The sequence below is a fragment of the Procambarus clarkii genome, chromosome 43 (assembly GCF_040958095.1).
Source record: "Procambarus clarkii isolate CNS0578487 chromosome 43, FALCON_Pclarkii_2.0, whole genome shotgun sequence".
In the NCBI taxonomy this organism is placed as follows: domain Eukaryota; kingdom Metazoa; phylum Arthropoda; class Malacostraca; order Decapoda; family Cambaridae; genus Procambarus; species Procambarus clarkii.
The window spans coordinates 8,432,796-8,504,884 of NC_091192.1; the positions used below are offsets into that span (position 1 = coordinate 8,432,796).

General features: G+C 39.8%; 1 protein-coding gene and 2 long non-coding RNA genes across 5 annotated transcripts in view; 1 reads left to right on the forward strand and 2 right to left on the reverse strand.

Moving 5' to 3' along the window:
* LOC138349973 (uncharacterized) overlaps positions 1–2,968 on the forward strand; it is a 12,003-nt gene extending 9,035 nt beyond the window's left edge. The window contains exon 2 of the long non-coding RNA XR_011221945.1: positions 2,580–2,968. This is a non-coding gene — a long non-coding RNA (uncharacterized lncRNA). The remainder of the gene's footprint in view (positions 1–2,579) is intronic.
* Positions 2,969–9,709: 6,741 nt separating this feature from the next.
* LOC123755754 (regenerating islet-derived protein 3-beta-like) lies at positions 9,710–55,108 on the reverse strand. Of its 3 annotated transcripts, none has more exons than XM_045738510.2 (3): positions 54,942–55,108; positions 14,738–14,947; positions 9,710–10,497 (listed from the first exon to the last, which is right to left on the reverse strand). In XM_045738510.2, exons 1-3 carry the CDS (start codon positions 54,991–54,993, stop codon positions 10,250–10,252), a joined length of 510 nt encoding a protein of 169 aa, XP_045594466.2. In that variant the 5' UTR covers positions 54,994–55,108; the 3' UTR covers positions 9,710–10,249. The 3 variants fall into 3 exon arrangements, with proteins under 3 accessions (XP_045594466.2, XP_045594465.2, XP_045594467.2); XM_045738509.2 differs by lacking the exon at positions 54,942–55,108 and adding an exon at positions 21,594–21,751; XM_045738511.2 differs by lacking the exons at positions 9,710–10,497; positions 14,738–14,947 and adding exons at positions 38,981–41,015; positions 44,207–44,413 and having other exon boundaries at positions 54,942–55,099.
* On the reverse strand, positions 48,643–51,798 carry LOC123751391 (uncharacterized). Its single transcript, XR_006772093.2, has 2 exons — positions 48,976–51,798; positions 48,643–48,800 (listed from the first exon to the last, which is right to left on the reverse strand). It is a non-coding gene; the product is annotated as an uncharacterized lncRNA (long non-coding RNA).
* Positions 55,109–72,089: the final 16,981 nt, after the last annotated feature.

The following is a 72,089-nucleotide window of genomic DNA, read 5'->3' on the forward strand; positions in this document are numbered from 1 at the left end:
ATCCCGATACAAGTCGAACTGTCAGAGATACCTGTAGCAAAGTCTTATTCGAGCTGTGACAACGTCTGTTACTCTGCGGATTTAGTTACTTTTTTTAAAACACATTTTTTACTTCACACATTTCATTGTGATGAACAATGGACCTGCTAGTTCCAGTTTGCACTGTTCTCCTTTCTTCAAATTCATCCAGGAGTTCTCATCTAATGACACTTTCAAGGTGTGGGAAAATCTGACTCAAATATATTAATTAAAATAATGATATATTCGATAGCTACGAAGGACCACCACTTTTTGTGAAAAAGTGGAAAACTGAAATGAGCTATTATTGAGATTAAATCCACGAACTAGTGACTACGGATTTTAATATTTGATAATGTAACACAAGAAAATTAAGCAAACTGTATATTGTAAATAAATTAAAAGTCAAATTCGCTCTCGCAAAATGGGGGATACGGGCGCTAAGATACGACTACGTCCTAGCACGAATAATACGATGCTGGTTCTTCATCAGAATCAATTAGGAATATGAAATTGTATTATTCAATAATGAAATATTTAGATGTAAATTCACTTCAATACACCATAGAGATACTTGAAAATATCTATAAATAAATTATGGCAAATATAAAGGGTTAGTCAATGTGATCTTAATGGAAGATCATTCATGTAACTAAATATTAGTATTCTACTTATTAACAAGAGATAACAGCCTAGCTGTAAGAAGTAAGAGACGAGTAATCAGTTGCCACGCGTCCCTGACAACTTGTTGCATCAGGAAATATTGGACACATGCACAATGTGCAGTCTATCTTCTCCTCGACGTAGACACGGGAGCTGAAAGGCACTTGCACTGTAGAATTTTTCTACATAAGAATTGGTAAATATATATTCCTAAATGAATTCAAGGAAATAGCTAGAGGAGAAACGTACTGGTTGATTTTTGTTGGGCGTACGGCATGACGACAACTATCCTATATGTTTACACTGTGATCACGAATCTAAACAAAATAAGGAAATAATAGTTGCCTAGCCGAGTGTCCATTGATTTAGGAAACGGCTCCACTTCTCCGTCCTCCTCTGCGGCTAGAAGGACGCAAATTACGAGATGGAGTTTATAGAGTTCCGGGACACTGCTTTATCTCTCAAGGTAATATGGCGTCTCTCTTCCTCCTCCCTCCCTCTCGGGGGTACGCGTGCGCGTAGCTCTCAGTAGGAGCCCCTGAGCATAAATTAATTTACTTATTTGAAGTTAATTAGGGAAGGAAGAGGTTATGACGAAGATTTACATCATAAATAAATGTGTTATATTGTAACATATTTTCTCGTAGTGCAAGTCAGTTAATTAAGACTTCGCAAAATAAAAAAGAAGAATATGAAGTAGAATTATTTTACATTGCAACATTTCTACTGGTGTAGTTAATCAAACTAAATAAGTGAGTTCCAGTAAGCAGTAATATGCTAAATGAGTAAACTCATTAATAAGCATTATCCTTAGTAAAGGAAAGTAAATAACTGGACTCTGTTGGATCCAACAATATATGGAAATATTTCCCAGTGGCTGGCTGATGCAACACCACGTAGTAGGAAACTTTTGGCGAAATATTGCGCAGTAGGAAAAACATTGATTTGGTTAATTTAAGAAGTTAAAAATATTAATAAATCACTACTGTTATTACATTAATGATGAATAAGTGTTGGATATTTCCAACACAAGGGACCTAATTGATTACTCAAGATTCCGTTCAACATTATCTTTATTTACTGAAACCTTAGCAAGGGCGTCAGCTTTATCATGTTCCTGCAGGCCAATGTGAAAAGGTATCCACAACATTTTGAAATTCATCTCTTTATTAAGTATGCTCATATATCTGTCTGGCTTCGGAAACAAGCAGGTTATTTTGATTGTAAGCTATTATATATAAACTAGTAGCGAGGAAAAGGTGTCAGAAATAATAAAGTTGTCAATTAATTTCAGTGCTGTCAATAATTTTAAGTGCTACCAGTTTAACTTGCAAAGGTAAGTTCAACTTACCCAGTTACTAACTCTTATATTCTTTTCAATTGTGCTTCCATCGGGCTGATGAGCAATAACAGCATTTCCTGCCCTCCCTGTCGCTGTATTGAGTGACCACGTCAGTGTATATATGGTTTGTGTGATGATGTTTTCAGTTTGTATATTGTGTATGTGTTCAAGGGTACTTAATTTACCTTTGAGCATACATACACACACTCTCATACCAAAGAGCCAGAGCTCACCCCCCCCCCTTCCCCACGCCCCGCAAGAACAACTAGGTGAGCACATCCATCCTACTCCCCTATTCCTTTCACTTATTCAATTTTCCTCTCTCGCCCATCCATTCTCACTCATTCTCCCCCATTATAACATAACTGCCTCACTGATCAGCCACTTACGGGCTATTCATGCCCGTGCCACCTCTTGTGTGGATTAATCTTCACCAGCCAGGCATATCTGCTGTGCCAGGTGAGAACGATGGGCTCACTATACCCCGTGCTGCTTGCAACATTTTGTTCCGAGTAGCTGAATCTAAACCAACTGAGCAGTCTTGCCTCTTCCCCAGAGATAAGCAGCCTGTGGGTGGGAAGCACTGACCAGGGCCACGAGAGGTACTGGACGTGGGTGGATGGAAGACCTTTACACCCAGAATCACCATACTGGAACACCACCATGCCAAGGGGCAGTACCACTTATAATTGTGGCATTATGTCTCAAGTGATGGAGAAGTCGGTGAGGATGCGTCTCATGGATAGTCAGTGCACTACTGCCTATCCCTTCATTTGTCAGCTGGGCCTGAACCCTCTGAAGTAGACCTGCTCTTGGTGTCACTTGTTTGTTTATGCTGAAAAATACACACACACTCAATTCAAACAGTGTTTGAGTATATAATTTTATAAAATCATTAGAATTTGATTATTTAGCCTCATGAGTGAAAATAAACTGTATAACTAACCTGACTGTCAACACCATAGGAAGTTAAGAATGTAACTATATTACAAAAAAAAACAGATAACTTTGGAAGGAAATTCTCCTCAAACAATCAACAAAACTTCCAAGAAATATAGTACAGCTGCAGAGATGTATTGCAAGTGTATCAAGCCAGAGCACATGAGTCATTATTATTATTGTGACAGTTAAAAACAATTATTTCAACATTACAAATTAAATATGTAAGTTCCCCAATCTGCCGTAAGACATATATATGGTCAGCAAAAATAATATAAATATAGCATATCAGAATATATGCAGCTAATTTGGTTCACTTCAATTGATGTTTGTATATACTGACATATATAACAAATAATAAAAACCTGCTATTGAAAAATAAAAATTCGTCACCAACTCTTTCTCAAATTATTCAACCCATCCACAAAACCAATAGTAGCCTGGCTCAGGGTCCTCGACGCTTCCACATACCACCATTAAGCAACCCAAATTTGTTCATTGTTATTAACATTAAGTGCCTCGCAAACGTCAAGCCGCCTGCTATCGCTGTATCTATCGATGATTTCTGTGTTGTTTACTAGGATTTCTCTGGCTATGGTTTGGTTGTGGGAAGAGATTATATGTTCCTTAATGGAGCCCTGTTGCTTGTGCATCGTTAAACGCCTAGAAAGAGATGTTGTTGTCTTGCCTATATACTGGTTTTTTTGGAGCTTACAGTCCCCAAGAGGGCATTTAAAGGCATAGACGACGTTAGTCTCTTTTAAAGCGTTCTGTTTTGTGTCTGGAGAGTTTCTCATGAGTAGGCTGGCCGTTTTCTGGTTTTATAGTAAATCGTCAGTTGTATCCTCTGATTTTTGTCTGTAGGGATAACGTTTCTATTAACAATATCTTTCAGGACCCTTTCCTCCATTTTATGAGCTGTGGAAAAGAAGTTCCTGTAAAATAGTCTAATAGGGGGTATAGGTGTTGTGTTAGTTGTCTCTTCAGAGGTTGCATGGCTTTTCACTTTCCTTCTTATGATGTCTTCGACGAAACCATTGGAGAAGCCGTTATTGACTAGGACCTGCCTTACCCTGCAGAGTTCTTCGTCGACTTGCTTCCATTCTGAGCTGTGGCTGAGAGCACGGTCGACATATGCGTTAACAACACTCCTCTTGTACCTGTCTGGGCAGTCGCTGTTGGCATTTAGGCACATTCCTATGTTCGTTTCCTTAGTGTAGACTGCAGTGTGGAAACCTCCGCCCTTTTCCATGACTGTTACATCTAGAAAGGGCAGCTTCCCATCCTTTTCCATCTCGTAAGTGAAACGCAGCACGGAACTCTGCTCAAATGCCTCCTTCAGCTCCTGCAGATGTCTGACATCAGGTACCTGTGTCAAAATGTCGTCAACATACCTGCAGTATATGGCCGGTTTCAAGTTCATGTCGACTAAGACTTTTTGCTCGATGGTACCCATGTAGAAGTTTGCAAACAGGACACCTAGGGGAGAACCCATGGCGACCCCATCTACTTGCTTATACATGTGCCCATCCGGGCTCAAGAAGGGTGCCTCTAGATATATGACCGAACCTAACCAACCCTACCTAACCTAACCTAACCTATCTTTATAGGTTAGGTTAGGTTAGGTAGCCGAAAACGTTAGGTTAGGTTAGGTTAGGTACGTTAGGTTGTCGAAAAAACATTAATTCATGAAAACTAGGCTTATTAGGCAAATCGGGCCTTGCATAGTAGGCTGAGAAGTGAGTTCTGGCTACTAGGTACGACATATATATATATATATATATATATATATATATATATATATATATATATATATATATATATATATATATATATATATATATATATATATATATATATATATATATATATGTCGTACCTAGTAGCCAGAACGCCCTTCTCAGCCTACTATGCAAGGCCCGATTTGCCTAATAAGCCAAGTTTTCATGAATTAATTGTTTTTCGACTACCTAACCTAACCAAACCTAACATTTTCGGCTACCTAACCTAACCTAACTTATAAAGATAGGTTAGATTAGGTTCGGGCATATATCTATATTAATTTTAACTCCAATAAAAAAAATTGACCTTATACATAATGAAATGGGTAGCTTTATCATTTCATATTAAAAAAGTTAGAGATAATATATTAATTCAGGAAAACTTGGCTTATTAGGCAAATCGGGCCTTGCATAGTAGGCCGAGAAGTGCATTCTGGCTATTAGGTACGACATATATATATATATATATATATATATATATATATATATATATATATATATATATATATATATATATATATATATATATATATATATATATATATATATATATGTCGTACCTAGTAGCCAGAACGCACTTCTCAGCCTACTATGCAAGGCCTGATTTGCCTAATAAGCCAAGTTTTCATGAATTAATTGTTTTTCGACTACCTAACCTAACCTAACTTTTTCGGCTCCCTAACCTAACCTAACCTATAAAGATAGGTTAGGTTAGGTTAGGTAGGGTTGGTTAGGTTCGGTCATATATCTACGTTAATTTTAACTCCAATAAAAAAAAATTGACCTCATACATAATGAAATGGGTAGCTTTATCATTTCATAAGAAAAAAATTAGAGAAAATATATTAATTTAGGAAAACTTGGCTTATTAGGCAAATCGAGCCTTGCATAGTAGGCTGAGAAGTGCGTTCTGGCTACTAGGTACGACATATATATATATATATATATATATATATATATATATATATATATATATATATATATATATATATATATATATAATATATATATATATTATATATATAATATATATATATATATATATTAATATATATATATATATATATATATATATATATATATATATATATATTATATATAATATATATATATATATAATATATATATATATATATATATATATATATATATATATATATATATATATATATATATATATATATATATAAAGTTTGTGAGGGTACCACCTCTGGTGCCAATGTGGGGACCCATAGCCTCGGAGAAGAAAATAAAATGTATTCAGAGGAGACCTTGTGGTTTCTCACTGAACCCTAATATTATCTTCTCCTACCACCCCCATTCTTTTGTATGTACACATATATATTTACTTTATTTGAACTTTGTTACAAACAAGGAGTTACATATGGGTTACAAAGATGGTTATCATAGGTTGTCGAGTTCCTCCAGCTCCTCAGGTGGCGGGCAGGAACCCTGGATGCAGTGCGCATTTTCCCTCTGTATCGCCACACTGAGGCGCTGGAAAAGAAAGCTTGCAGCTCTCGGGTCCCTTGTTGTTTCAATGAGCCTAGAACCCAGTTCCTTCAAAAACTGGTAGCACTTTTACCCCAGGCGCTGAGTGTCTCAGAAGCAATGGGGACAAAATTGTAGTGGTGATCCAGTTCTCTATACTTACGGGATTTGGCTGCTTCCCTGTGGGTGGCAGCGCCACCTGGTTGCGCAACACTGAGGTTAATGTAGGTGTTAGCCAGGGTTGATACGCACGTGTAGTCCCATACCAACTGCTTGCCATTCTTCCAGGGGTTCACTGTGATACCATCCGGGCGACCAATAAGAGCATCAGAGTTACGGGGCGTTAGGTAACGGGGCTCTCTTTCAGCTGGGCTTCCAGCTGTGGTAAGGCTCCTCTTGATGATGTCGTTAACTTCACTGTGCCTCGAGTGCCATCCCCCTGTGCTTTGGCAGAGTAGGCCATGGTGGCCGTACCTGTCAGCCACCACCTCGCCGCAAATACACCTATATCTGGTGTGGATTGGGGCAGCAAGGCGGAGGGCCACTGCAATTCGGAGGGCGTGTGGTGTGAGACGCGTGCCAGTTGCCGACATTGGGGTTGCTAACAGGAAATCCCCTGCATGTGGTGCTGCTACTGCTGTGAGGCGAGCAATGTCGTGTTGTGTTGTTGCAGCACCCAGGAACTCTGCAGCAACTTGGTCTACAATGGGACCATCCCAGCTGGATTGCTTGTGGGCTTTTGGGGATGGTGGTTGAGGTGATTGGCCTGCACGAGAGGCCCACTCTGTGGCACAGCGTGTAAAATTGGGATCATGTACACCTGAGAGCTGATGTAAGTGGGCAGGTAGAATTTCCTTCACAAGGTCGTCGGATGCTGAGAAGGAGGACAGGAAGGCTGGAACAGCGATTTGCGTTGCTGTTCGAACTCCGAGGCCCCCAAGTCTTACGGGAAGAGAGGCTTGTTTCCACTGTAGGTCATCGAGAGAGAGGTTAAGGGCTTTTTCTAGCATAGATTTCAGTAACCGGTCATACTCACTTAGTTTTTGGCTACTGTAAGATGGTGAACCCCCCAGAAAGTAGGTTAACCTGGGGAGGGACAGACATCTGGTGATGAGGTAGAGTGCATCATGAGCATCAATATCCTCAATCCTCCCATCCATCCTCTTAAGGTCGGCGATTTTCTTATCAAGGACCTCATCGATGGCTTTCAACCCCAGGGGAGCTCCTAGGAGTGTGCTGTCTTCAGGTTTAGTTTTATGGATATTTGGCAGAAGACCCTCTATTCTCTCTACGATGTCCTGGTTGGAACATTATTTCACATTTAGAAGGGTTCAGGGTGAGGCCTAAAAAAAAATATATATATATATATATATATATATATATATATATATATATATATATATATATATATATATATATATATATATAAAAATATATATATATATATATATATATATATATATATATATATATATTATATAAATATATATATATATATATATATATATATATATATATATATATATATAAATATATATATATATATATATATATATATATATATATATATATATATATATATATATATATATATATATATATATATATATATATATATAAAAGTTTGTGCAATGTGGGGACCCATAGCCTCGGAGAAGAAAATAAAAAGTATTCAGAGGAGACCTTGTAGTTTCTCATTGAACACTAATATTATCTTCTCCTACCACCCCCATTCTTTTGTATGTACACATATATATTTACTTTATTTGAACTTTGTTACAAAAAAGGAGTTACATATGGGTTACAAAGATGGTTATCATAGGTTGTCGAGTTCCTCCAGCTCCTCAGGTGGCGGGCAGGAACCCTGGATATAAATATATATGTCGTACCTAATAGCCAGAACGCACTTCTCAGCCTACTATTCAAGGCCCGATTTGCCTAATAAGCCAAGTTTTCATGAATTAATGTTTTTTCGTCTACCTAACCTACCTAACCTAACCTAACCTAGCTTTTTTTGGCTACCTAACCTAACCTTACCTATAAATATAGGTTAGGTTAGGTTAGGTAGGGTTGGTTAGGTTCGGTCATATATCTACGTTGATTTTAACTCCAATACAAAAAAATTGACCTCATACATAATGAAATGGGTAGCTTTATCATTTCATAATACAAAAATTATAGTAAATATATTAATTCAGGAAAACTTGGCTTATTAGGCAAATCGGGCCATGAATAGTAGGCTGAGAAGTGAGTTCTGGCTACTAGGTACGACATATATATATATATATATATATATATATATATATATATATATATATATATATATATATATATATATATATATATATATATATATATATATATATATATATATATATATATATATATATATATATGTATATATATATATATGTGTGTGTGCGTGTGTAGATAAACAAATGTCACAGCTAATAGCCAGAACGCACTACTCGGCCTAGTATACAAGGCCCGATTTGCCTAACAGGCAGAGTGATTATCGTTATTTTTAATAAATTGTTTCCAATTGGTTTGTTTGAATTAATATTATTATATTAAATTAAAAACTTTAGTTACTGACTTACTTATGTTAGTTTAGGTTAGGTTAGGTTTGGTTTGATGGTATTTCTACTTTAGTTTTAACTATGGAGTTTAGCTGGTTTTTAATACTAGTAATCACTTCCTGTCGTTTACCGCTGACTTATTGGAAATGTTTCAGTATGTTGACTTTAGTTTGTAGGTGTCCGATTGTTTGTATCAGCTCACTGATTTGTAACTGCTGGTCTGCAATTGTTTTGGGTTGGGATTCGAGAACCCTGGCTAGTTTGTGTTGCCACTGGTCATCAAGCGAACACTTGGAGTCACGAGAGGGAGTTAGTACCCTATAAGAACATGAAGAAGCAGTTTAATTCTGAAAATGTAGGGTTCTGAGGCTAGGTAATGATAATTTCTAGATATCGGTTGTACAGTGTTGAAATTAACTGCAAGAAGGTTGTGTAGTAAGTCTGACGCTCAACAAATGGCGACGTGACGAACACATTTGTTGTTTTCTTCCTATCTTTCCTTCCTGAGTTTTGTTGATATTGTTGTGATTTTCAGGTGGTGTCACCTGCCGTGTGGACGATGGCGAGTATATTGTTCAAGTGTAGTGTGAGACGGTGGAGTTTATGTAGCGAGTGAACAGTGACTATTGTGGTTGTTACAAAGAGGAATTAGGGCGAGGCTTGGATGTTTTCCCTCGCCGGTTCCGGCCGGAAGTCATGGTGAGAGGACAAGATGGAAGCACTGGAGTCGTCGGCAGCAGTAAGGTATGTGCATTTCTCAGTTGTAAGTTTGATGCTCTTAATGTTAATAACAATGAACAAATTTGGGTTGCTTAATGGTGGTATGTGGAAGCGTCGAGGACCCTGAGCCAGGCTACTATTGGTTTTGTGGATGGGTTGAATAATTTGAGAAAGAGTTGGTGACGAATTTTTATTTTTCAATAGCAGGTTTTTATTATTTGTTATATATGTCAGTATATACAAACATCAATTGAAGTGAACCAAATTAGCTGCATATATTCTGATATGCTATAAATATGCTATATTTATATTATTTTTGCTGACCATATATATGTCTTACGGCAGATTGGGGAACTTACATATTTAATTTGTAATGTTGAAATAATTGTTTTTAACTGTCACAATAATAATAATGACCCATGTGCTTTGGCTTGTAACACTTGCAATACATCTCTGCAGCTGTACTATATTTCTTGGAAGTTTTGTTGATGGTTTGAGGAGAATTTCCTTCCAAAGTTATTTGTTTTTTTGGAATATAGTTACATTCTTAACTTCCTATGGTGTTGACAGTCAGGTTAGTTATACAGTTTATTTTCACTCATGAGGCTAAATAATCAAATTCTAATGATTTTATAAAATTATATACTCAAACACTGTTTGAATTGAGTGTGTGTGTATTTTTCAGCCTAAACAAACAAGTGACACCAAGAGCAGGTCTACTTCAGAGGGTTCAGGCCCAGCTGACAAATGAAGGGATAGGCAGTAGTGCACTGACTATCCATGAGACGCATCCTCACCGACTTCTCCATCACTTGAGATATAATGCCACAATTATAAGCGGTACTGCCCCTTGGCATGGTGGTGTTCCAGTAAGGTGATTCCGGGTGTAAAGGTCTTCCATCCACCCACGTCCAGTACCCCTCGTGGCCCTGGTCAGTGCTTCCCACCCACAGGCTGCTTATCTCTGGGGAAGAGGCAAGACTGCTCAGTTGGTTTAGATTCAGCTACTCGGAACAATATGTTGCAAGCAGCACGGGGTATGGTGAGCCCATCGTTCTCACCTGGCACAGCAGATATGCCTGGCTGGTGATGAAGATTAATCCACACAAGAGGTGGCACGGGCATGAATAGCCCGTAAGTGGCTGATCAGTGACGCAGTTATGTTATAATTGGGGAGAATGAGTGAGAATGGATGGGCGAGAGAGGAAAATTGAATAAGTGAAAGGAATGGGTGAGTAGGGTGGATGTGCTCACCTAGTTGTTCTTGCGGAGGGGGGGGGGGTGAGCTCTGGCTCTTTGGTATGAGAGTGTGTGTATGTGTGCTCAAAGGTAAATTAAGTACCCTTGAACACATACACAATATACAAACTGAAAACATCATCACACAAACCATATATACACTGACGTGGTCACTCAATACAGCGACAGGGAGGGCAGGAAATGCTGTTATTGCTCATCAGCCCGATGGAAGCACAATTGAAAAGAATATAAGAGTTAGTAACTGGGTAAGTTGAACTTACCCTTGCAAGTTAAACTGGTAGCACTTAAAATTATTGACAGCACTGAAATTAATTGACAGCTTTATTATTTCTGACACCTTTTCCTCGCTACTAGTTTATATATAATAGCTTACAATCAAATAACCTGCTTGTTTCCGAAGCCAGACAGATATATGAGCATACTTAATAAAGAGATGAATTTCAAAATGTTGTGGATACCTTTTCACTTTGGCCTGCAGGAACATGATAAAGCTGACGCCCTTGCTAAGGTTTCAGTAAATAAAGATAATGTTGAACGGAATCTTGAGTAATCAATTAGGTCCCTTGTGTTGGAAATATCCAACACTTATTCATCATTAATGTAATAACAGTAGTAATTTATTAATATTTTTAACTTCTTAAATTAACCAAATCAATGTTTTTCCTACTGCGCAATATTTCGCCAAAAGTTTCCTACTACGTGGTGTTGCATCAGCCAGCCACTGGGAAATATTTCCATATATTGTTGGATCCAACAGAGTCCAGTTATTTACTTTTCTTTACTAAGGATAATGCTTATTAATGAGTTTACTCATTTAGCATATTACTGCTTACTGGAACTCACTTATTTAGTTTGATTAACTACACCAGTAGAAATGTTGCAATGTAAAATAATTCTACTTCATATTCTTCTTTTTTATTTTGCGAAGTCTTAATTAACTGACTTGCACTATGAGAAAATGTTACAATATAACACATTTATTTATGATGTAAATCTTCGTCATAACCTCTTCCTTCCCTAATTAACTTCAAATAAGTAAATTAATTTATGCTCAGGGGCTCCTACTGAGAGCTACGCGCATGCGTACCCCCGAGAGGGAGGGAGGAGGAAGAGAGACGCCATATTACCTTGAGAGATAAAGCAGTGTCCCGGAACTCTATAAACTCCATCTCGTAATTTGCGTCCTTCTAGCCGCAGAGGAGGACGGAGAAGTGGAGCCGTTTCCTAAATCAACGGACACTCGGCTAGGCAACTATTATTTTCTTATTTTGTTTAGATTCGTGATCACAGTGTAAACATATAGGATAGTTGTCGTCATGCCGTACGCCCAACAAAAATCAACCAGTACGTTTCTCCTCTAGCTATTTCCTTGAATTCATTTAGGAATATATATTTACCAATTCTTATGTAGAAGAATTCTACAGTGCAAGTGCCTTTCAGCTCCCGTGTCTACGTCGAGGAGAAGATAGACTGCACATTTTGCATGTGTCCAAAATTTCCTGATTTGCAACAAGTTGTCAGGGACGCGTGGCAACTGATTACTCGTCTCTTACTTCTTACAGCTAGGCTGTTATCTCTTGTTAATAAGTAGAATACTAATATTTAGTTACATGAATGATCTTCCATTAAGATCACATTGACTAACCCTTTATATTTGCCATAATTAATTTATAGATATTTTCATGTATCTCTATGGTGTATTGAAGTGAATTTACATCTAAATATTTCATTATTGAATAATACAATTTCATATTCCTAATTTATTATGATGAAGAACCAGCATCGTATTATTCGTGCTAGGACGTAGTCGTATCTTAGCGCCCGTATCCCCCATTTTGCGAGAGTGAATTTGACTCTTAATTTATTTACAGTATACAGTTTGCTTAATTTTCTTGTGTTACATTATCAAATATTAAAATCCGTAGTTACTAGTTCGTGGATTTAATCTCAATAATAGCTCATTTCAGTTTTCCACTTTTTCACAAAAAGTGGTGGTCCTTCGTAGCTATCGAATATATCATTATTTTAATTAATATATTTGAGTCAGATTTTCCCACACCTTGAAAGTGTCATTAGATGAGAACTCCTGGATGAATTTGAAGAAAGGAGAACAGTGCAAACTGGAACTAGCAGGTCCATTGTTCATCACAATGAAATGTGTGAAGTAAAAAATGTGTTTTAGGAAAAGTAACTAAATCCGCAGAGTAACAGACGTTGTCACAGCTCGAATAAGACTTTGCTACAGGTATCTCTGACAGTTCGACTTGTATCGGGATATAAATGAAGTGCAAAGTGTGTGGACAAAGACAGGGACACATACTCGAACATTATATCTTGAACTGTAATAAAATTGAGCCATTTAGAGATACCTCTCAACTCCCGCTGCATGAAATGGCAAACCCTATTATTACCAATGATAAAATATCTGGAATCCTTGCACTGTATCTATGTTCTGCTTTCTGTATATAAACGACATTAAGATTATCTTCTTAATCTTATTGTCGACATTTTATCCAGTAGATAAACGACTTGAGATTTAAAAGCAAGTAGTGAATTGTGAAGACTAATAATAACACACAGCAGCTTTACTATGACTCAGTAATATCTATATTTCCATAGCTGCAACAGTTATGTATTAGCAAAAAAACCTACCCATAATGTATAATGATTACCTGCAAATACATAGGGACTGAAGTGGAATAATCATTGTTACTGGCTGACATTATAATTATAAGGTGTGGAGGAGAGATGTAATTGTTAATGTAATAATGTCCTTTGAGGGCTGCTAAAAATATTGTGCCCTCTGTAATCATTTTTGCGATACCGCTCACAGGTTGAGTATGGGGTGTAACGGTAACAAAATTAGAGCTGGAAACCCTTCATCTCTTTACCCTAAATACTTAATAATTCCTGTTGTCGGGGGACAGGAAGCCGCATGGCTCAAAGTCTCCGCATGGTCGAACTACTGACCCTCCTCAGGATGCAACCCACGACAGCTGGCTATATATATATATATATAGATATATATATATATATATATATATATATATATATATATATATATATATATATATATATATATATATATATATATATATGGAAGAAAGTACTGGTTTGGAAATTTGAAACTGTATTTATGCAACACATTATCAGTTAACACAATAGCCACAAGGAGGCCAGCAAGCTTGGGGACAACCTGCAAATAGAGGAACCAGGAATTAGAGAACATTATACATGGCCTTAGTGAGAGCAGCGGTATAATGGAGCTGTAGCATGACACAAGGACTTGGTCACCACACTTAATGATCCATTAGTAAAAGCATGGAGCGCAACTACCATTCTGGGCTTGGTGGCCTCCTTGCTAACAAATACCATCAGCGGAACAAATGACCGTGTCTTCATTGTTGATTGGAAGATCTTGAATCAGTTTATGCATCAGAACGTTGAACAACAAACGGCTGAGGACGCTTGGTAAAGTTCCCAGTTCAAAGTGTTAACTCTTTGTGTTTTTAACAGGGTTAAATGAAACATGTTGTTGATTATACAATCGCCCATTACCCATATCAAGGTATTTTGCAAAATCACCAGAACTGACTGCGTGAAGCAAAAGACAATTGAAGACTCCTGGATGAAAGCCCAACAGGAGAGAGAAGGTGCAAGCCATGAGGGGTAAGAGGGAATATGTGTAGGAGTGGACCACAGGACGGCTGGCGACCAGAGGCGCTCATCACCACAGAAGGTATATGGAAAGTGTTCCTCCAGCGTGGGAGTGGCAGGCAAATGGAATATGATGGAGAATGACATCGAAGCACACATATATAAGCTAAGATATAATAAACCAGTAGAGAATTGTAGGCATTGCGTCAGAAAGCTGAAAGTCGCGGCCGAATAGCTGGAGCTCACTATACAATCATTGGTCAATACAACAACAAACTTAAGAGTACCGTTGTTGATTGCGAAGGTGGATATGAAGGTGGCGTCGCCCGCGTGGGAGTCAAAGACGGCCAGGTCGACATTATCCCCCGGGAGGAACTGACAGATCTCCCGAGCCTTGTCGTACGTCTCCTTCATGGCGAAGTAGCAGTAACAGCCGGTACCCAGCGGCATGAAGCCCTCGGGGCACGTCGTCCTCACCGCCGTCGTAGCATTATCACCTGGAAAAGAATGTTCGTTAGCATTCCCCAGCCTACCCTGCTGATACGTCAGTACGTTGTGTAACTGTGTGGACCTTCCTGCATGTATCCACGTGATGGACACATATAAAGTAGAACTTGGTAGTATTCATTATGTAGGGCCCGGAAAAACATATGCTAAAAATCAAACTCAAATATTCCTGTTAGGCTGTATTAGGTACTATATTAGGCCTCATATAGCGTGTATTAGGCTTAGGATTGTTAGGTTAGGATTCATTAGCAACATAAATAAAAACTTTTCCGGTTTGTCCAAATTCAGTAATACAAAAGTGAACTTTCTATTAGTCCATCACGTCCATATAAGAACAGTCGAGCACATCTTTGCTGTAAGTACTTTCTTTTTAGCAACCTGGGCTCCAGTTTTATGTTCAATATTATTGGTCTTTATTTGTCATTGTGTTTGTAATTGAATGTAATCTTTCGAGACGTATTTGTGTGTGATGAGTAGAGAGCAAATGTGAGGTAGGTGTGGGGTTTTCTATTTTGCTTTCCCGACTGCAATGCGTACGTCGCCAATGTACATGTGGCAGACGCTTCATGAAGCTGTCGGAATCAGCAGAGAAAATACGAGAGCAGCCGTACAGAGCCTGGGAGCAAGGTGGAGTTGGAGTCCTTGAGGGTCTCTTCTCAGACTAGTCTCACCTGGTCCTGGTCCACGTTGATCGTTGGAATCTCCTCAATGCTTTAACACTTTAAGGGACTCCTAGGGTCCTCTTCACATTTATAGTTTAGTGAATAATAGGCAACTCGGTGTTGAATACACCTGAAGCTGAAGGCTTGAGTAAATAGTTGGCAGTATTCGGAAGTGGTTCAACGGAAACACTGCATAAAGCTTAATAGTAGTTTATTATTAACTTAACCACTAATACAATGGGTGCTTGATTTACTTTAGATTGGTGTCAGAAAGGCTATGGTTGCATTAGCGAGACTCTTGACGTCTGGCTAATCGATTCGTATCCACTCGTGGAGTAACACCTAACTTAACACAGTTGACAGCCAATCATTAACACGGCAAACCTAACTGCCGGTGTGCAAAGGGATAACAAGAGTTCCAACCGGATAATCGGGTAATGATGATGCGCAATAAATCACAATGGGACAGGCAATAACATGCACAATAGTAATATCACACAATAACTAAATGTGTGGTGTATGTGAAGCTCACATTCACAGACGAGTGTAATGTCGTGATACCACACAGATAAACACGCATACAACGTAGAGTGTCTAGGTCTCCACCTATGTCGGAAAACCCGACACCATTTACTAATATTACATTCAACAGGTAAATAATATTGCTGACGTTGTATACACAAGTTAACCCATAGAAAATGTAGCTTGTAGTGGAATTGTCCGTCAATAGAAAACGGGATATCATTGCCACATAGTACTATAAATTCACCAGCTATTCTGTTGGGAATTATTCTTAAATAATTTATGATGTAATAAGTCTTTAGACTTATTACATCATAAAAAATCTCATTTGAATTAACTTAATTATCAGTATCAAAATAGAGTAAATGTGACCCTTCTATCACTTATTGACATTGGATAAGGAGAGCCAAGGCGTCAGTGGTGAAGAGGTCAGCCATTGTTTGTTAAGACCAGAGGCGCTGGGGAGCAAATTCAACTTCTATAATTCTCTTGGACGAAGTGTTATGGAGATCAAATTAGTGATCTACCATCATCAACATGCTGTCAACATTTACAAGGGAAGTGGCTTACCGAAACCCATTTATCTAATCATTTCTGGCCAGTTAATGTTAGGTAGATATAGGGCGAACTGGTTAGCATGAGAAAGAGCCTCTCTAAATACAGGTAATTAAGCCTTGGTCCTTATCTTATATAATATACAGTGTTTTCTCTGATAAAGCTGTCATATATTAGGATTCCGGCTTTACAGCTAGTCCCCTTTGACAGGAACAAGAAGAGGAAGCAAGAATTAATCCTGGTACATCAGTTACTTGGGTGATGTAAGCTAGCCTCTCACGAGGATAATTTGGTGTCTACATCTAAGTTATACCTGGGGGACTAAGCCTACTATACAATAAGATAAGACACCTCCTCAATTTATATACTAATATATGTAGTTTAATACTGTAGTTTGATTGGCTGCATATATATATATAAATTTAATATAAACCCCCCTAATGTGTAAGCATCGATTTGTGAGAAATATTGCAGAAATACAGTCCACTTAACATCATACCAATTGCTATCGAAATATATAAATTAACGTAATTATAAATTCTATATAAATTCATATAAATCAAATAAATATAAATCACACAGGTCGGTTCCCACAACCTATACCTGTCAGGTATAAGAATGTGAGAACTGTGGTTGATCCTTCAGATCAACACGGACAGACACAATAAAACAATGACAAGATCTTGTACTTACAGGTAGGCTACCTCTCTTATTCACTCACTCACTCAGGCACATTTATGCAAGAACTCGTAGGTGGCCTGACAGCTGGTTTCGCTCGGCGACAGGCTTTCCCACTAACCCTACTTGACACGGTGGGTATTCGCAGGAGGGCGCGCTGTATGTCTAACAGACACATGCACACACTTGATGGCACTGGCGGTGAGTAAGGGTGATGACATGAAGTAGTACAGTGAGGCAGGGCGGCTGGCGGCTTGAGGCTGCTACACGCTCTGGACAGTGGCGGCTGGCGGCTTGAGGCTGCTACACGCTCTGGACAGTGGCGGCTGGCGGCTTGAGGCTGCTACACGCTCTGGACAGTGGTGGTTGCAGGTTATATATGGTACCATGCGGTACACTTGTGGTAAAGTCACACACAGGTTACTTAGGCAGCAGCACTCCTTAGTTCACTCTAGGTCACTCACAACGATCTCAATTTGTCACCAGGGGTTACCTGATAACAGTCTGTTTTGCTCTGGTGATATGTCACTAGGCATCTAAACAATATAGTCACGATCGCGATTCCGGGCGAGCGTTGGTATATCGAAAAGACGCTGAGTTTAACTTGGCGGCGAGGAATAGACGGTGTTCAGTCTATTAGCCGATAGACGGAACAGGACACGTTTACTAGCTACTAACTTCCTCACATGAATACCCTTGCCAGCGGCTGCAGGGCTCCTCGGGGGCACATACACAAGGGATTACAATTGACCAATGGCATTTCAGCAAAAGAGCGGGAACCAATCATATTGATCGTTCCATGATCATTAGCAGAGGTGACGTTATGAACATGTCACGACCACGTCACAGTGGTTATTCTCCATCGTGCCGGTTGAGGCTGACCTCAGGGTCAGATCTGTCGCCTCGCTGGCGTCCTCTCTCACGATGGTACATCCACTGTGTACCCAATGACTCTATGGCATGGATGCTTAACTTCCCTGTATCTACTTCCTGCCTGGACATACGGCGGCCTCCGTATTTTAAACGTATTCCTGGTTAAGTGGGCATCCTGGAGATACCCAACATGACAGTTTACTATCCAGGGTTAACAGAGATAGGGCTGGTGCACGAGTTCGGTGCACTGTGCACTGCAATGAGCCATTCAAGTCAGCTGTGGGATAAACTTGAGAGACCATCCTCTCCCAGTAGGAGAGAGAGAGAGAGGAAGGTAGGTAGATCGTACACACTAGCTGTGAGGGTGTTTTCTTCCGTGTGAGGAGGAGAGACGACTATCAGTCTCGCTTATCTGATCACTTGTTCTGTGATCAATACAGGATGTTCTCTGATCAATACTGGTTGTTCTGTGGTCAATACTGATTGTTCTCTGATCAATACTGGTTGTTCTGTGGTCAATACTGGTTGTTCTCTGATCAATACTGGTTCTGTGATCAATACTGGTTGTTCTCTGATCAATACTGGTTGTTCTCTGATCAATACTGGTTGTTCTCTGATCAATACTGGCTGTTCTGTGATCAATACTGGTTGTTCTCTGATCAATACTGGTTGTTCTCTGATCAATACTGGCTGTTCTGTGATCAATACTGGCTGTTCTGTGATCAATACTGGTTGTTCTCTGATCAATACTGGTTGTTCTCTGATCAATACTGGCTGTTCTGTGATCAATACTGGTTGTTCTCTGATCAATACTGGTTGTTCTGAGGGTGAGGGTGTGGAGGGTAGGGTGTAGTGTGTGAGGGTGTGGAGCGTATGGTGTGGTGTGTGAGGGTGTGGAGAGTAGGGTGTGGTGTGTGAGGGTGTGGAGGGTATGAGGGTGTGGTGTGTGAGGGTGTGGAGAGTAGGGTGTGGTGTGTGAGGGTGTGGAGGGTATGAGGGTGTGGTGTGTGAGGGTGTGGAGGGTAGGGTGTAGTGTGTGAGGGGTGTGGAGCGTATGGTGTGGTGTGTGAGGGTGTGGAGCGTATGGTGTGGTGTGTGAGGGTGTGAAGGATAGGGTGTCTTGTTTGAAGTTCAGACTTTGGTTAGAATTTTAACTTAAATAATAAGAAATCCTTTTGCATGCAGGTTAAGTACCTTCATTACTTCAGTAATACAACTACTGTAGCAGTATAGTGTCCCGAGACCACACACAACACTGGAGACACCTCATAGAACAAGCAGAACAACACAGAAAACTGACACCTCAAGAATTCTGGAAACAAGTCAAACGCTTACAAGGATCAACTCACACACCGTTTATATACCTCCAACACAACAACAACAAAATCACTGATCCTGATAAAGTACTCAATATTTTTAAACACCACTGGGAACAAATTTTTCACCCACATCCTCCTGAACCATCTGCCCTCCCCAACACTGCAGTAGTCAAAGAACGGATACGCCAAAACAATCATGAAACTACACCAGACGACCTCATCCACCTTGACATCCTCAATTCACGCACTGAACTACTGACTCCCCTGACTCCAGCTGATGTCAAAACAGCTCTCATGTTCACTCGGCGCAGAGCCCCTGGTGCGTCTGGCATTGGACATATCCTTCTTAGACAACTACCTGTTTCTATCATTGCTGCTATCACTAACTTATTCAACGCCTTTCTTACCTCTGGATATTTCTCTCTCACCTTCAAATCTGCCACTGCTGTTCTATTTAAAAACCTGGGAAACTTCACACTGACCCAAAGAACTATAGACCCATCAGCTTTTTAGAGACACTTGGCAGTCTTTGAAAGGCTGGTCAACCAGAGACTTAGAACCCACCTAGAAGACAATGACTTACTTACTAACAAACAGTTTGGATTTCGGCCACACCGGTCCACACATAACGCCTTAAACATCTTGACCATTTACCTTAGCATCAATCAGCATCAAAGACTTAAGACTGCACTCATTAATAAGGACGTTGAGAAGGCTTTCGACACTGGCATGACGGCCTAAAATTCAAACTATGCAATAACTTTAATCTTCCCCCCTATCACCACTAAACTTCTTTCTAACTACTTAGACAATAGGACAATGAGAATTAAGTTCCTCCGACAACACTCTGACTACTTCAACTTACATGCCGGTGTTCCCCAAGGCTCTGTTCTTGCCCCGACACTCTACATCCTATACATCAACGACATTCCTGACCCTGTTCATCACAATTCATTAACCATATGCTACGCCGATGATGTCTCTCACCTTGTCACCAGCAACACCATTGAGACACTAACAAACAGAGCACAAACAGAACTCGATATTGTCACAGAATGGGAGTATGACTGGCGCATTCATTATGACTAACAAATAAAAAATCACCTACTATTTCTGTAAAAGAACTATTCGCCCTATTCTTATAAAACTCTATTCATACTCTCCAAAACCTACTTATATCTCTCTGTATCTCCTTCCACCACAATTCTTGGCCTCACACTTGATCGGCAACTACTCATTCACACACACATTACACAGAAACATACAATAGTTCTCCAATCCACGAAAAAACTATACAGACTTAGATTTGCAAAACTTGACACAAAAATGCACCTCTATAAAGCACTTATTAGACCTCTCATAACATATACTCCACTAGCTTTTTCTCTATCTGCACCTACTAATAAACTAAAGCTTCAGAGAATACAGAATAGAACACTAAGATGGGTACTTAACACCCAATGGCAAGAGTTCAATACCAGTGAAAGTCTCCATGAAAGTATTAACATTCCTGCCCTCAATGTCTACTGGAAAACTTTATTAGATAAACAACTTGATAGACTACTCACTTATCATGAACAACACATTGACTTTCACTTACACACTCTCAAACTACCACGAAACAACCAAGACCTCTTTTCTACCATCCACGATCCTCCTCCTAACTCTGTATTTCGATAAACTCTTTATCACAACACCTAGCATCCACCATCAATATATGTGCAGCTCTCAACACCCAGCACAAACCATCCTAAAAGTTCAGCCCTGACGCTTTTGAGCCAATCACTGCGATGTTGTGAGTTTTGTGATGATCCTGCTGTTGCCACTGAAACACCCGACTGAGTCCCTGCCTCGAATGCCGCTACCAAACGACACGCAGCTGGGTTTAGCCCTGGCATTTTTTCTCCTGCAAATCTCCTTCCTCTCACCCCCCTTATCTTCTTCTGTCCCCACTTCCAAGCTCGCCCTTCGGGGTGTCTTATCCTGTATATATTCGGATTCGGATTCGAGATCGCTGCTGTACTCACCTGCCCCCGCCTGTGTCAGGAGACTGATGACCAGGACCAATACTGTCAGCATTGTGTCTTCAGGTGCTGATCTCTGCTGGAGGTGATGCAGTGTTTTAGAGCCCTTAACCCGGTATGTTTCTCTCCCAGGCAGCGTGGTCCCTTCTGCTGTGTATAGGTACCTTAACCTTCCTTTTATATGGTCGTGACTTGCGCCATCCACTGCTGCCTGGGAACTCACCAGCTGAGGCGCCAATTTCCACAGCACGACATACTGAACTTCATAGGTCATGTGGGTTATTCTGAATAGATAAGAAGTTGGAAATGAATGGCTCGCCAGCTCAATTGGTATCGATTGACTGATTGAGAAAGATTAAACCACCCTAAAGGTGGCACGGGCATGAATAGCCCTTAAAATTGGCATTAACTAACAGCTGAATTTATATTACCAAGACAATGATATTCTTATTTTCTCCATGGTAAACAATTTCAACAGTTCAGTTGTAACATAGCTTTCACTGGTAACTGATAACTTTTATGGCAGCCATAAAATAACAAATTCGATAAAGTCGTTACTCTGTATATTTAGGATGGGGTCTTTTTTTATGCGTATAGCTTCCAGTATTTGCAGTCTTCTCTGGTCAGTGGTGGATGCCAGGATTGTTATATTATCTAGTAGCGTCATAGGTGATACCGTCCTCACCAGGAGCAGTACAACTGCCCCTGGAGAGGGCTGCAGCCAATTCATAATCTGTATATGGAACATCACATTCATCATGTTGCTTGCTCAACATGAAATTTATGAGAGCATTTCTATCTGTGGACCTCGCCTGCAATTTCTCCCTAGTGCTAGCTGGTAACATTCCAAGGCTGGAAACCTGAGCCCATTTTGCAATTAACTGATTGGCTTTCTGTAGCGGGTTTGGGTGTGAAACTTGTCTACTATTTTTACCAATAATTTTGTTTATGCCTTTCCAGGCTTTGCCCAGGGGAGTATGCAGGTTAAGTCCACTAACAAAACCCTCCCATTCATTTTGTCTCAGTTCAGTCATTCTCTCCCTTGCCGCTGCAAGCGCGGCCTGAAACAGTTTTAACATTTGAGGAGTTCTAAGGCTCTTATATGCTTTACCTGTCAGTCTAGCAATTGATTTAAGCTCTTTCAGTTTAGCATCATCATAGTACTGGTTGTGTCTGACCTGTTTACCAGTACTTCTTTTTGTTTTGCGTGACTCACTATTGTTGATGGCCTCATAGGTATTATTTATGAGGTCATCATAAAACTGTTGTACATTCTCAGGCTCATAAGTTGTGTAAAATCCTGGATTGTGCCTCGGAGAGGCTACATGATCTAGTAAGTTCAGTAGAACTTCGGTTTCAACTATTTTAACCCTGTCGTAGCTCAGTCGATTAAGGCAGTGTCTGGGATGCTCCCAGGCGCAGGTTCGAATCCTCGTCACGGCCCTTGTGGATTTGTTCATTTGATGCATCACGTTAGTGTGATCTTTGTGTGTAATGATGTAAGGGCGAAGAGGAAGAACGGCCTATTGACATAGCTATTGACGGAACTATTTACTCTACCCACCATGAGAGTAAGAACAAGACCGGAATATAACGAAGCCAACACAGAAGACACTGCTCAACACATTTGTAATAGGCCACAACGGCCTATTACATCTGATTAATCTTTGTATATGCTTCGTCCCCCATTTATCCCCTTGCCTTTTCATTTATATATATATATATATATATATATATATATATATATATATATATATATATATATATATATATATATATATATATATATATATATATGTATATATATGTATATATATATATATATATATATATATATATATATATATATATATATATATATATATATATATTTATATATATATATATATATATATTTATATATATATATATATATATATATATATATATATATATATATATATATATATATATATATATGCGCAATTGACGATCACAAAACACTGATCATTTTATGCGGAAAATCCACAGAGAAATATGAAATGAGGTGAACGTTTCGGCTTTGTTAAAGCCTTTGTCAACACCAGAGCCGAAACGTTCACCTCATTTCATATTTCTCTGTGGATTTTCCGCATATATATATATATATATATATATATATATATATATATATATATATATATATATATATATATATATATATATATATATATATATATATATATATATATATATATATATATATATATATTTTGTGACGATAATCTCTTTCAAGAGAGATTGAGCCTGCTCTTCCCTTCAAAGTACGTAACAACAACAGATAATATAGGAGATATATCCAGCAAGTATCTCCAAAACGTTTTGCCCAGAGAGCAAAACGTATCCAGCACACCAGCACACCTGCTACCGCCCGCCACCGTAAACCGGCAAACTGCTTGTCCATTGCCTGCCTGTCGCTGATTGGCTGGTGTCCCGTCGCACCTGCCCTCCACCCTCCGCCACAAGTTGATGTCTGGGCTGCAGTGGCCCAGAGTAGTCAGAATATCCCAGTGCTCCTTGCAGTTGACATCTCTCATTGGTAGACTAAGCCTTGGCTTTCGTGTACTAAGGGAGGTGGCAGCTCGAAGCCAATATTCCGGCATCATTATTATATATTTTGCTATAACTCACTTGTCTTAACGTAACTTTTCATTTGCCAGTGATTATTCTTATTATTTTGTTTATTGACTTGCCTTGTATATTTTATGCTTAATTTTATTCATGTCTTGTTTTTCTAACATAATTAAAATTTCATTGTTAAATTTACTTGTGTTTTGTGTGTCTTCCCATTACCTTACCACAGACGAAAGTTCCAGCTTTTTCTCTTTTTTTTCTTTAATGTGACGAGGCCCTGCCCCTAGCTTTTGAAACAGCCGAACACCAACGCTTTACCGCCCCATAAAGTGGGGGCCTGCCCTAGGAGCTTTACTCAGGTACTGGTGCCAAGTAGTAATTTATGGTAAGCGTATTTGGCTTTGGTAACGTAGCTTTTTACTATTTTTCATATTCAATTTTATTTTATATGGTGCTGTGTGTATTGTGCATTCCGAGAGTAGCATATGGTGAAGGTGAGACAACTTTGGATTACGTGGTGACTGTAGGCCTCAGTCATACTCTTAATTGGTCATCTCTCCCTCCGTGTTATTACTCGTGTTTACCATCTTTTGTCCCTAGGATATTTCTCATATTTTCGACAGATCATCATATTGGTACCCTGGTACTGTGGTCTGCCCCCGGGTCAAGTGCACCTAATCTTCTGCAATCTGACAGTAGGAGGATAAAGAGGGCCATAGTTCCTCTAACACGAACTTTAGTTGCTGAATTGGGACCTCAGCAGCAGTTCTCGTCACCAGTTGACACCTCGCACCCCTACACGTCGGTCAGAGATGATGATACATACATTGGTAGGGAATTAGCTTTCTTTTTCAGAGCACAAAAGTTCGCTAATTCTGTAAGTATCATATTAATTTCAGTGGGAAAACTTGCTTATGTCCTATAGAGACTCGGCAAGGTATGCCTACATTCTTGGACTACCAATTTTACTTTTGAGGCAATTAACTGTTTCATTTGTTTTAGAAACTCAGTTTCACTTGTTTAGTAGGATTTTCTTGCCCTTATCCTCTTACATGAGTACCGGGTACAAGATTTCCTGCGACCTTGATTTAATTAATCATTTAACATCTTGTAATTAACTAGAATTGTTAAAGATTCCACAGGATAGGTAACAGTTGCCAAGTTGTCCTGTTTCTGACATTCACTATATCACAACGGTATATTCGTTGTGCATTTATTTGCTAATTTCACCATGTTTCGTCTCCAAGCTTTCCGTGCAGATCCAGCAGGTGAAATAGGGACTTTAAGTCGTGCCAAGAGGACTGAATTACAAACTCTTGCACATGAGTCTCAACTAGAAGTTCCCTACCAAGCCAACAAAAATGAAATACACAACCTGTTACTGGATCATTTTTTAGAACAAGGTAAGATAGACTCTGAAACTCACGAAACTTACTTTATTGCAGATAAAACTGATTTGGCAACGATGAAACTCAAACTAGAGCTGGCCAAGATTGAACGCGAGCACTGAAGGGAAGAGCAGGCTCAATCTCTCTTGAAAGAGATTATCGTCACAATATATATATATATATATATATATATATATATATATATATATATATATATATATTTTATATAGAAGGGATACCACCTCTGGTGCAAGTGTGGGGACCCATAGCCTCGGAGAAGAAAATAAAGAGTACTCAGAGAAGACCTTGTGGATCCTCACTGAACACTTTGATATTTTCTTCTCCTACCACCCCTATTCTTTTGGTATGTGTGTATATATATCTAACTTTATTTGAAAATGTCATTACACAAAAAAGTTACAACATTGGTTACATGCAGGGTACAAGGCTACTTGTCACAAGTTGTACAGCTCCTCCAGCTCCTCAGATGGCGGACAGGAACCATGGATGCAGTGAGCATTTCCTCTCTTGATTGCCTCACTAAGGCGCTGAAAGAAAAAACTGGCAACTCTAGGGTCTCTAGTTGTTTCGATTAGCTTAGACCCCAACTCCTTCAAAAATTGAGTCGGCATATAACAAAAATATATATATACAACAACGATCACAAATAAACTGATCCTATGTGGAAAAAACACATGAAAAATAGAATATGCTAAATGCCTTTCGGCTCAATTCATCAGAGCAAAATAGAATGAAGAAGGAAACGTGGTAGGCAGACCTTCGCCTACTTCGCCTGTGCCGTGGTAGGCAAGTTTTGACAAACTAAACTAACCTATCCTAACCTCCCTAGGCCTAGGAATATTTAGGTTCGAGTTTAAACTCTATTTATTTTAAAAGAATTCTTCACTAGTCATGCAGTAAAATACTATATAAAAACTTAGAACGTACGAATTCAAACTATTGAGGATCGTCACAACAGGAGAATGAATGCAACCTATTCTTCTCTAAACAGGAGAATAAGTTGCATATTTCCGATAGGCATCGTGTTTTGAATGTAATTTGACAAATAGCAGAGCGGGTAAACCTGCAAGACTTCAGGTGACGGTCTATTACTCTTTCTTCTTAATGAACAGCAAGTGCGAAGTTTGAGATGAGTTAAGTGTTGGTTAAGTTGTGAGAATTTCATATTACAATTATGATCCATTACATACATTGATTACATGATCATTATGTGATCCCGTCCTCTATTACATCATTGATTTATTACAATATATTGATTTGTTGAATAGATGCGTTTCAAAATCAATATGCTCTTTCTCCATTTTTAATGACTTATATCTTGCTGAGGTTTGCTGACTCTTTTTTTCAATGTGTAAGCTTTTGTAATGTGTAGTATAGATCATATATTATATGTATATTTTCAGTAAACAGTGTATACTCTGGTTATGTTGTGTAATTCTTCATAAGTATAGACCAGGGGTCTCCAAACTATGGCCTGCGGGCCACATCCGGCCCGCCACATAATTTCATCCGGCCCTTCAAACAAATCCCTGTGTGGTGGCCTTGAAAAAATAATTATCGTACGAATGGCATCGCAGAATTATTCAAAGCTGGGGCTGCTGACTGGTGGCGCTCAACCCGAGTCAGTTTTCCTCTCTCTCGATAGTGTGACGCACAGATACTAATACTGGTAGGTATGTGTTGTGCATTACAACCAATCAGTTGTGTATAACTGTATATTGTGGGGATGGAGGGCAAGTGGGGCTTTGCTGCTTCCGTTACAGCAGGGGTCTCCAAACTATGGCCCGCGGGCCACATCCGGCCCGCCACATAATTTCATCCGGCCCTTCAAACAAATCCCTGTGTGGTGGCCTTGAAAAAATAATTATCGTACGAATGGCATCGCAGAATTATTCAAAGCTGGGGCTGCTGACTGGTGGCGCTCAACCCGAGTCAGTTTTCCTCTCTCTCGATAGTGTGACGCACAGATACTAATACTGGTAGGTATGTGTTGTGCATTACAACCAATCAGTTGTGTATAACTGTATATTGTGGGGATGGAGGGCAAGTGGGGCTTTGCTGCTTCCGTTACAGGGAGCACAAACACTGTACAATATTCTTTTCTCTGTACTTTGACAATGCCTTTATCTTAGTTATACAAAATAGCAATAATACTATTGTAGCCAAAAATATTGCATGTTTAAAATAGTTAAAATGGTAACCATTAAGTTTATCAACGAAAGCTGTTGCCATAATATTTACCACTTTATAATAATATGCTATGCTTTTTAACACCACATACAAGCTGTTTTTTTCCTGTAGAATTTATTTCATTTATTTTACCCTTATGTTTTCAGATATGGAAAAGATAAAGAAAAGAAAAGTGGACAGTGAGTGCCGTCGGTTCAATGACGAATGGAAGATAAAGTACTTTTTTTGTGATAGCAAATGATAAAGCTTTATGCATAATATGAAGACAGACAGTGTTGCTGTTCTGAAGGAATACAATATTCGTCGGCACTATGAATCTAAACATGGCTCAAGTTATTCTCACATCACAGGAGCAGAACGCACTAAAAAGTTTGAATCATTTCAGCACAGTCTGCATTCTCAACAAGCTGTTTTCAGTAAGAAAAAATCTGAAAATGAAAATTCAACTAGAGCCAGTTACAAAGTTGCCTATGTGTTGGCTAAAAAAGGAAAACCTTTCACTGATGGTAGTATCATAAAAGAGTGTATAGTGGAAGCAGCAGGAGAGGTATGTCCAGAAAAAGTAAACCTCTTCAAAATGATAAGTCTTGGGTCAAATACTGTTGCTCGTAGAATTGAAGATTTAGGAGGCGACATAATTCGGCAAATAAAGGAAAAAACAAAAAGATTTTGTTGGTATTCTCTTGCGTTGGATGAATCAACTGATGTGTGTGATACTTCTCAGCTCTTAGTACTCATTCGTGGTGTTGATAGTGAATTTAATGTGAGCCAAGAATTAGCATCAGTTCACAGCATGCACACCACAACAACTGGAGAGGACATTTTCAATGAAGTAAGTAAAACTATGACAGAATATAACCTGGAATGGAAACAAGTGCAGTGTGTGACAAGTGATGGAGGAAAGAATATGTCTGGGACAAAGAAGGGTTTGGTTGGGCAAATTACAACAGCTTGTGAGGTTGGAGGATTCTCAAAACCCATTTTTCTGCATTGCCTTATCCATCAACAAGCATTGTGCCTAAAATATGTTGATATGTCTTGTGTCATAAAACCTGTTGTTTCTGTGGTTAATTTCATTAGATCTCATGCACTCAACCATCGCCAGTTCCGTGATTTCTTGAAAGAAATTGATGCGGAGTTTGTTAACTTGCCTTATTATACAGCAGTTAGATGGCTTAGTTGTGGAAAGGTTTTGCTGCATTTCTTTGAGCTCAGATTAGAAATTGATTTATTTCTCACAGAGAAAAATAAACCTCAGCCATTATTATCAGAATGTGAATGGATTTGGAAATTGGCATTTTTGGTAGATATGACAGGTCATATGAATAACTTGAATCTGAAATTGCAAGGCAAAACAAATTTGATCAGTGACTACTTTGTTCATGTCAAGGCATTCAGAGCAAAACTTGCGCTACTTGAAGGCCAGGTGAAGGTTAAGAATTTTGCTCATTTTCCATGTTGTGAAAAATTTCATGCAGAAAGTAAAGTTGAATTTCCTTTTTCATTTGCAAATTAAATAATTTCAGATTTGAAAAAACAGTTTCAGAAGCGATTTGCTGACCTTGATGCCAAAGCAAATGAAATCAGGCTCTTTCATAATACATTTGACTGCAATGCTGAAAATCTTCCAACTCAATTTCAGATGGAAATTAATCTCCAGGCAGATGACAGACTGAAAGATAAGTATAGAGAAGGAAATCTGATTGAGTTTTATAAATGCCTGTAGCCAGATCAGTTTCCAAATTTGATAAAGTTTGCTTGTAGTTTTGTGTCCATTTTTGGTTCAACATGTGAACAAACTTTTTCCAAAATGAAGTATGTGAAATCTAACTATCGAGCAAATTTGTCTGATGATCACTTGAAATCAATTCTTACAATTGGCTCATCTAATCTGGAACCTGATTTTAATGAAATTTTGAAGTCAAAACGACAGTATCATTCGTCACACTAATTTGGTTGCATAAAACTAAAGGCAGGAATCTATTTAGTTTACCCTGATTTTTTCCAAAAGATATGTTTTAATTTTTCCATGTTTATACTTTAATATTTGAGGAAATTAAATTACTGGCACTGATTTGTTTTTTGTTTTTTTTTCATTTTTTATTCCTCCGGCCCGCATAAATATGGGAAATATATAATGTGGCTCTTACATTGACAAGTTTGGAGACCCCTGGTATAGACGATAAGAGGTTACTTAAAACTATTTATAATTTTGTTATCGTTTTCAATCTGTTGTCCTGATTTAGTTTTCACTTGAATGTTAGTTTTATATAATTGGAAAAAATCATTTATGATTAAATTTACCTTACTAGGCTACACATAATCCTTCTTGTTTTGCTGGCCTTACTTTAACATTGATAATAAATAACTTATAGAGTGGCAAGTCTGGTAGCGATCTGGCAGTAGGCTACAGGACAGTGGCTAGCACGATTTTCCTACAAGCTGCCGGACAATATATTGATCTGTAAACCGATGGAAACTACAAAATTAAACCACGAACATGGATTCAGGGATGGCAGATCCTACTTAACAAATCCACTTAATTCTATCACAAAGTTCACATAGTAAATTAGATCAATGGATGACTTCAAAATAAGTCAGAAGTATTTGAACCAGGAACAAAACTGGTCCGTCAGTTAGCTACAAGATAATGGTATCCAGTGGTTCGTGTGTTGGGGGTGAGAGCGGGCAGGTGGGGCGGCGAGATAGTGTTGTTGGTGAACTGTACCAACTTCTGCCTTCACGGAACATAATCACTCTACGCCTCAAAGTTGAAACAAATTTTTTAGAACTTCACACAACGGTATCTCTGGGGGGTAACCAATCCCTTGCCAGATAGATACCGTAATGACTCCTGTTCGGTCTGAAGTACAGATTGTGTGCTTATGTTTAACTAAGTTTTATTGTGAAACTGGGCAGTGTAGCCCCCTGGTAGCCGATCTGAGAACCAATATATTTTATCGTAAATATAACACTGCTGTACATCGCCCCTGAATGTGACCTCTATGACCTCAACCCACTGACCTTAGTACTCACCGTTTTGCCTCTTCCTCACCACTACTGCTCTGTGTATCTCTCTAAGATATGATAAAGTCACTACATGGGAAACAATGTTATTGTGACTGTCCTCAACATCTACAAATTTTAGTCTTCTCTCATCCTGTTGTTTCTCTATATATATATTATAGCTAATCTTGGATATACATTATCCATAATTCTGGATAATAAATATATTCATAAATAATTCTGGATTATTTTATAATAAATAACAGATATAATCAATGTAAATAATCATTTATAATTTTTATAAATTTTCATTGATAATTATGGATCATTATTATATATAATTATTATATTCACGGGACAGTGATTAACGATTATAATATATTATGATTATATATGATGATAAATATTTATAGACTCGTAGATAATTGCTATAGATCAGCTTTGATATTTTTACAGTAATCATAATCATGGATAAGTATTGCTGCTCACCATGTATAGGCATAAATTATAAACAAAGTTTGCAACTTCACAATAGGGGATAAACTCCAACGTAAGACATTATAATAATGATAACAATAATATGATAATGATAATGTTTATTAAAAAAATGTGTATAAAGAACATAAGCGAATGTACATTTGTAGGGGCAGGAGTTACACATACTAATGAAGAAACTATTTGGCAAAGCGTTTCCAGCAAAACACAAAATAGACAAAAAAGAATTAACTAAATGTAGGAGGAGGTAAAACACTTAATGCTAAAGAAATAAGCTAACAACATGAGAACGTTCATGAAAAATACCAAATTGAATGCAAAAAAATGTGATACTTAAGGATGACAGCAATAGACTTACATTATGGAAGGTGTAGTGTAGAAGAGCAACTGGACCCTTTCTCATAATATTTTCTTTGGAACATAACAGAACATAGAGTAATATAGTAATTTAAGGTCAATAGGACCATCATTAAAAAATAACCAGGAACATAAAGGACATGAGTAAACACTTTAATCAAGAAACGCAAGAAATTATATGTCAATAAATGCAGAAAGTACATAATTGTTTGTAAATAAAACAAAAGAAAAGAGTAACACAAAAATAACTTATTACAAGGGAAAGTGTAAGTGAAACTACATGGTATTGGTTATAAGATAATAATTGCATGATATTAAGTAAATATTTCTTAATCTCTTAAACTGGTTGGGAGATGTAGAGTTTTTAATTACATTTGGGAGGTTATTCTACAATTTGGGATCCTTGATTTGCATTGTATTTCTGCTTTGGTTGAATCTCACTCTAGGAATATCAAAGAGATATTTGTTTCTCGTGTGGTGACCGTGAGTTCTATCACAGCCTTCTAGGAAGCGCTTAAGGTCAGGATTGACATTGCAATTCAGAGTTATATAGATATAGAGAACACTTGAGAGTATGCGCAGCGATTTTATATTTAACATGTTCATGGATTTTAATAAAGGAACAGCGTGGTTTCTGGGACTGGAATTTGTGATTGTTTTAATTGCTGATTCTGAGTAATTAGGGGCAGGAGGTAATTAAGGGTTGTGGATCCCCAGGCACAGATACCATAAGAGAAATATAGATAAATGAGTAAATAATACAAAGTAACTAGTGCAGGGTGAGATATATAATACCTGACTTTGGAGAGAATGTCTGCTGTTTTAGAAAAATTCTTAGTAATATTTTGTATATAACAATGGAAATTTAGTTTGTTGTCAATGTGAACAACAAGGAACTTCCCATCTACTCTACTCGCAATTTGGATATTGTTAATTCTTAGATTAATTTGATTTTTGGACTTGTTACCAAACAAAATGTAAAATGTCTTGTCGATGTTAAGGGTATGTTTGTTAGCAGTCAACCACAAATGGACTTGATTAAGTTCAGTATTCACCGTGTCATTTAGACTATGTGGGTTAGCATGTGAGAAAAGGAAGGATGTATCATCAGCAAATAGAATTGGCTTCAAATGTTGTGTGGTATTTGGAAGATCATTGATATATATGAGAAAGAGGAGTGGACCAAGTATACTACCCTGAGGAACACCAATGTTAATTGGGAGAAGTTGCATTGTTTACAGAAACATGCTGCTGCCTGTCACTGCAGTAAGATTGCCAGTACTGAAGGGAGTGACCTCTGACTCCATAGTGTTGGAGTTTGAGAAGAAGGTTATTGTGGTTAACAGTGACAAAAGCCTTACGTAGAAAGGAATGGAGCTGTTTGAAAATAAGTTTCCCAAAGATTTTGTACTGGGTGGGAAGGACTGGTCTACAATTGTTGATTTCAGCGAGATCTCCACTCTGGGACTGGTATGACTTTAGCCTTTTTAAGAGCATCTGGGAATGCTCGGAGCGCCAGTGATTTGTTGTAGAGCAGCGCTATTGCATGAGCGAATTACCGTATAGATTAGGGTTACTCAGAAGGGTTACAGAATTTAGTTTTTAAGTGAGAGGATAATGTCAATATCTGAGGAGTTGGCTGAGGACAGGTACTCGGGATAGCTGCCAGAGAGGTAGTCGCTCACGTGGGATGCTGAGATCTCATTTGCAAAGGAGGTGCTAATGGAAGAAAAGAAACTATTGAATTTAGTAGCCGTGTCAGTGGCTGATAACATTTCTCTATTTCAAGCAAAGACTATTGGTCTTTTTCCCAAGTTCTTCTTTAACCCTAATATCTGGGAAATAGTGTTCCACGTTTTCTTCATGTTATCTTCTGTAAGATGAAAATAATTTTCATAGCGGGTTGTCTTGGCTTTTTTAATATCTTAGAAAGCAGTGAGGAGTACTGCTTGATCAATTCTCATAGATTGAGACCTACCCTGCATTTCTTCTCGTATTCATGTCTTTTATTAATTGAAGTAAGTAACCCTTTAGTGAGTCAAAGGTTGTTGGCCCTTTTAGTTGTGACTTGCTTACTAAGTAAGGGACAGTGAGTATTATAGAGATTCAGAGTTTTGGTAAGAAATGTCTGCACTCCTAGATTATCAATTCTCCTAGATTGGTTTTAGTCATATTTCAGAATTCCGTTTCCCAGTCAAAGTTACCAGCAGCACCTACACAGTTACTTATCGAGGCTTTAGTATGCAGTCAGAAGCTTATTTTCTTCGTTTCAAGTGGAGGTTTGGAAATGCTGGTTAGGAGAAATGTTGGGTAGTGGTCTGTTGCATCATCATTGATTATTTCTGAGGTTATTATTCCAGAGGTTCCAAGGAGAGATTATATTTGTCCAAATATGGTCAAGGGTGGAGGCAGTTGTTTCAGTAATTCTCGTGGGCTTAGTAATCAAAGGCAAAAAATATACAGTAGTTCATACATTTGAGGAAATTGGCAACAAGTGGGTTATCAGGCTAGTATAGGTCAATATTGAGGTCTCCAGTTAATATTAGTTGATTTTTGTTGTGTTTGTTCCTTATTATTAAGTTTCTAAGATTGGAAATGAATCCATCTACAGTAGTGTTAGAAATCCAGTAGACTGCACCCAAAGTTAAGATGGGGTTCAGATCCTTCACTTTGAACTGGAAAAATATACACTCTTCATGATTGTTTTATGCACAGCTTATCTCGTTAAGCTGTGCATAAAAGAATGTAAATTGACCTTTAATAATGAGTATTATTTACAGACTTTTGGAATGACAATGGGGAATTCTTTATCGCCATTGCTTTCAAACTTGTACATGAAATTCTTCGAAAAGAAATTTGTTTAAAAAATTACCCCTGGAATCATTCCACGGTTTAGATATGTTGGTGATATTTTGTGTATATGACCTACAGATGAAAATACAGACAAATTTGTAGCTAAACTTAATGATCAAGTCACATCTATCAAATTTACTATGGAGACTTAAATAGATAAATGTTTGCCATTCTTAGATATATTTATTCATAGGGAAGATTTTTCACTAAAGTTTAGTGTTTACAAAAAGCCTACGAATAATTTATCTTAAGTTCATTATTTCTTAAGGACATAGATACAATGTGAAACAATCTATTTTCTCCTCTATGTATCTAAGAGCTCTTCAGGTTTTTAGTCCAGAATTCCTAGATGAAGAGTTTAAGAATATTGATTCTATTGATCTCAAACTTTGGAGTTTTTTGGAAGTTTGCCGTAGCAAAGCACGTCGTACATATTATAATAATATATATATGCAGTGAGAAAATTCGCCTAAAGAATGTGTTATGTTTACCATATTTTTCTGGGTTTGAAAATAGTGTCAAGGCCTTGAAACTTTATGATATATATGTATTGTTTAATTACAAAAATTCTGTTGGGAAACTATTAGTTAGAAACAGTCCTTGTAGTGATAATTGTGAACAAATTTATAAAATACCTTGTAAAGATTGAAAAAGGTTCTATGTTGGGCAAACATCTAAAGATTTAAAATGTAGAATCTCACAAGATAAATACTCTGTAAGACATGGCCAATTATCTAATGCTTTGTTCATTTATCAGAAAATTTCCACCAAGTTGATTGGGAGATTGCTTCTTCAATAACGAATTGTAAAAGTACTTTCAATGGGAACATAATTGAATCTGCTTTAATACAGATTACAAAATTATGTAATTTCAACATTAGCAGCGGTCTATATAATTTAAATCCATTTCTGATTGATCAGTTAAAGGATGAATTGAGTAGGATCATTGATACACATTTGTCTCACTAACACCATGTTAATATCCACTTTTAATATCCATGTATGGGGCCTACTGGCCCATACGATGCAGCTCCTATTTATATCCACCCAATCTCATTCATATATTTGTCATTGTACCTCACTTCACTTCACCTCTCTTCTGCCTATATATATGTCCAAATCTGCGTACTTGTAAATCACCCTTCTGAAGATGTATTATTAAATACGAAAGTACTTAAGGAAATTCCTGTTTCAATTCTTCCTTCATGGCCCTGACACTGTCATATATATATATATATATATATATATATATATATATATATATATATATATATATATATATATATATATATATATATATATATGTCGTACCTAGTAGCCAGAACGCACTTCTCAGCCTACTATGCAAGGCCCGATTTGCCTAATAAGCCAAGTTTTCATGAACTAATGCTTTTTCGACTACCTAACCTACCTAACTTAACCTAACCTAACATTTTTGGCTACCTAACCTAACCTAACCTATAAAGATAGGTTAGGTTAGGTTAGGTAGGGTTGGTTAGGTTCGGTCATATTTCTACGTTAATTTTAACTCCAATAAAAAATTTTTAACCTCATACATAATGAAATGGGTAGCTTTATCATTTCATAAGAAAAAAATTAGAGAAAATATATTAATTCATGAAAACTTGGCTTATTAGGCAAATCGGGCCTTGCATAGTAGGCTGAGAAGTGCGTTCTGGCTACTAGGTACGACATATATATATATATATATATATATATATATATATATATATATATATATATATATATATATATATATATATATATATATATATATATATATATATATATATATATATATATATATATATATATGTCGTACCTAGTAGCCAGAACGCATTTCTCAGCCTACTATGCATGGCCCGATTTGCCTAATAAGCCAAGTTTTCATTAATTATTTGTTTTTCGACTACCTAACCTACCTAACCTAACCTAACCTAACTTTTTCGGCTACCTAACCTCACCTAATCTATAAAGATAGGTTAGGTTAGGTTAGGTAGGGTTGGTTAGGTTCGGTCATATATCTACGTTAATTTTAACTCCAATAAAAAAAAATTGACCTCATACATTATGAAATGGGTAGCTTTATCATTTCATAAGAAAAAAATTAGGAAAAATATATTAATTCAGGAAAACTTGGCTTATTAGGCAAATCGGGCCTTGAATAGTAGGCCGAGAAGTGCGTTCTGGCTACTAGGTACGACATATATATATATATATATATATATATATATATATATATATATATATATATATATATATATATATATATATATATATATATATATATATATATATATATATAACCTAATAGCCAGAACGCACTTCTCAGCCTACTATGCAAGGCCTGATTTGCCTAATAAGCCAAGTTTTCCTGAATTAATATATTTTTCTAATTTTTTCCTTATGAAGTGATAAAGCTACCCATTTCAATATGTATGAGGTCATTTTTTTTTATTGGAGTTAAAATTAACGTAGATATATGACCGAACCTAACCAACCCTACCTAACCTAACCTAACCTATCTTTATAGGTTAGGTTAGGTTAGGTAGCCGAAAAAGTTAGGTTAGGTTAGGTTAGGTAGGTTAGGTAGTCGAAAAACAATTAATTCAGGAAAACTTGGCTTATTAGGCAAATTAGGCCTTGCATAGTAGGCTTAGAAGTGCGTTCTGGCTACTAGGTACGACATGTATATATATATATATATATATATATATATATATATATATATATATATATATATATATATATATATATATATATATATATATATGTCGTACCTAATAGCCAGAACGCACTTCTCAGCCTACTATTCAAGGCCCGATTTGCCTAATAAGCCAAGTTTTCATGAATTAATGTTTTTTCGTCTACCTAACCTACCTAACCTAACCTAACCTAGCTTTTTTTGGCTACCTAACCTAACCTTACCTATAAATATAGGTTAGGTTAGGTTAGGTAGGGTTGGTTAGGTTCGGTCATATATCTACGTTAATTTTTACTCCAATAAAAAAAAATTGACCTCATACATAGAGAAAAGGGTTGCTTTATCATTTCATAAGAAAAAATTTATAGTAAATATATTAATTCAGGAAAACTTGGCTTATTAAGCAAATCGGGCCTTGAATAGTAGGCTGAGAAGTGAGTTCTGGCTACTAGGTACGACATATATATATATATATATATATATATATATATATATATATATATATATATATATATATATATATATATATATATATATATATATATATATATATGCGAACAAGCTTGAACGGTCCCCAAGTGACGGCACTTGGTGGTGAGCTTGGGAATAGTTGGGACGGTGGGGGAGCTTAGGCATCACCACCAAGTGCCGTCAAGACGGTGGGGAAAATAGCCTCGGCTACTATCGTCTTTTTCATGGTCACGGTTGGTCAAGTGGTTAAGGTACCAGATACACCAGTTGCATAGTGCCCCTGGCTGTCTGGGTTCGAGTCACTTCTGGGGTGTGGAGATTTCAGTCATATATATATATATTTCAGTCGTATATTTTGGTAGCAGTCTTTCTTATAAACATATGTGGTTGAATATGACCGAAAGGGTAAGATTAATAATTCTAACACTTATCTTCTCAATCTTTCTTACGTTCTTCTCCACTGTCGAGGGTAATTGAAAAATTTACTCTACAAAATTCTTTATTTATTTCTAGTCTGACGCCTGAACGCGTTTTGTAATGCTTATTATATTTTCAAACACTTAGTTTACACTTCAAAATTCATCATATTTATACTCGTTTTGGGTGAGGTGATATGGCACAAACGTTTTGGGTGAGATGACAAACAGTAGACAGAACACGAAACAATGGGTATGAAAACATAAGAATGGAAGTAACTGCAGAAGGCCTTTTGGCCCATACCTCCTCTTGCTCCTTTTATGTTGGTTCGGAGTCTTGAAGTAGGTAGAATATAGTTGTGCACTAATTGGCTGTTGATTGCTGGTGTTGACTTTTTGATGGGTAGTGCCTCGCTGATGTCGAATCTCCTGCTATCACTGTATTTATCGATAATTTTTCTGTTGCGTGTTAAGATTTCTCTGGTCTGGTTGTGAGAAAAGATTATATGTTCCTTGATGGAGCCCTGTGGTTTATGCATGGTTAATCGCCTAGAAAGAAACGCCTTTTCCCTTCCCCCGTTGCCTCATTCCTTTTCCCTTCCCCTCCCCAGTTGTCAGTCCGATCCTCTGGTCACTCTTCCTCCCTCCCTTGTTGGCAGTTCCTGCCATATACTACTCGAGTCAAAATACCTCTTAGGCAGGTGGTCAAGTCACTTGTCTTCTCCTATTCCCCAATCCTATTTTCTCTAATACCTCCAATTGGTTGTCTCCCAGTCTTTTCCAATCGTTCTCCTCTCCTCCTGCCTTCGCCACTAACCATTTGACAGGTTTAGAACCAGTGAGGAATTACCATAGTTCTCAAGTTTCAATTGAGGGGGCTAGGAGCCAAAACGGCTGTTGTTTCCTGTTTTTGTTTTATTATTAATACATTAGGTACATCTGCATTAGTGCAGCTACCCTAGACTATATGAAGTGGAGTACAGTGTGTCAAAAAAGCTAACTACGTGATGCTATAAAATCCCCATCACACAGGATGGTTAGTCATACAGAGGCATGTGATAAGCAGTCTGCACTGGCAGACTCCGGAAGCATTTTGAGGATATCATCAACACAAGATTGAATAAGGTAGCAGTGGTAATAAAAGTCTCTATCTCGCAGGATGCTTAGTCATACAGGGGACATATGTTTAGTAGCCGGCACTGGCAAATTTTGGGTACACTATGAGGATATCTTCAAGAATACGAGAGTGAATAAAGTAATTGCAAAGCTCCAGGTATCTCATGCCAACTGGTCTGAAAGGTCTAATAACTGGGCATTCAGTGATTGTAGCATGGGAACGGTTCATGATTATACGGGAGTAAAACAAAACTTTCAGGACAGTCCTATGTCACCAAGGAGGCCTAGGGGTGGGGCTAAGTCAGAGTTTTGGCTGGCCTAAGAGTAACACTCAGTAGTCATTGGTTGAGCTTTGAGAGGCGGAGTCCCCCAGGGTAGTGCCTAGTCACCCATTGGCCCAGCCTCAGAATATTCCAGGTTTGCTTTGAATTGATTGGTTCTCCTAGCCGGAGCCAAGCTCCAGAGGAAAACTTTAGGTCTCCCAGGGATAGTTTAAGAATATTGAAGTCAGTGTGTCTTGGGGCTTACTGGTGTACAGGTCTCCTGACCTGTAGGAAAGCCATTCAACATCTTGGCCGATTTTGCAAGGATTAAGGTAATGTCTGTCTGAGTTTTGATACATCAAAAGTAATTGCACACTCCGTTTATATTACCTCTTAAGGATAATCTGAGAGTAGGTTATATTTTTAATTTGTCTTCAATATACGTGACTTAAATAATAAAGTGTATTTTAATTTCATTGTGTTTAGCTATTTGTTCCCCCTTTTGGTTATTAATGCTGATTCATGACTATTTGCCTGGTTTTATGTGCGGTCCTAGAAATTCCTCTGTGTTCTTCTATTGTATGGTTATTAGAGTTGTCCTTGAACAAAAATTAGTGTAGTGTAGTGTGTTGTCTTTGAATCCTCAATCAGTAAAGTAAAGATTACCTTTTAATTTCCCAAGATTTATTTACCAAGTTCCTTACCCCTTGACTTCATGATTGCCGCTGATATTCGCCGTAGCTCAGTGAGGGGTCATGCTGAGTTGCAAGCAGTGTTAAGCTGGGGTATTGAGTGGAGAGTAAGGGTAGAGAAGTTAGGATTATTACATCAGCATATACAAACAACAATTAAAGTGCACCAAATTAGATGCATATATTCTGATATGCTATAAATATGTTCTATTTATGTTATTTTTACTGAGCATATCTCTTACGGCAGCTCAGAGAACTTACATCTTTAATTTGTAATGTGGAAATAATTGTTTTAACTGACAATAATAATAATGACCCATGTGCTCTGGCTTGAAACACTTGCAATACATTCCTGCAGCTGTACTATATTTCTTGGAAGTTTTGTTGATGGTTTGAGGAGAATTTCCTTCTAAAGTTGTTTTGGTTTTTGGAATATAGTTACATTCTTAGCTTCCTATGGTGTTGACAGCCAGGTTAGTTATACAGTTTATTTTCACTCATGAGGCTAAATAATCAAATCATAATGATTTTATTACATTAAATAATCAAATATTGTTTGAATTGTGTGTGTGAATTTTTCAGCATAAACAAACAAGTAACACCAAGAGCAGGTCTACTTCAGAGGGTTCAGGCCCAGCTGACAAATGAAGGGATAGGTTTTACTGCATTCAGTATCCATAAGGCGCATCCTCACCGACGTCTCCATCACTTGAGACATAATGCCACAATTAAAATAGCCACTGCCCCTTGGCATGGTGGTGTTCCAGTACGGTGATTCCGGGTGTAAAGGTCTTCCATCCACCCACGTCCAGTACCCCTCGTGGTCCTCGTCAGTGCTCCCCACCCACAGGCTGCTTATCTCTGGGGAAGAGGCAAGGCTGCTCAGTTGGTTTAGATTCAGCTGCTCGGAACAAAATGTTGCAAGCAGCACGGGGTATGGTGAGCCCGTCGTTCTCACCTGGCACAGCAGATATGCCTGGCTGGTGATGAAGATTAATCCACCCAAGAGGTGGCACGGGCATGAATCGCCCGTAAGTGGCTGGTCAGTGAGGCAGTTCTGTTATAATGTGGGAATGAGTGAGAGGGATGGGTTAGAGGAATCGGAGAGTGGTGATGGGTGAGTAGGATGGATGTGTGTGTGCGTGTGTACTCAAGGGTAAATTAAATACTCTTGAACACATACACAATATAAAAACTAAAAACAACATCACACAGACCATAACACTGACAGATCACTCAATACAGCAACAGGGAGGGCAGGAAGTGCTGTTATTGCTTATCAGCACAATTGAAATGAATATAAGAATTTGTAACTGGGTACGTTGAACTTATCCTTGCAAGTTGAACTGATTGCCATACTGGTAGCACTCAAATTTATTGACAACACTGAAGTTGACAGCTTAATTATTGTGGAGGGAACCACATTCAAAGTGCCCGCCAAAGGAGACATTTCATAGCGTAGGCAGGACTGTGCCCTGATTGGTGGACGGCGACCGCGCACAGCCTTCCCGCGCAGCAGCCCCGCGCAGGTCGAGAGAGGGAGCACAGATATGAACTGCACGTAACCCAATGCGGACGACGCCCATCCGGCACCACCTGCACTTAGGATAAGTGCTACTAGGATTACTGAAGAGGCTTTGACTCCCTCTACCCTATCCTTCCTGAGAAGCCTGGACTTGCTTCACCTGCCTTCGCCGACCTACTTTCCCCGACGACTTCAGCTCAAGGTGAACTATTACGGTTTGTATTACGTCACCCCATTGTTATACCACGTGGCGACCACCTCCACATTATTTCTGACTACCTTTCCTCACTACATTTTTATATAAAATAGCTAAATAAAATATCTTACAATCAAATACCCAAAAATTAAAGCTGGAAACCTTTCAACTTTACCCTAAATACTTGATAGTTTTTGTTGTCGGGGACAGGAAGCCTGCGCTTAGGCATGTATCGAAATCCCTGCAAGAGCGCACTACTGACCCTCCCCAGGATGCAACCCCACAACAGTTGCCTATAACTATATATATATATATATATATATATATATATATATATATATATATATATATAGTTTTACCAGAGTTTTCTTCCATATATATATATATATATATATATATATATATATATATATATATATATATATATATATATATATATATATATATATATATAGTTTTACCAGAGTTTTCTTCCATATATATATATATATATATATATATATATATATATATATATATATATATATATATATATATATATATATATATATATATATATATATATATATATATGGAAGAAAACTCTGGTTTAGAAATTTTAAACTGGATTTATGCAACACATTATCAGGTAACACAATAACCACAAGGAGGCCAGCAAGCATGGTGACAACCTCCAGGTACAGGAACAAGGAGGCCAGCATGCATGGTGACAACCTCCAGGTACAGGAACAAGAAGGCCAGCATGCATGGTGACAACCTCCAGGTACAGGAACAAGGAGGCCAGCATGCATGGTGACAACCTCCAGGTACAGGAACAAGGAGGCCAGCATGCATGGTGACAACCTCCAGGTACAGGAACAAGGAGGCCAGCATGCATGGTGACAACCTCCAGGTACAGGAACAAGGAGGCCAGCAAGCATGGTGACAACCTCCAGGTACAGGAACAAGGAGGCCAGCAAGCATGGTGACAACCTCCAGGTACAGGAACAAGGAGGCCAGCATGCATGGTGACAACCTCCAGGTACAGGAACAAGAAGGCCAGCAAGCATGGTGACAACCTCCAGGTACAGGAACAAGGAGGCCAGCATGCATGGTGACAACCATGCTATATTAATTAAGCTGGATTAGGGCATGCCTATACCAAAGGAAACAGAGAGTTAGTATAAATGGAGTCAAGTCAGAGTGGGAAAATGTTGTAAGTAGAGTGCCTCAAGGCTCTGTCCTGGGACCTTTGTTGTTTATAATATATATAAATTATTTAGATTCAGGTTTGAGTAGCAACATTTGCAAATTTGCCGATGATACGAAAATCGGTAGGGAAATTAATTTGGAGGAGGACTCACTATCACTTCAAGTTGATCTAGATAGGGTTTTGAAATGGTCAAAGGATTGGCAGATGCAGTTTAATGCTGATAAATGTAAAGTTCTGAGGCTAGGTAATGTTGATAGAGTTACAAGATACGAGCTAGATGGTGTTGAGATTGCGAAGTCGGATTGCGAAAGGATTCTGGGAGTTATGATTAGTAAGAATTTAAAACAAAAGGATCAATGCATGAATGTTCGTAATAAGGCAAATCGGACACTCGGATTTATTAATCGCAGCGTTAGTAACAAGACACCTGGTGTGGTTCTTAAGGTATATCTTGCTCTGGTTAGGCCCCATTTAGATTATGCAGTTCAGTTTTGGTCGCCGTATTATAGAATGGATATAAATTCACTTGAACGTGTCCAGCGTAGGATGACTAAGTTAATTCCCCAAATTAGAAATCTTTCATATGAAGAAAGATTAACAAAGCTTAAGTTGCATTCACTGGAAAGGCAAAGAGTTAGGGGTGACTTATAGAGGTTTACAAGTAGATGAATGGACATAACAAAGGGGATATTAATAGGGTATAAAAAGTATCAACACAAGACAGAACACGAAACAATGGGTATAAATTGGATAAGTTTAGATATAGGAAAGACTTGGGTAAATACTGGTTCAGTAACAGGGTTGTTGATTTGTGGAACCAATTGCCGCGTAACGTGGTGGAGGTGGGGTCCCTCGATTGTTTCAAGCGTGGGTTGAAGGAGTGTAGGAGTGGACCACAGGACGGCTGGCGACCAGAGGCGCTCATCACCACAGAAGATATATGGGAAGTGTTCCGTCAGCGTGGGAGTGGCAGGCAAATGGAATATGATGGAGAATGACATCGAAGCACACATATATAAGCTAAGATATAATAAACCAAGAGGATTGTAGGCATTGCGTCAGAAAACTGAAAGTCGCGGCCGAATTGCTGGAGCTCACTATACAATCATAGGTCAATACAACAACAAATTTAAGAGTACCGTTGTTGATTGCGAAGGTGGATATGAAGGTGGCGTCGCCCGGGTGGGAGTCGAAGACGGCCAAGTCGACATTATCCCCTGGGAGGAGCTGACAGATCTCCCGAGCCTTGTCGTACGTCTCATTCATGTCGAAGTAGCTGTAACAGCCGGTCCCCAGCGGCATGAAGCCCTCGGGGCACGTCGTCCTCACCGTCTTAGCATTATCACCTGGAAAGAGTGTTCGTTAGCATTCCCCAGCCCACCCTGCTGATACGTCAGTACGTTGTGTAACTGTGTGGATCTTCCTGCATGTATCCACGTGATGGACACATATAAAGTAAAACTTGGTAGTATTCATTATGTAGGGCCCGGAAAAATAAATACTAAAAACCAAACTTAAATACTCCTAGCCTACTATAGCACATATATGTACTATATTAGGCCTCAGATAACGTGAATTAGGCCTAGGATTATTAGGTTAGGATTGTTCTGTGATCTACACTGGGTTGTTCTGTGATCAGTACTGGTTGTTCTGTGACCAATACTGGTTCTGTGGTCAATACTAGTTGTTCTGTGATCAATACTGGTTGTTCTGTGATCAATACTGGTTGTTCTGTGATCAATACTGGTTGTTCTGTGATCAATACTGGTTGTTCTGTGATCAATACTGGTTGTTCTGTGATCAATACTGGTTCTGTGATCAATACTAATTGTTCTGTGGTCAATACTGTTTGTTCTGTGATCAATACTGGTTCTGTGATCAATACTGGTTCTGTGATCAATACTGGTTCTGTGATAAATACTGGTTATTCTCTGATCAATACTGGTGGTTCTCTGATCAAAACTGATTGTTCTGTGATCAATACTATTTGTTCTGTGATCAATACTGGTTGTTCTGTGATCAATACTGGTTGTTCTGTGATCAATACTGGTTGTTCTGTGATCAATACTAGTTGTTCTGTGATCAATACTGGGTTTCTCTGGATCAATACTGGTTGTTCTGTGATCAATACTAATTGTTCTGTGATCAATAATGCTTGTTCTGTGATCAGAACTGGTTGTTCTGTGGTCAATACTAGTTGTTGTGTGATCAATACTGGTTGTTCTGTGATCAATACTGGTTGTTCTGTGATCAATACTGGTTGTTCTGTGATCAATACTGGTTGTTCTGTGATCAATATTGGTTCTGTGATCAATACTAATTGTTCTGTGGTCAATACTGTTTGTTCTGTGATCAATACTGGTTGTTCTCTGATCAATACTGGTGGTTCTCTGATCAAAACTGGTTGTTCTGTGATCAATACTATTTGTTCTGTGATCAATACTGGTTGTTCTGTGATCAATACTGGTTGTTCTGTGATCAATACTGGTTGTTCTGTGATCAATACTGGTTGTTCTGTGATCAATACTAGTTGTTCTGTGATCAATACTGGGTTTCTCTGGATCAATACTGGTTGTTCTGTGATCACTACTGGTTGTTCTGTGATCAATACTTGTTGGAAAGTTTCCAACACTAATATATAATTTCTTATATTACAATACATCATTATTGTATTAACTACAGTATTTATTAACCCTACTAACTGTATTACAAATATAAATTAATATTTCTCTATCTACGCGTCATTTGCTGAAATTCTCACCACATGGAGAGGTATATTGCGTCAGATAATGTCCAGCAGGACATAATTATTACGAACATGTGAGAGAATTGAATAATATTCTCAACTTTTATCAGTATTCTTTATAAGAGTTAATCTCTGATAATATTACGACTAGTGATTCAATAACCACGAGTTCTTAACCTAAATTATCTCTATATAACAGTTTATCTGTTATATCCAAACGCTATGGAGGAAATAGAAATTCTCTCCATTTCTCGTTAATAAGAACACTGTTCATGATTAACACCATTTAGCGAGAATATAAACAATATTTAATTCCCTACAATTGCAACGCTGTTCTCATTAACGCATTACGTAAAGTAATTACGTGGAAAAGAATTTTCCGTCCTTACAAATTTTATTGCGAATGCGTGAGAGAGGGGTTGAGGGAGACGAGAGCGTGGCGACGCCTTGAGTCAGAGCTGGACTAGCGACGCCATCAGAAGTACGACACGAGCGTCCAGAGAGAAGCGAATTTCCAACAATTCTACGATAGTCCCTTACAATTAATCGGCCTAGGAGTGTGCAACTGCTCCAATAGCAGTCTAAGGATTGCATCGGTGGACAACCAGCAGGTTAAGTGTTCTCATATTATTAATCGAGCTCTTTTAATTTTATAATACACTTTGTCCATCGTTACACCACAAGACCTCCCCAAACTACAAGTACGTCTGTAAGGAATTTGCTCTGTCCCTTCTATTGAATAGTGATGACACAATCTACTTGGTGTAGGCAATTTGTACTTTTAATTGGAATTTCAGTGTGCGTTGGAGCGGCCGTGGTCTCATCATTTTCCCACGCCACGCTCTTGGCTCACGTGGTCCAGCAAGCACCAGACGACGCCATCACGACTCTGCATCTCCGTTCACTGTCACAGCTAAGCAGCTGAACAAGTTCAATTTAGTTTTATTTCACTAAGTAACGGTTGATAACTAATAATTCTTTAAAAATATTTCATTTACATGATTTAGGAAATCAAGTACAATTTGATAGCCTCATGAACTTCAAATGAGAATAAATATCTTGTCTAACCATTACTCAATATATTCATGTTACTAACCATTGGTAGTAATACTAGTCTATTGTAATATCTTGAGGCCCATTCACCTCTAATTATCTTTGCACAATTTTGCAATTAATTATCTCATTTACTTCAGTGATCGAACCATACTGAAATGATGTCAGGGATGCAATAGTCTTTTCACATTTAACCCCCCATTTTGGGTGAGAAGATTTGATTCATAAATTAGTCAATATATATATTCAAGATAATAATTATCAATAATATCCATAGGACACTAGTTCATGGATTTAATAGTAAACCACTTGCTCTACCCAGTTTCCACTTTTCCCTTAAAAAGTGGTGGTCCTTCGTAGGTATCGAATTAGGATCAATTTAAATGAATTACATGAGTCAAGTTTTCCCACAATACTTGTTGTTCTGTGATCAATACTGGTTCTGTGATCAATACTTGTTGTTCTGTGATCAATACTGGTTGTTCTGTGATCAATACTGGTTGTTCTGTGATCAATACTGGTTCTATGATCAATACTGGTTGTTCTATGGTCAAAACTGGTTGCTTTGTGATCAATACTGGTGGCTTTGTGATCAATACTGGTTGTTGTGTGATCAATACTGGCTGTTCTGTGATCAATACTGCTTGTTCTGTGATCAATACTGGTTCTGTGATCAATACTGGTTGTTCTGTGATCAATACTGGTTGTTCTGTGGTCAATACTGGTTGTTCTGTGGTCAATACTGGTTATGTGATCAATACTGGTTGTTCTGTGATCAATACTGGTTATTCTGTGATCAATACTGGTTCTGTGATCAATACTGGTTCTGTGATCAATGCTGGATCTGTGGTCAATACTGGTTGTTCTGTGATCAATACTTGTTGGAAAGTTTCCAACACTAATATATAATTTCTTGTATTACAATACATCATTATTGTATTAACTACAGTATTTATTAACCCTACTAACTGTATTACTAATATAAATTAATATTTCTCTATCTACGCGTCATTTGCTGAAATTCTCACCACATCGAGAGGTATATTGCGTCAGATAATGTCCAGCAGGACATAATTATTACCAACATGTTAGAGAATTGAATAATATTCTCAACTTTTATCAGTATTCTTTATAAGAGTTAATCTCTGATAATATTACGACTAGTGATTCAATAACCACGAGTTCTTAACTTAAATTATCTCTATATAACAGTTTATCTGTTATATCCAAACGCTATGGAGGAAATAGAAATTCTCTCCATTTCTCGTTAATAAGAACACTGTTCATGATTAACACCATTAAGCGAGAATATAAACAATATTTAATTCCCTACAATTGCAACGCTGTTCTCATTAACGCATTACGTAAAGTAATTACGTGGAAAAGAATTTTCCGTCCTTACAAATTTTATTGCGAATGCGTGAGAGAGGGGTTGAGGGAGACGAGAGCGTAGCGACGCCATGAGTCAGTGCTGGACTAGCGACGCCATCAGAAGTACGACACGAGCGTCCAGAGAGAAGCGAATTTCCAACAATTCTACGATAGTCCCTTACAATTAATCGGCCTAGGAGTGTGCAACTGCTCCAGTAGCAATCTAAGGATTGCATCGGTGGACAACCAGCAGGTTAAGTGTTCTCATATTATTAATCGAGCTCTTTTAATTTTATAATACACTTTGTCCATCGTTACACCACAAGACCTCCCCAAACTACAAGTACGTCTGTAAGGAATTTGCTCTGTCCCTTCTATTGAATAGTGATGACACAATCTACTTGGTGTAGGCAATTTGTACTTTTAATTGGAATTTCAGTGTGCGTTGGAGCGGCCGTGGTCTCATCATTTTCCCACGCCACGCTCTTGGCTCACGTGGTCCAGCAAGCACCAGACGACGCCATCACGACTCTGCATCTCCGTTCACTGTCACAGCTAAGCAGCTGAACAAGTTCAATTTAGTTTTATTTCACTAAGTAACGGTTGATAACTAATAATTCTTTAAAAATATTTCATTTACATGATTTAGGAAATCAAGTACAATTTGATAGCCTCATGAACTTCAAATGAGAATAAATATCTTGTCTAACCATTACTCAATATATTCATGTTACTAACCATTGGTAGTAATACTAGTTGATTGTAGTATCTTGAGGCCCATTCACCTCTAATTATCTTTGCACAATTTTGCAATTAATTATCTCATTTACTTCAGTGATCGAACCACACTGGAATGATGTCAGGGATGCAATAGTCTTTTCACATTTAACCCCCCATTTTGGGTGAGAAGATTTGATTCATAAATTATAGTCAATATATATATTCAAGATAATAATTATCAATAATATCCATAGGACACTAGTTCATGGATTTAATAGTAAACCACTTGCTCTACCCAGTTTCCACTTTTCCTTTAAGTTGTGTTGAGGACTTAAGGATTCAGTGAGTTAATTAAAGGGGTAATTAACTGGATAAGGGGTGCACACTTATTGTTGAGTGAGTGAGAGCTGTTATAGGAGAACAGTGTTGAGCTTGAGTGAGATACGTCTCGGGAGCAATTAATTGTCCGTGTGACAACTAATTGACCACTCTAGCTAATTATGTAATTAGCCTTCTCATCATGAATTCACGTAGTGGGAGAGGATCTGTCAGAGTCTGTCAGTATTTGTGTTAACGTAATTTGCTCGGGACTAATTACCTTTCTGGGGTATAGCAATTTTTGGCTCATGATAATTAGTGGAGTAATTAACGTCTGGAGTCTTGAGGACTCAGATGACTCGGTAAAGCGAGGTCATGGAGCTAGCATAAATCGTTATATTAATCATATCCTGTCTGAGGACAGTGGATTAATTGCACTCATTTTAATTAAGGTAATTAACTCCTCTCCTGTGAATTCACAGTGTTTGATGAGACCTGCTTAGGCAGTGCGGAGTGAGACGTATTTATGTATGATTAATTATCGGTCCTGGTGACAGTTAATTAATTGCTCGGAGTTAATTAGGGTAATTAACACTCAGTAAAGTAAATTTTGACACAGACTGTTGAGAAGCTACCAAGTTAGGGTAGGCTTAGTTATCGTAACTCAATGGGGATGTAATTAGTGGTCCGTTTGACCTTAATTAAGAATTACTCACTGAATACTTGCAAGGAGTCAAGTGTGATCTAATATAAGAGAGTTTTGAGTTATTGTTAACAAGATGACATGTGTTAAGAGAGACAAGTGTTAATGATTAACGTAGAGTACCATCATGTTGTTGTCTACGAGAGACAATTGGTTGTGATTAACGTAGTACTTTGTTGCTGACTGCTGTGATCAGTCAACGTAATTAATCACATAATCAGTTTGGTAATTGATTAAGGCAATTTCTTTTGTTTGTCGTCTGGTGACGAGAGTAGAGTAACTTAGGGATTACTGGAGCTGTGTCCTAGAATCCCACCTTGCTTGACTTTGTTTACTGTTTACAGTGCAACTTCTTGTAGGGAGTTGCAAAGAGTCTTTACACTAGGTTGTGATAGGGGGAGTCACTGTTGGACTACCCGCCTAGTTACGGGGGTCACTCCTGTTTGGAAGGAGGGCCCTTAAGCTTGTGATTATAGTATTGTCACCGTGAAGCCGTGACAATATTGATTGCATGCTTGTGTCTTCAGTGGGCATCATTGTTCAGTTAGTTCACTTGTCAGCCCGAAGTGTCAGCAGGATGGAGACTGCTGTCATTTCTCGTGGGGCTGTTGAATAGCTGTGTTGCAATTGCCACTGGATGGACAATAACGTAACCACTCGCTGTGGTGTAACTTAGTCTGTGATATTTTTTTTAGATTTGCAATATTGCGTCATCAGTGGGCACACCTGTGTTCAGGTTAGTTCAGTATGCAGCCGCACAGCAAGGGTTGCTATTTAGCTGTTTGTCATCGTGCCACTGGATGGACATTAACGTAACGTAAACTCGGTAATGTAGTAGTTTAGTCTCTTGTTATTAATGAATTGTTATGTTATAGAAAACGGTCTTTGATGTCAACCCTTCAACCATTCTTTTCCACCCATGTTCTGCTTTATACGATTGAATGTTGATGTGATCTTTTGATGACGGCTGTCATTGGGAATTCGAATTCCAATTCATAGCGCCACATCAAATATAAATATTTGATTGTGAGAACCCGTCGGTTACCCTTTATTAGTTTTAACGTCCTGTTTAACTAGGAGGAGCCAGCGGCCTATTGTGGACACGTTTTCACCCCTAGTGGTGGAGGCCTGGCGGTTTGCTTCCGCTTTTCCTTTTTCTATTGGACTCATGCTTAACTGCCGTGAGCAGTCTTTAAACTTGTAGTCCACCTCCTAAGGGAGGTAGGCGTAGAAAAAAATCTCACAGATGTCCCCAAGCAGGATGATATTTGGGGTTGGATTTGTGAGGTTTTCCCAAGCAGTACATACATACGTACACACGGTGACTGAGCGAACAGCACGCTGGACGTGTGATCCTGTGGTCCAGGGTTCAATCCCGGGCGCCAGCGAGAAACAATGGGCAGAGTTTCTTTCACCCTAATGTTCCTGTTACCTAGCAGTAAATAGGTACCTGGGAGTTAGTCAGCTGTCACGGGCTGCTTCCTGGTGTGTGTGTGTGTGTGGCGTGGAAAAAAATAGTCGTTAGTAACAGTTGATTTTGACAGTTGAGAGGCGGACCGGAAGAGCAGAGCTCAACCCCCGCAAGCACAACTAGGTGAATACATTCATACATACAAAATTTTGTTGAGGGAGGTTAGGGTGTGATGGTGAGGAGGGTAGGGTGTGGTGTGGAGGGTAGGGTGTGGTGTGTGAGGGTGTGGTGTGTGATGGTGAGGAGGGTAGGGTGTGGTGTGTGAGGGTGTGGTGTGTGATGGTGAGGAGGGTAGGGTGTGGTGTGTGAGGGTGTGGAGGGTAGGGTGTGGTGTGTGAGGGTGTGGAGGGTAGGGTGTGGTGTGTGAGGGTGTGGAGGGTAGGGTGTGGTGTGTGAGGGTGTGGTGTGTGATGGTGAGGAGGGTAGGGTGTGGTGTGTGAGGGTAGGGTGTGGTGTGTGAGGGTGTGGAGGGTAGGGTGTGGTGTGTGAGGGTGTGGTGTGTGAGGGTGTGGAGGGTAGGGTGTGGTGTGTGAGGGTGTGGAGGGTAGGGAGTGGTGTGTGAGGATGTGGAGGGTAGGGAGTGGTGTGTGAGGGTGTGGTGTGTGAGGGTGTGGAGGGTAGGGTGTGGTGTGTGAGGGTGTTGAGGGTAGGGTGTGGTGTGTGAGGGTGTGGTGTGTGAGGGTGTGGAGGGTAGGGTGTGGTGTGTGAGGGTGTGGAGGGTAGGGTGTGGTGTGTGAGGGTGTGGAGGGTAGGGTGTGGTATGTGAGGGTGTGGAGGGTAGGGAGTGGTGTGTGAGGGTGTGGAGGGTAGGGTGTGGTGTGTGAGGGTGTGGAGGGTAGGGAGTGGTGTGTGAGGGTGTGGAGGGTAGGGTGTGGTGTGTGAGGGTGTGGAGGGTAGGGTGTGGTGTGTGAGGGTGTAGAGGGTAGGGTGTGGTGTGTGAGGGTGTGGTGTGTGAGGGTGTGGAGGGTAGGGTGTGGTGTGTGAGGGTGTGGAGGGTAGGGTGTGGTGTGTGAGGGTGTGGAGGGTAGGGTGTGGTGTGTGAGGGTGTGGTGTGTGAAGGTGTGGAGGGTAGGGTGTGGTGTGTGAGGGTGTGGAGGGTAGGGTGTAGTGTGTGAGGGTGTGGAGGGTAGGGTGTGGTGTGTGAGGGTGTGGTGTGTGAGGGTGTGGAGGGTAGGGTGTGGTGTGTGAGGGTGTGGAGGGTAGGGTGTGGTGTGTGAGGGTGTGGAGGGTAGGGAGTGGTGTGTGAGGATGTGGAGGGTAGGGAGTGGTGTGTGAGGGTGTGGAGGGTAGGGTGTGGTGTGTGAGGGTGTGGAGGGTAGGGTGTGGTGTGTGAGGGTGTGGAGGGTAGGGTGTGGTGTGTGAGGGTGTGGAGGGTAGGGTGTGGTGTGTGAGGGTGTGGAGGGTAGGGAGTGGTGTGTGAGGGTGTGGTGTGTGAGGGTGTGGAGGGTAGGGTGTGGTGTGTGAGGGTGTGGAGGGTAGGGTGTGGTGTGTGAGGGTGTGGAGGGTAGGGTGTGGTGTGTGAGGGTGTGGAGGGTAGGGAGTGGTGTGTAAGGGTGTGGTGTGTGAGGGTGTGGAGGGTAGGGTGTGGTGTGTGAGGGTGTGGAGGGTAGGGTGTGGTTTGTGAGGGTGTGGAGGGTAGGGAGTGGTGTGTGAGGGTGTGGTGTGTGAGGGTGTGGAGGGTAGGGTGTGGTGTGTGAGGGTGTGGAGGGTAGGGTGTGGTGTGTGAGGGTGTTGAGGGTAGGGTGTGGTGTGTGAGGGTGTGGTGTGTGAGGGTGTGGAGGGTAGGGTGTGGTGTGTGAGGGTGTTGAGGGTAGGGTGTGGAGGGTAGGGAGTGGTGTGTGAGGATGTGGAGGGTAGGGTGTGGTGTGTGAGGGTGTGGAGGGTAGGGAGTGGTGTGTGAGGATGTGGAGGGTAGGGAGTGGTGTGTGAGGGTGTGGTGTGTGAGGGTGTGGAGGGTAGGGTGTGGTGTGTGAGGGTGTGGAGGGTAGGGTGTGGTGTGTGAGGGTGTGGTGTGTGAGGGTGTTGAGGGTAGGGTGTGGTGTGTGAGGGTGTGGTGTGTGAGGGTGTGGAGGGTAGGGTGTGGTGTGTGAGGGTGTTGAGGGTAGGGTGTGGTGTGTGAGGGTGTTGAGGGTAGGGTGTGGTGTGTGAGGGTGTGGAGGGTAGGGTGTGGTGTGTGAGGGTGTGGAGGGTAGGGAGTGGTGTGTGAGGATGTGGAGGGTAGGGAGTGGTGTGTGAGGGTGTGGTGTGTGAGGGTGTGGAGGGTAGGGTGTGGTGTGTGAGGGTGTGGAGGGTAGGGTGTGGTGTGTGAGGGTGTGGTGTGTGAGGGTGTGGAGGGTAGGGTGTGGTGTGTGAGGGTGTGGAGGGTAGGGAGTGGTGTGTGAGGATGTGGAGGGTAGGGTGTGGTGTGCGAGGGTGTGGTGTGTGAGGGTGTGGAGGGTAGGGTGTGGTGTGTGAGGGTGTTGAGAGTAGGGAGTGGTGTGTGAGGGTGTGGAGGGTAGGGTGTGGTGTGTGAGGATGTGGAGGGTAGGGTGTGGTGTGTGAGGGTGTAGAGGGTAGGGTGTGGTGTGTGAGGGTGTGGAGGGTAGGGTGTGGTGTGTGAGGGGTGTGGAGGGTAGGGTGTGTTGTGTGAGGGTGTAGAGGGTAGGGTGTGGTATGCGAGGGTGTGGAGGGTAGGGTGTGGTGTGTGAGGGTGTGGAGGGTAGGGAGTGGTGTGTGAGGGTGTGGAGGGTAGGGTGTGGTGTGTGAGGGTGTGGAGGGTAGGGTGTGGTGTGTGAGGGTGTGGAGGGTAGGGTGTGGTGTGTGAGGATGTGGAGGGTAGGGAGTGGTGTGTGAGGGTGTGGAGGATAGGGTGTGGTGTGTGAGGATGTGGAGGGTAGGGTGTGGTGTGTGAGGGTGTGGAGGGTAGGGAGTGGTGTGTGAGGGTGTGGAGGGTAAGGAGTGGTGTGTGAGGGTGTGGAAGGTAGGGTGTGGTGTGTGAGGGTGTGGTGTGTGAGGGTGTGGAGGGTAGGGAGTGGTGTGTGAGGATGTGGAGGGAAGGGTGTGTTGTGCGAGGGTGTGGTGTGTGAGGGTGTGGTGTGTGAAGGTGTGGAGGGTAGGGAGTGGTGTGTAAGGGTGTGGAGGGTAGGGTGTGGTGTGTGAGGATGTGGAGGGTAGGGTGTGGTGTGCGAGGGTGTGGTGTGTGAGGGTGTGGAGGGTAGGGTGTGGTGTGTGAGGGTGTGGAGGGTAGGGTGTGTTGTGTGAGGGTGTAGAGGGTAGGGTGTGGTGTGTGAGGGTTTGGAGGGGAGGGTAGGGTGTGGTGTGTGAGGGTGTGGAGGGTAAGGTGTGGTGTGTGAGGGTGAGGAGGATAGGGTGTCATGTTTGAAGTTCAGACTTTGGTCAGTATTTTAACTTAAATAATTAGAAATCCTTTTACATGCAGGTTAAGTACCTTCATTACTTCAGTAATACAATTACTGTAGCAGTATAGTGTCCCGAGACCGCTGCTGTACTCACCTGCCCTCGCCTGTGTCAGGAGACTGATGACCAGGACCAATACCGTCAGCATTGTGTCTTCAGGTGCTGATCTCTGCTGGAGGTGATGCAGTGTTTTCGTGCCCTTAACCCGGTATGTTTCTCTCCCAGGCAGCGTGGTCCCTTCTGGTGTGCAGAGGTACCTCAACCTTCCTTTTATGTGGTCGTGACATGCGCCATCCACTGCTGCCTGGGAACTCACCAGCTGAGGCGCCAATTTCCACAGCACGACATACTGAACTTCTTAGGTCATGTGGGTTATTCTGCCTAGATAAGAAGTTGGAAATGAATGGCTCGCCAGCTCAATTGGTATCGATTGACTGATTGATTGATAAAGATTAAGCCACCCTAAAGGTGGCACGGGCATGAATAGCCCGTAAAACTGGCATCAACTAACAGCTGAATTTATATTGCCAAGACAATGATAACATTTAAATTTTTCTATGGTAAAAAAAAATCAACAGTTCAGTTGTATCATAGCTTTCATTGGTAACTGATAACTTTTATGGCAGCCATAAAATAACGAATTCGATAAAGTCGTTACTCTATATATTTAGGATGGGTCTTTTTTCTTGTATGAGTATAGCTTCCAGTATTTGCAGTCTTCTCTGGGCAGTGGTGGATGCCAGGATTGTTGAATTATTTACTAGTATGTTCCTACTGTGTGTTGTGTTATGTACACTTTGCATATAGTTTCTAAGGGCACCAGCTTGTAGATGGCAGTGGTGGTCATACCAGTGTAAGTAGAGCGAAGGTGACATCCTTCACTGAGGCATGTAAATTGGTTTCCCATGTTTGCATTTTGGTGAGGGTTATATTATTTACTGGGTCTGTTCTTAAAAAGTAAATCTACTACATTAAATTGCACTAAATCTGGTAAATTAAGTTTACTACAAAAAAGAGGACTGCTGATTAAATACGTAAGAGCAGCCTACATATTGAGTTGGTTGGTGTTGACAGTCCCCAAGTGGGCATGTGAAGTCAGAGACGGAATTTGTCTCTTTCAAGCGGTTTTTTTTGGATTCCGGAGAGTTCTTCATGAACAAGTTGGCAGTCTTCTTGCTCTTACAGTATAATTTTAGTTCAATCTTGTGGTTGGTGGGTCGGTAGAGGGTCACACTTCTGTCAATAATGTTTTCAGGACCCCTCTCTTCCGTTTTATGGGGCGTGGAGAACAAGTTCCTGCAGAATATTGTAATAGTATTGACCGGCAATGAACAGTTGTGTAATCCGGCTTGTGGGTTGTGTGGGGTTTCACCTTCTTTTTAATGATCTGTTCGACATATCTGTTACAGTATCCATTATTAACTATTACCTGCCTTACTATACCGAGATGCTTGTCAACCAGCTTCCAACTGGAGCTGTGTGTGAGAGCGCGGTTGACGTAAGTCTTGACAACACTCCGGTTGTACCTCTCAGGGCACTCACTCTTAGCATTAAGGCACATTCCTATGTTCGTTACCTTAGAGCAGACTGCAGTGTGAAAGTCACTATTCTTTTCCGAGACTGATACATCTAGGAAAGATAGTTTACCTATACTCTAAATCTTGTAAATGAATCTTATCATTAAACGTCCCTCGAATGCATCCTTAAGCTGTAGCAGGGGCTTAATAAAAGGTACCTGCAGGGATATGTCGTCTACGTCTATAGTGTGCACTCTGGTTGAGGCCCCATGTCAACAAGGACTTCTTGCTCGACGAAACCCATATTAAACTTAGCAAATAGGGCACCAATGGGAGGAACGCATAGCTAAGGCCATCAACTTGTTTATGCATGCGCCCACCAGGACCCAGGAAGGGCCTGCGGTGTGCAGGTAGAGCACGGGATCTTTCTCCAGAGACCAGAACGGGACTTATAAGTGTATGGCGGGAGGGATGTACTCAATGAGAGGCAAGAGTGGGCAGTGAGAGTGATGACATGACTTGGTGAGGAAGGTGGTCACCATCACCCCAACAGGGGTTTAGTAGATCTATCACTAGAGGTACCAGGCAATATACTTCTCTTATGTATCAAGTTACTCGGGGTACCTGGAAATGTACTTTCGTTGTCTACCATCACTAACTATACCAGGCAGTGCACTTGTGTTGTGCACCAAGTTACTACTAGTACCAGGCAGTGTACTTGTGTTGTGCACCAAGTTACTACTAGTACCAGGCAGTGTACTTGTGTTGTGCACCAAGTTACTACTAGTACCAGGGAGTGTACTTGTGTTGTATACCAAGTTACTATTAAATGTACCAGGCAGTGTACTTGTGCAACAAGTTACTATTAGTACCAGGCAGTGAGTAGTATAAACCGGGCCATAAGCCGACTGTTTTGCTTTTCCCACCGGCCGGCCTATGGCCCCTGATTTTTTCCTTGAAACGGAAATAATAGGACGAAGGGAACAAATTGGATGCTTGTCACCTGGTGGGAAGTGGGTGGCCGTTGCCATAGTCAAAACACCTCCTCCCTTCTTGTTGTCACTGTCAATACTACAAAGGTGTTATCAACAGTGAGAAAATGTTATCGCCAGATATAGATAACAATCACGGCCAAATATTGATGAGTCTTAATATTCGTATTGTAATACAATCATGACAAAGGCACGAATATCACCATCAGGTGTATTGAAGGATGACACTTGGAAGACCTAGTTACAATTGTATAGTATACAAACACGACTGAACAGTATTTGGCATCTTAGCCACGCAAGACAAGTCCTACCAACACCCAATAATTTTCATCCTTGATACCTCCAAACAGATGTTATGACCAGGGTGGTCTGTTTAAGAGATACTTCTGAGGATGTTTTATTAAATACGAAAGAACTTAAGGATATTCCAGTCTTACTCCTTCCTTCGTGGTCTGACACTGTTACATTGTTCATTACGTGTTAATTTTCGTGATTTACACACAGGCCTACCCGCTAGGGCAGATCACCTGCCCTGGCGGGTATAAGGTCTGCCTACCACGTTTCCGTCTTTATTCATTTTGCTCTGATGAAGGCGAATTGAGTCAGAAACGCGTTTAGCATTCTCTATTTTTCACATGTGGCTTTTCCACACACACACACACACACACACACACACACACACACACACACACACACACACACACACACACACACACACACACACACACACACACACACAAGGGGGCCTCGTAGCCTGGTGGATAGTGCGCAGGACTCGTAATTCTGTGGCGTGGGTTCGATTCCCGCACGAGGCAGAAACAAATGGGCAAAGTTTCTTTCACCCTAAGTGCCCCTGTTACCTAGCAGTAAATAGGTACCTGGGAGTTAGTCAGCTGTCACGGGCTGCTTCCTGGGGTGTGTGTGTGTGTGGTGTGGAAAAAAAAAAAAATAGTAAGTTAGTAGTTAGTTAGTAAACAGTTGATTGACAGTTGAGAGGCGGGCCGAAAGAGCAAAGCTCAACCCCCGCAAAAACACAACTAGTAAACACAACTAGTAAACACACACACACACACACACACACACACACACACACACACACACACACATATATATATATATTGTGACGGTGGTTCCCCCCCCCCCTTATATTTCTCCCACGCCTGCTGTAAGAGTCATGTCCACTCTTGGAGGAGAAGTCGACGGCCAGGAGACCGACTCCAACCCTGCAAGACATTGTGGAGGAGCATGGACCTGTGGAGGACAGAGCACGGTGATGACACGTTTATTTTCGGACGTTGATTGGGTTCCTGGAGAACGCATCAGTGTGTGTGTGGGGGCGTTCCCTACAACGAGGCGAGAGCTGGGACCAGGAGCTACAATTCAACTCTCACCGGAGGGAGAGTCCACATCAGTGAGGTGGAAGTAGGTGATTCTAGTTTCCCTCCCAATTCGCCTTTAGTCAGCTATATATTTAGCCAGAGTATCTTTCATGTCATGAGCTAGGCTCACCTATGCCTATGTCACAGTAAGGCACAGTTGTGCAGAGTGAGGCTGTACAGAGCTCTCACGATATTTATATATGTGGTGTGTGCAGGCACCTGGAATTATTGAAGAGTTGACTGTGTCGTTGATGATTTCTTTCATGTGACATTAATATAATAACTTATGTCAGAGAATATATATATAAGTGTACCAGTTATTGGTGTTAGGCTGTGTGCCCAAGTATTTATCTTATTATTATTGATATTGATGAATTTATCTCTGTATATGTATATGTTGGTGTGATGAATAACATTTCCATGTGTGCAGTGATTAATTGTGTTATCGAGAGGAATTACTGAATCTAAGGACAGTACCGTGGTTAATTGCATTCATTGTAATTATTATGAAGCACAGTGCATTTATTATCATTAAGTACAGTGTAACGCCATTATAGTGAAATATCATGTTAACTGCAGTAGAAAGGAGTTATTGAACTTGAGATCAGTGTGGTGATTCATTGCGTTCTATTGCCATTGTAGAAGTATTGTGTTGATTACAAACATAGTGATCCCTGCGAATTTAAAGAATCAGGTGCTTCACGCCAAAGAAACAAGTACTAAGCATTCGCACGGGTGAGGGGGGCCTGCTCAGCTGACTTTGACAGGAGGGGGAGAGTGTTACCCTCTAGATGAGCCCCAGTTTTATGAAGAGAGAGTGACTTTCTGCATTGTACTTGATGTTTCGTTGTTGATACGGATATAATACCTTGAGCTTTTAAGTAAAATACAAAATACCTTTTCATTTATATTATCCCTCCATATATCTTGTTGCTATAGAACAGTTCCAAAGAGTGAGAGTATTAGAGACATATACCTGCCTGAGACCAGATTTAATGAGTGAGCTCTGCCATTAGTACCACAATTCCACAATACCACTGACGTGTTACTGGACACGGGAAACACCAGTTGGCGACCTTGCAGTTAGTAGTAGAGCCCTTGTCGGGGCGGGCACACGGTTGGGAGAGAGCAAACTGTGTTCCCACTCATCTTTGGCTATATGGCTGGCTGGGGATCGACTGGGATACTATCCTGGCGAACAGTGGTGCCGCGAGGATTGAGTGAAGACCAGCAGGGCTACAGTGAGTAACAGTTATCGCTAATACTACTGGGTGGTGTCCATGTAGAGAGAGACACCCTGACGTTTGCGACCGTTGACAGGATAAAGTACTTAGGGTATCTTGGATACTGTTACTTGCCTCTCGCGTACCCCGACAATATATATATATATATATGTCGTACCTAATAGCCAGAACGCACTTCTCAGCCTACTATTCAAGGCCCAATTTGCCTTATAAGCCAAGTTTTCATGAATTAATGTTTTTTCGTCTACCTAACCTACCTAACCTAACCTAACCTAGCTTTTTTTGGCTACCTAACCTAACCTTACCTATAAATATAGGTTAGGTAGGGTTGGTTAGGTTCGGTCATATATCTACGTTAATTTTAACTCCAATAAAAAAAAATTGACCTCATACATAGAGAAAAGGGTTGCTTTATCATTTCATAAGAAAAAAATTATAGTAAATATATTAATTCAGGAAAACTTGGCTTATTAGGCAAATCGGGCCTTGAATAGTAGGCTGAGAAGTGAGTTCTGGCTACTAGGTACGACATATATATATATATATATATATATATATATATATATATATATATATATATATATATATATATATATATATATATATATATATATATATGTCGTACCTAGTAGCCAGAACGCACTTCTCAGCCTACTATGCAAGGCCCGATTTGCCTAATAAGCCAAGTTTTCATGAATTAATGTTTTTTCGACTACCTAACCTACCTAACCTAACCTAACCTAACTTTTTCGGCTACCTAACCTAACCTAACCTATAAAGATAGGTTAGGTTAGGTTAGGTAGGGTTGGTTAGGTTCGGTCATATATCTACGTTAATTTTATCTCCAATAAAAAAAATTGACCTCATACATAATGAAATGGGTAGCTTTCTCATTTCATAAGAAAAAAATTAGAGAAAATATATTAATTCAGGAAAACTTGGGTTATTAGGCAAATTGGGCCTTGCATAGTAGGCTGAGAAGTGCGTTCTGGCTACTAGGTACGACATATATATATATATATATATATATATATATATATATATATATATATATATATATATATATATATATATATATATATATATATATATATATATTATTAAATATGACCGAAAAAGTAAGATTAATAATTCTAACACGAATTTTCTCGATCTTTCGTACGTTTCTTTTCACTGTTGGTGGTAATTCAAAAATCAATTCTCCAAAATTCATTTTTATTTTTAGTCTAAGACTAGAAATAAAAATGAATTTTGGAGAATTGATTTTTGAAGACTAGAAATATAAATGAATTTTGGAGAATTGATTTTTGAAGACTAGAAATATAAATGAATTTTGGAGAATTGATTTTTGAATTACCACCAACAGTGAAAAGAAACGTACGAAAGATCGAGAAAATTCGTGTTAGAATTATTAATCTTACTTTTTCGGTCATATTTAATAATATATGTCTACAGGAAAGACTGCTACCAAAATATACTAATATATATATATATATATATATATATATATATATATATATATATATATATATATATATATATATATATATATATATATATATATATATATATATATATATATATATATATCTTGATGCTTCTATATTGGAGCGGAGTCTTGAGGTGGGTAGAATATAGTTATGCATTAATTGGCTGTTGATTGCTGGTTTTGACTTCTTGATGTGTAATGCCTCGCAAACGTCAAGCCGCCTGCTATCGCTGTATCTATCGATGATTTCTGTGTTGTTTACTAGGATTTCTCTGGCGATGGTTTGGTTGTGGGAAGAGATTATATGTTCCTTAATGGAGCCCTGTTGCTTATGCATCGTTAAACGCCTAGAAAGAGATGTTGTTGTCTTGCCTATATACTGGGTTTTTTTGGAGCTTACAGTCCCCAAGAGGGCATTTGAAGGCATAGACGACGTTAGTCTCTTTTAAAGCGTTCTGTTTTGTGTCTGGAGAGTTTCTCATGAGTAGGCTGGCCGTTTTTCTGGTTTTATAGTAAATCGTCAGTTGTACCCTCTGATTTTTGTCTGTAGGGATAACGTTTCTATTAACAATATCTTTCAGGACCCTTTCCTCCGTTTTATGAGCTGTGGAAAAGAAATTCCTGTAAAATAGTCTAATAGGGGGTATAGGTGTTGTGTTGGTTGTCTCTTCAGAGGTTGCATGGCGTTTCACTTTCCTTCTTATGATGTCTTCGACGAAACCATTGGAGTGTGCCTAAATGCCAAAAGCGACTGCCCAGATAGGTACAAAAGGAGTGTTGTTAACGCATATGTCGACCGTGCTCTCAGCCACAGCTCAGAATGGAAGCAAGTCGACGAAGAACTCTGTAGGGTAAGGCAGGTCCTAGAAAACAACGGCTTCACCTATGGTTTCGTCGAAGACATATATATATATATATATATATATATATATATATATATATATATATATATATATATATATATATTAGTATATTTTGGTAGCAGTCTTTCCTGTAGACATATATTATTAAATATGACCGAAAAAGTAAGATTAATAATTCTAACACGAATTTTCTCAATCTTTCGTACATTACGCTTCACTGTTGGAGGTAAATAAAAAATCAATTCTCCAAAATTCATTTTTATTTCTAGTCTGACGCGACACGGGCGCGTTTCGTAAAACTTATTACATTTTCAAAGACTTTAGTTCACAAATACACAACTGATTAGAACTTACGTATCTCGGATTTTATATCTACATTTGAGTGAGGTGGGGGGGGGTGATGTGGCATTAACACAAGACAGAACAAGAGGGAATATTAATAGGGTATTAAAAGTATCAACACAAGACAGAACACAAACAATGGGTATTGAATAGAAGTGTTTGTAGAAAGCCTATTGGTCCATATTTCTTGATGCTTCTATATTGGAGCGGAGTCTTGAGGTGGGTAGAATATAGTTGTGCAATAATTGGCTGTTGATTGCTGGTGTTGACTTCTTGATGTGTAGTGCCTCGCAAACGTCAAGCCGCCTGCTATCGCTGTATCTATCGATGATTTCTGTGTTGTTTACTAGGATTTCTTTGGCGATGGTTTGGTTGTGGGAAGAGATTATATGTTCCTTAATGGAGCCCTGTTGCTTATGCATCGTTAAACGCCTAGAAAGAGATGTTGTTGTCTTGCCTATATACTGGGTTTTTTGGAGCTTACAGTCCCCAAGTGGGCATTTGAAGGCATAGACGACGTTAGTCTCTTTTAAAGCGTTCTGTTTTGTGTCTGGAGAGTTTCTCATGAGAAGGCTGGCCGTTTTTCTGGTTTTATAGTAAATCGTCAGTTGTATCCTCTGATTTTTGTCTGTAGGGATAACGTTTCTATTAACAATATCTTTCAGGACCCTTTCCTCCGTTTTATGAGCTGTGGAAAAGAAGTTCCTGTAAAATAGTCTAATAGGGGGTATAGGTGTTGTGTTAGTTGTCTCTTCAGAGGTTGCATGGCTTTTCACTTTCCTTCTTATGATGTCTTCGATGAAACCATTGGAGAAGCCGTTATTGACTAGGACCTGCCTTACCCTACAGAGTTCTTCGTCGACTTGCTTCCATTCTGAGCTGTGGCTGAGAGCACGGTCGACATATGCGTTAACAACACTCCTCTTGTACCTGTCAGGGCAGTCGCTGTTGGCATTTAGGCACATTCCTATGTTTGTTTCCTTAGTGTAGACTGCAGTGTGGAAACCTCCGCCCTTTTCCATGACTGTTACATCTAGAAAGGGCAAAGTAGAGTTGGAAATTCTGTTGGACGACATATTCGACCTCGAGACACAAAAGGTCACTACCAAAGATACCTTACAAGCAGAACTTATTGCAGAAGGAGGAAAGAATCGAGGCAACTACACAAGCACCATACTGTCCCCCGAGCTTAAAGCGGCAGCTAAAAGCCTTCGTGAGAACAAGGAGATAGTTGTCAGGAGAGGTGACAAGTCGCCAATATATGTCATTCTTAAAAAAGACGAATATCTGGCGAAAATGAACATCATACTCTCTGACCAAACTAAATTCCAAAGGGTAACGAAGGACACTACAGCCGAATTAAAAGCAAAGGTCAACAAACTGATCGAAACTGTGAACGCCAAGAAATCCGGACTCCACCTGCCAAAGATCATTGGGGAATATAAACCTGGATATGCGTATGGAAATGTCAAGACGCACAAGCCTGGAAACCCACTTCGGCCAATCATTAGCCAGATACCCACACCCACGTACAGACTGGCGAAGCGACTCAACGGCCTGCTGACTCCTTATGTTCCTTGCGCCTTCAGCCTGAAGTCTCCAAAGGAATTTGTTGACTTACTGCGGGGCACACGGGCCACAGGGATAAGAGCCTCAGACAATCGGAATGATAGCCGACAGAGTGTATCGTGATCCAGCCTGTACTCCTCTTGACATGCCAGAAAATATTCTGAGGAAACTACTCCAAGCTTGTACTAAAGAGGCACCCTTCTTGAGCCCGGATGGGCACATGTATAAGCAAGTAGATGGGGTCGCCATGGGTTCTCCCCTAGGTGTCCTGTTTGCAAACTTCTACATGGGTACCATCGAGCAAAAAGTCTTAGTCGACATGAACTTGAAACCGGCCATATACTGCGGGTATGTTGACGACATTTTTACACAGGTACCTGATGTCAGACATCTGCAGGAGCTGAAGGAGGCATTTGAGCAGAGTTCCGTGCTGCGTTTCACTTACGAGATGGAAAAGGATGGGAAGCTGCCCTTTCTAGATGTAACAGTCATGGAAAAGGGCGGAGGTTTCCACACTGCAGTCTACACTAAGGAAACAAACATAGGAATGTGCCTAAATGCCAACAGCGACTGCCCTGACAGGTACAAGAGGAGTGTTGTTAACGCATATGTCGACCGTGCTCTCAGCCACAGCTCAGAATGGAAGCAAGTCGACGAAGAACTCTGTAGGGTAAGGCAGGTCCTAGTCAATAACGGCTTCTCCAATGGTTTCATCGAAGACATCATAAGAAGGAAAGTGAAAAGCCATGCAACCTCTGAAGAGACAACTAGCACAACACCTATACCCCCTATTAGACTATTTTACAGGAACTTCTTTTCCACAGCTCATAAAACGGAGGAAAGGGTCCTGAAAGATATTGTTAATAGAAACGTTATCCCTACAGACAAAAATCAGAGGATACAACTGACGATTTACTATAAAACCAGAAAAACGGCCAGCCTTCTCATGAGAAACTCTCCAGACACAAAACAGAACGCTTTAAAAGAGACTAACGTCGTCTATGCCTTCAAATGCCCACTTGGGGACTGTAAGCTCCAAAAAACCCAGTATATAGGCAAGACAACAACATCTCTTTCTAGGCGTTTAACGATGCATAAGCAACAGGGCTCCATTAAGGAACATATAATCTCTTCCCACAACCAAACCATCGCCAGAGAAATCCTAGTAAACAACACAGAAATCATCGATAGATACAGCGATAGCAGGCGGCTTGACGTTTGCGAGGCACTACACATCAAGAAGTCAACACCAGCAATCAACAGCCAATTATTGCACAACTATATTCTACCCACCTCAAGACTCTGCTCCAATATAGAAGCATCAAGAAATATGGACCAATAGGCTTTCTACAAACACTTCTATTCAATACCCATTGTTTGTGTTCTGTCTTGTGTTGATACTTTTAATACCCTATTAATATCCCCTCTTGTTCTGTCTTGTGTTATTGCCACATCACCCCCCCCCCCACCTCACTCAAATGTAGATATAAAATCGGAGATACGTAAGTTCTAATCAGTTGTGTATTTGTAAACTAAAGTCTTTGAAAATGTAATAAGTTTTACGAAACGCGCCCGTGTCGCGTCAGACTAGAAATAAAAATGAATTTTGGAGAATTGATTTTTGATTTACCTCCAACAGTGAAGCGTAATGTACGAAAGATTGAGAAAATTCGTGTTAGAATTATTAATCTTACTTTTTCGGTCATATTTAATAATATATATATATATATGTCGTACCTAGTAGCCAGAACTCACTTCTCAGCCTACTATTCAAGGCCCGATTTGCCTAATAAGCCAAGTTTTCCTGAATTAATATATTTACTATAATTTTTTTCTTATGAAATGATAAAGCAACCCTTTTCTCTATGTATGAGGTCAATTTTTTTTATTAGAGTTAAAATTAACGTAGATATATGACCGAACCTAACCAACCCTACCTAACCTAACCTAACCTATATTTATAGGTAAGGTTAGGTTAGGTAGCCAAAAAAAGCTAGGTTAGGTTAGGTTAGGTAGGTTAGGTAGACGAAAAAACATTAATTCATGAAAACTTGGCTTATTAGGCAAATCGGGCCTTGAATAGTAGGCTGAGAAGTGCGTTCTGGCTATTATTTTTTTTTTTTTTTTTTTTTTTTTTTTTTTTTTTTTTTTTTTTTTTTTTTTTGAGATATATACAAGAGTTGTTACATTCTTGTACAGCCACTAGTACGCGTAGCGTTTCGGGCAAGTCCCTGGAATACGATCCCCTGCCGCGAAGAATCGTTTTTTCATCCAAGTACACATTTTACTGTTGCGTTAAACAGAGGCTACAGTTAAGAATTTGCGCCCAGTAAATCCTCCCCGGCCAGGATACGAACCCATGACATAGCGCTCGCGGAACGCCAGGCGAGTGTCTTACCACTACACCACGGAGACTGCTGAATTAGGTACGACATATATATATATATATATATATATATATATATATATATATATATATATATATATATATATATATATATATATATATATATATATATATATATATATATATATATATATATATATATATATATATATATATATATATATATATATATGCGAACAAGCCTGAATGGTCCCCAGGACTATATGCGAATGAAAACTCACACCCCAGAAGTGACTCGAACCCATACTCCCAGAAGCAACGCAACTGGTAACTACAGGGCGCCTTAATCCGCTTGACCATCACGGCCGTCAAAAGGAAGTGATAGCCGAGGCTATTTGAGCCACTTCCCCGACGGCAACTCGGATGGTAATCTTGGGCATAGCATTTCACCAAATCACCTCATTCTTTGGGGCACACGTGAGGAACACAAATGCGAACAAGCCTGAATGGTCCCCAGGACTATATGCGAATGAAAACTCACACCCCAGAAGTGACTCGAACCCATACTCCCAGAAGCAACGCAACTGGTAACTACAGGGCGCCTTAATCCGCTTGACCATCACGGCCGTCAAAAGGAAGTGATAGCCGAGGCTATTTGAGCCACTTCCCCGACGGCAACTCGGATGGTAATCTTGGGCATAGCATTTCACCAAATCAGAATGAGGTGATTTGGTGAAATGCTATGCCCAAGATTACCATCCGAGTTGCCGTCGGGGAAGTGGCTCAAATAGCCTCGGCTATCACTTCCTTTTGACGGCCGTGATGGTCAAGCGGATTAAGGCGCCCTGTAGTTACCAGTTGCGTTGCTTCTGGGAGTATGGGTTCGAGTCACTTCTGGGGTGTGAGTTTTCATTCGCATATAGTCCTGGGGACCATTCAGGCTTGTTCGCATTTGTGTTCCTCACGTGTGCCCCAAAGAATGAGGTGATTTGGTGAAATGCTATGCCCAAGATTACCATCCGAGTTGCCGTCGGGGAAGTGGCTCAAATAGCCTCGGCTATCACTTCCTTTTGACGGCCGTGATGGTCAAGCGGATTAAGGCGCCCTGTAGTTACCAGTTGCGTTGCTTCTGGGAGTATGGGTTCGAGTCACTTCTGGGGTGTGAGTTTTCATTCGCATATAGTCCTGGGGACCATTCAGGCTTGTTCGCATTTGTGTTCCTCACGTGTGCCCCAAAGAATGAGGTGATTTGGTGAAATGCTATGCCCAAGATTACCATCCGAGTTGCCGTCGGGGAAGTGGCTCAAATAGCCTCGGCTATCACTTCCTTTTGACGGCCGTGATGGTCAAGCGGATTAAGGCGCCCTGTAGTTACCAGTTGCGTTGCTTCTGGGAGTATGGGTTCGAGTCACTTCTGGGGTGTGAGTTTTCATTCTATATATATATATATATATATATATATATATATATATATATATATATATATATATATATCACTAAGAACTCTTTGACCCGGCCAGGATTCGAACCCATGCCGTCCAGGATCACCCCTAAACGTACACTGTACTGTGACCACCTCACCAATGATCGTCTTGACGATCGTTGGTGCGGTGGTCACGGTACTGTGTACGTTTAGGGGTGATCCTGGACGGCATGGGTTCGAATCCTGGCCGGGTCAAAGAGTTCTTAGTGATATATGGCTTGCGCGTTCATGCAGCTTTCTCACATATATATATATATATATATATATATATATATATATATATATATATATATATATATATATATATATATATATATATATATATATATGTCGTACCTAGTAGCCAGAACGCACTTCTCAGCTTACTATGCAAGGCCCGATTTGCCTAATAAGCCAAGTTTTCATGAATTAATTGTTTTTCGACAACCTAACCTACCTAACCTAACCTAATATAACTTTTTCGGCTACCTAACCTAACCTAACCAATAAAGATATGTTAGGTTAGGTTAGGTAGGGTTGGTTAGGTTCGGTCCTATATCTATGTTATTTTTAACTCCAGTAAAAAAAAATGACCTCATACATAATGGAATAGGTAGCTTTATCATTTCATAAGAAAAAAATTAGAGAAAATATATTAATTCAGGAAAACTTGGCTTATTAGGCAAATCGGGCCTTGTATAGTAGGCTGAGAAGTGCGTTCTGGCTATTAGGTACGACATATATATATATATATATATATATATATATATATATATACATATTTATATATATATATTTATATATACATATTTATATATACATATTTATATATACATATTTATATATACATATTTATATATATATATATATATATATATATATATATATATTTATATATATACATATTTATATATATATATATATATATATATATATGTATATATATATATGTATATATATATATATATATATATATATATATATATATATATATATATAAACAATCTTTGGACAACACCCACCAGTGGGACTCGAACCCAGAAAGCACAACCACCTTCCAGTAGCTGGCATAACTAGTATGCTTTAACCCACTACGCCATCAGACCTTACAAAAGAAGTAGATAGTTCGAGATATATATCTCAAACATCTCTACCTCCCGAAGGCACCAGATGAGTGAGGGGTCAGTCTGCATTTTTCGTCAAGCCACTGTCAATGTGAGAGAACTCGTGTCCAGCTTATAAGCCTATACTTGCATAAACCACAAGTGAAGATAAACAATCTTTGGACAACACCCACCAGTGGGACTCGAACCCAGAAAGCACAACTACCTTCCAGTAGCTGGCATAACTAGTATGCTTTAACCCACTACGCCATCAGACCTTTCAAAAGAAGTAGATAGTTCGAGATATATATCTCAAACATCTCTACCTCCCGAAGGCACCAGATGAGTGAGGGGTCAGTCTGCATTTTTCGTCAAGCCACTGTCAATGTGAGAGAACTCGTGTCCAGCTTATAAGCCTATACTTGCATAAACCACAAGTGAAGATAAACAATCTTTGGACAACACCCACCAGTGGGACTCGAACCCAGAAAGCACAACTACCTTCCAGTAGCTGGCATAACTAGTATGCTTTAACCCACTACGCCATCAGACCTTACAAAAGAAGTAGATAGTTCGAGATATATATCTCAAACATCTCTACCTCCCGAAGGCACCAGATGAGTGAGGGGTCAGTCTGCATTTTTCGTCAAGCCACTGTCAATGTGAGAGAACTCGTGTCCAGCTTATAAGCCTATACTTGCATAAACCACAAGTGAAGATAAACAATCTTTGGACAACACCCACCAGTGGGACTCGAACCCAGAAAGCACAACTACCTTCCAGTAGCTGGCATAACTAGTATGCTTTAACCCACTACGCCATCAGACCTTACAAAAGAAGTAGATAGTTCGAGATATATATCTCAAACATCTCTACCTCCCGAAGGCACCAGATGAGTGAGGGGTCAGTCTGCATTTTTCGTCAAGCCACTGTCAATGTGAGAGAACTCGTGTCCAGCTTATAAGCCTATACTTGCATAAACCACAAGTGAAGATAAACAATCTTTGGACAACACCCACCAGTGGGACTCGAACCCAGAAAGCACAACTACCTTCCAGTAGCTGGCATAACTAGTATGCTTTAACCCACTACGCCATCAGACCTTACAAAAGAAGTAGATAGTTCGAGATATATATCTCAAACATCTCTACCTCCCGAAGGCACCAGATGAGTGAGGGGTCAGTCTGCATTTTTCGTCAAGCCACTGTCAATGTGAGAGAACTCGTGTCCAGCTTATAAGCCTATACTTGCATAAACCACAAGTGAAGATAAACAATCTTTGGACAACACCCACCAGTGGGACTCGAACCCAGAAAGCACAACTACCTTCCAGTAGCTGGCATAACTAGTATGCTTTAACCCACTACGCCATCAGACCTTACAAAAGAAGTAGATAGTTCGAGATATATATCTCAAACATCTCTACCTCCCGAAGGCACCAGATGAGTGAGGGGTCAGTCTGCATTTTTCGTCAAGCCACTGTCAATGTGAGAGAACTCGTGTCCAGCTTATAAGCCTATACTTGCATAAACCACAAGTGAAGATAAACAATCTTTGGACAACACCCACCAGTGGGACTCGAACCCAGAAAGCACAACTACCTTCCAGTAGCTGGCATAACTAGTATGCTCTAACCCACTACGCCATCAGACCTTACAAAAGAAGTAGATAGTTCGAGATATATATCTCAAACATCTCTACCTCCCGAAGGCACCAGATGAGTGAGGGGTCAGTCTGCATTTTTCGTCAAGCCACTGTCAATGTGAGAGAACTCGTGTCCAGCTTATAAGCCTATACTTGCATAAACCACAAGTGAAGATAAACAATCTTTGGACAACACCCACCAGTGGGACTCGAACCCAGAAAGCACAACTACCTTCCAGTAGCTGGCATAACTAGTATGCTTTAACCCACTACGCCATCAGACCTTACAAAAGAAGTAGATAGTTCGAGATATATATCTCAAACATCTCTACCTCCCGAAGGCACCAGATGAGTGAGGGGTCAGTCTGCATTTTTCGTCAAGCCACTGTCAATGTGAGAGAACTCGTGTCCAGCTTATAAGCCTATACTTGCATAAACCACAAGTGAAGATAAACAATCTTTGGACAACACCCACCAGTGGGACTCGAACCCAGAAAGCACAACTACCTTCCAGTAGCTGGCATAACTAGTATGCTTTAACCCACTACGCCATCAGACCTTACAAAAGAAGTAGATAGTTCGAGATATATATCTCAAACATCTCTACCTCCCGAAGGCACCAGATGAGTGAGGGGTCAGTCTGCATTTTTAGCCAAGCCACTGTCAATGTGCGAGAACTCGTGTCCAGCTTATAAGCCTATACTTGCATAAACCACAAGTGAAGATAAACAATCTTTGGACAACACCCACCAGTGGGACTCGAACCCAGAAAGCACAACTACCTTCCAGTAGCTGGCATAACTAGTATGCTTTAACCCACTACGCCATCAGACCTTACAAAAGAAGTAGATAGTTCGAGATATATATCTCAAACATCTCTACCTCCCGAAAGGCACCAGATGAGTGAGGGGTCAGTCTGCATTTTTCGTCAAGCCACTGTCAATGTGAGAGAACTCGTGTCCAGCTTATAAGCCTATACTTGCATAAACCACAAGTGAAGATAAACAATCTTTGGACAACACCCACCAGTGGGACTCGAACCCAGAAAGCACAACTACCTTCCAGTAGCTGGCATAACTAGTATGCTTTAACCCACTACGCCATCAGACCTTACAAAAGAAGTAGATAGTTCGAGATATATATCTCAAACATCTCTATCTCCCGAAGGCACCAGATGAGTGAGGGGTCAGTCTGTATTTTTCGTCAAGCCACTGTCAATGTGAGAGAACTCGTGTCCAGCTTATAAGCCTATACTTGCATAAACCACAAGTGAAGATAAACAATCTTTGGACA

What these genes read in the sequence shown, in the direction of transcription:
- LOC123755754 (XM_045738510.2), bottom strand. Translation starts at nt 54,993, where the DNA reads ATGCTGACGGTATTGGTCCTGGTCATCAGTCTCCTGACACAGGCGAGG. An exon ending in CCTGACACAGGCGAGGGCAG is followed by an intron (nt 14,948 to 54,941) that starts GTGAGTACAGCA and finishes ATTCTTTTCCAG; the next exon opens with GTGATAATGCTACGACGGCG. An exon ending in CACCTTCGCAATCAACAACG is followed by an intron (nt 10,498 to 14,737) that starts GTACTCTTAAGT and finishes CCTCTTCCCCAG; the next exon opens with AGATAAGCAGCCTGTGGGTG.